Raw genomic sequence first — 72089 nt, 5'->3', positions numbered from 1 at the left:
TCCCACTCCCAGCCTTTTCCTACCCCATCGTCGCTATAAGACCTATCTGTGTCGGTGTTACGTAAGGCAATTGTAAAAAGAAAGCTTTGGAAATCCTAGTCAATCAGATTCTCTTTCTTGAAAGTTCCATTTGATGTAGTTATCACGACTGGCGGGATAAAGGGCCAAATCTCCTTTCCTAGTCGAAATAAGGATTATTTCAGAATCCATCACCGGGAAACTTCCTTGCGGGATATTATTTTTCCTTTTACTATTTGCTTTACGTCGCACCGACACAGATAGGTCTTCTGGCGACGATGGGATAGGAAAGGCCTAGGAATGGGAAGGAAGCGGCCGTTACCTTAATTCCCCAGCATTTGCCTTGTGTCATAATGGGAAATTACGGAAAACCTTATTCAGAGCTGCCCCTATCTCCCGCAAGCTCACAGCTGCGCGCCCCTAACCGCAGAGGGGATATTTAGGTGAGATGCCGCACTGATTTCCAGGTGATCGGACAAACTTTAAAACGCGAAAATTATGCATATGAATCTGTCCGGCTCCTTCACTCAATCATCGAGTGGGTTCAGATTGTCCAAGGTTCGATTGCCGGCCAGTCCGTAGATTTTAGCCAAGTCTGGGTAATTTCTCTGACTCGGAAAAAGGGTGATTTTATTCGGCTTAATTCACAGCCCTTCATTTACACACTACCTACTTGTGGTGGTGGTGGTGGTGGTGGTGGTGGTGGTGGTGGTGGTGGTGGTGTGTATTGTTTTAGGAGGAAATACAACTAGGCAACAATCCTCTATTAAACATGAGAGAAAAATTGTAAGGGGTCCGACACTTCGAAAAATGAAGGTATCGGCCCAAGAAAGACAAGGGCCATGAATGGCGTGAAAGGGAAAGACTCCCTAGGCCTCGAGTACTCTAATATCGTCAGGGTCGGAAAGAAACAAACGTTGACCAAGGCAGGTCGGAAAGGATAGGTGAAAGTGAGGAGCCTGGCACAAGTGGAAAAAATGCCAGGACTGAACTAAGAGCCTCGTGGTTACAAACCCACGCTCCCAAACTGAGAGCTCCTGAGGCCCCTTTTAGTCACCTCTTACGACAGGCAGGGGATGTCGTGGATGTTATTCTACCACCCCAACCCACAGGGGGCTATTCCTCTACTTTGGGTTAGGATCAGCAAATACCCATAAAACTGCCATTAATCCTCTTCAAGTACTGTTTCTAAGTAGTTATGAAGAAAGGACATGAGTTATTCCACAAGTGGTAAGTTATCCATTAGCGTCAGTACTTCTGTCAGGCTGAAGAAATACAGCAACTAAGCACTTCCAGTGAGGTTCTAATAACCATTCATAAATGCCAGAGCTGTGTGTTGTGTACCCCGTCAGCGCGAACAGCTATTTATTAGCGTCAAATTGCGGCTTAAAATCCACTTTGTACTCTGCTTTTCATTTATGTCTCATTTAAATGTTGCGGCGGCAGAGAAACACGTCTCGGAGCGAAATAAAATATGAGTGACACTAAGTGCGTCACACGAACATCTCGGGCCAACTTGAGTCATCCCATTATGAAGTTGGCCGCAGCGAGGAACAAGGGCTAAATGTGTCTACAAGACATCGTCTTCTCCGTTACGATCCTCTCAAGTCCACACCAACAAGTGTTCTACTCAGATATGAATCAGTGTTTTCATCCTCTACTGTTTCCCTATATCATTGATCAGCATTATGATAACGGTGGCGTGACATTCCCCTGAGGGTGGTGGCAGGAGAATGGTAGCCCTGACTGTCGTTAGAGGCGACTAACTTGGGAGTGGTTTGGCGACCAAAGGGGCCTTAGTTGAGCCCATGTATTGCTTCCATTTACTTGTGCCAGGCTCCTAACTTTCATCTATCCTATCCGACCTCCCTTGGTCAACTCTTGTTCTTTTCCGACTCCGACGGTATTAGATCATTCGAGGCCTAGGGAGACATTCATTTTCATGCTCATCTTGGCCCTCGTCTTTGACCGATACCTTCAGTGTTCGAAGTGTCCGATCCGTTCCATTTTTTCTCTCTAATTAGTGTTATATAACGGAGTTAAGAAACAAAACATCGTATCTCACAATGCTCTTCCTAGCCATTATTTTCCTTAAAAATGGTCACCCCTCCCAACGTCAGACTCGTTGGCTGAACGGTCAGCGTACTGGCCTTCAGTTCAGAGGGTCCCGGGTTCGATTCCCGGCCGGGTCGGGGATTTTAACCTTAATTGGTTAATTCCTACGGCACGGGGGCTGGGTGTATGTGTTGTCTTCATCATCATTCCATCCTCATCACGACGCGCAGGTCGCCTACGGGAGTCAGATAGAAAGACCTGCACCTTGGCGAGCCGAACCTGTCCTGGGATATCCCGGCACTAAAAGCCATACGACATTTCATTTCATTACCCCTCCCAACCACATTATACTGTAGGAGTGTGTAAATACGTCCGCCTCTGTGGTGTAGTGGTTAGTATAATTGGCTTCCCCCCCCCCCCCAGAGGCCCGGGATCGATTCCCGGCTCTGCCACGAAATTTGAAAAGTGGTACGAGGGCTGGAACGGGGTCCACTCAGCTTCCTGAGGACAACTGATTAGAGGGGGGTTCTATTCCCTCCTCAGCCATCCTGGAAGTGGTTTTCCGTGGATTCGCACTTCTCCTCCAGGCAAATGCCGGGATGGAACCTAACTCAAGGCCTCGGCCGCTTCCTTCCCTCGTCGTCGTCTATTCCTTCCAATCTTCCCATCCCCCATAAGGTCCTTGTTCAGCAGAGCAGGTGAGGCAGCCTGGGCGAGTTAATGGTACTCCTCCCCAGTTGTATCCCCGACCCAATGTATCACGCTCCAGGACACTACCCTTGAGGGGTAAAGGTGGGATCCCTCGCTGAGTCCGAGGGAAAAAGCCAAACCTGGAGGGTAGAAAGATTAATAAAAAGAACGAGAAGAAGTGCGTAAATACGTCATGCAGACATTCATTCCTACAGTACGGTGGTGGTGGTGGTGGTGGTGGTGGTGATTATGGTTTTAAGAGGAAGTACAAATAGGCAAACATCCTCTATATAACACTAATCAGAGCGGAAAAATGGAAGGGGTCCGACACTTCAAAAAATGAAGGTATCGGCCAAAGGAAAACAAGGGCCAGGAAGGGCGTGAAAATGAAAGACTCCCTAGGCCTCCATACGTAATACCGTCGGGGTCTGAAAAGAACAAGTGTTGACCAAGGGAGGTCGGACTGAATAGATGAAAGTGAGGAGCCTGGTACAAGTAAATGGAAGCAATGCCAGGACTCAGCTAAGGGCCCCGCGGTCGGCAATCCACACTCCAAAGTTGAGAGCCCCTGTAGCCCCGTTTAGTCGCCTCTTACGACAGGCAGGGGATACCGTGGGTGTTATTCTACCGCCCACGCCCACAGGGGGGACCTACAGTATGGAACGGTAAGGTTCATGTTTATCTACACATATACATAGGAAAAAGAACACAACGAAAATTGATCTGATGGACTGCAGCATGTCCGTATGTTGTCGGGTGGCAGAACTATTCTTAAGGAAAACAATGACTTGGAAGTCCGGCCCCGCGGTGTAGGGGGCAACGCGTCCTCCTGTCATTCGGCAGCCCCGGGTTCGATTTCCGTCCGGGTCAGGGGTTTTTAATTGTAAATGATTAATATCCCTGGCCTGGTGACTGAGTGTTTGTGTCGTCCTTAACGTTCCTTTCCTCACATTCAACACTTACACTTCCGCCATTTACAAAATACCCGAAGGTTCCTCACTTATGGTACAAGTAGGGCCAAAGATCCTTCTAGGTCGACGCCCCGAACAAATAGCTTTTAAAAAAGTGACTTGGGAGAGCATAGGGAGATCCCCCGATATGTAGAGGATGGTAAATGAAATGGCGTATAGCTTTTTAGTACAGAGAGTGTCCGAGGACAAGTTCGGCTCGCCAGACGCAGGTCTTTTGATTTGACACCCGTAGGCGACCTGAGCGTCGTGTTGAGGATGAAATGATTATGAAGATGACACATACACCCAGCCAGCGGAATTAACCAATTATGGTTAAAATTCCCGACCCTGCCGGGAATCGAACCGGGGACCCCTGTGGCCAAAAGGCCAGCACGCTAACCATTTAGCAATTTTAGCCGTACTAGAGGATGGTTACCTAGTTGTACTTCCTCTTAAAACAATAATCACCACCACCATGAGCATCATCTTGGTGTGACAGTAGTTGCGTAAGGGCTATTATTTCTACATAACGAAGAGAATACTGTACTTATACTGGGTCGACTACTGTGAAGTTCCGAAAATGGCACGATGATCATTGAAGAAACAACGAGGAAATATAAGCGCCTTTGTATTTTAGTTGCCCTCAAGCTCAAGCTAGACACTCAAGACTCCCAGATGCCTGAATGGTTTAACGTAATTACGAGCAGTGCTAAGAATTATATAAGACGTGATCAAAAAGTTTCGGTTAGATGGCGTTGCTGGAGAGGACATGCAACGTCACGCGACTCTTATGCAGACATGTGGACAAAGAGATTAGTGTAACAGTCGTGTCGTGCTGAGGTGCGTGCGTTAAATGAGACGTTATTGCCAAACGCGTCCATTCGGGACCAATGTACTGTTATTCTCTTCTTGGCTGCCGAAGGACAAACACCTGTGGACATCCATTGGAGAATGAAGACTGTCTGTCGAAAGCCACCATTGTGGAATGGTGCACCAAGTTTCGTGCGAGTCGCGTTTCGACAGAAGACGCCGGTAGGTCTGGGAGGCCAGCCTCATCCATTACAGACAAGCAGGAGACAGTCGAGCATCCGCCTTATAGTCCTGACCTCTCCCCAAATGATTATCACACGTTCGGTGCCTTCATAAAGGCCTTGAAGGGTCGACGCTTCTTGTCGGACGAGGATGTGCAGCAGGCAGTTACGGTTTTCTTCACGCAGCAGCACACGGTGTTTTACCAGACGGGGATCTCCAACCAGGAGCGTCAGTGCGATGAGTGCCTCAATCCTCACGGCGATTTTGCCTTATCGGCAACCCGATTCAGGGCCGTACGACCGTCGAACGGAATATTTTTGATCACCCCTTACAATAATGTTATTGGCTTTACGTCCCACTAACTACTTTTAAGGTTTTCGGAGACGCCGAAGTGCCTTTTACGTGCCAGTAAATCTACCGACACGAGAATGACTTATTTGAGCACCTTCAAATACCACCGGACTGGGCCAGGATCGAACCTGTCAAGTTGGGGTCAGAAGGCCTCATCTTCAGCCCGGCATTTCAGGTACTTACTGTGAAATACGTATTCTTCCACGATGTAATAAAAATGGCTAAATATGTATTGTACATACATAGACCTATGGACTACACGTTTTCAAAATATGGACTATACAACGCCAAATAATGTAAAATCTGTAATAAATGTTTAATTTTCACGACCGTACTCGAAATAAACAGTCAGTGAACTAGATCGAATTCAGTACTAGAAGACATAACGAGAATATAACAGTAATGAAAATAATGGAATGAGGAGTGTGAACAGGCAATCCAATCTCGAAAGAAGGCATACAACAACTTCTTATTCTTAGCGTGCCTGCTCGCCTCGGACGTTGGCGATCAACATGGCTATTCTGGCTTTATATATTGTAATTCAGAACAGTTCTACAGATATTTTGTTGAACCAGGTTTTAAAGTTATTGTGACAGGAAATTCTTCTTCGACAAGGAGATCCTTTCCCTTCTATTTTTCCTTGCAGGATAAGTTGAAGTAGCACATATCTTTTCTCATTCCTCATGATGTGTCCAAACTATTGTAGCTTACGACACTTGATGGCGTTGATCAGCTCCGGTCTCTTGTTAACTCGGCGTAGAACCTCAACGTTTGTAACTTTCTGAGTCCATGATATTCTCAAAATTCTTCTGTATAGCCAGAGTTCAAACGCTTCCAGTCTAGCATTGGTGGCTTTTGTAAAGGTCCACGTCTCCACACTATAAAAGAGAACTGAAAACACATAGCACTTAAGGAGACGCATTTTGGTATCCATGATTCTTGAAGTTTGAACTCATTGAGTTGAAAACACTCCTCGCTTTTCCAATGCGACAATTCATCTGTTGCGAATTCCCCCATGCTTCGTTAATGATGGTACCCAGGTACGGATACTGTTAAACTCTCTCTATACTTGCTCCATTGAGGAACAGATTTACGCCTCGGGTGTTCTTCTTACTGGTGATCATAACTTTTTTATTAGTGTTGATCTCCAGACCATATCTCATGCTTGTTTCAGAAATTTTGTTCATCAACTTCTGTAGCACTTCCATCGTATCTGCAAAGACAATTGTGTCATCTACGTAACACAAATCGTTGAGTTTGACACCATTCACTGAAATTCCTTCTTCCACACCAAATAAGGCTTCTTGCCTGACCCCTCGGCGTATTCTCACTTGCTCGGATTGGTTTTGATCTATTTTCATGACTGCAGATTAGTTCCAGTATAAATTTGCTATTATTCTTAGATCTTTCCCATTAATGCCTGCTTTCTTGAGCGCGTCTACCATGTGTTCATGATTAAAACTATCAAACGCCTTTCGATAATGAGGAACAGTTAAAACAGGGAGAATCACTACAAAACATTCCTGGCAGTGAGGAGAGACAGAGCTCAATTAATCAGACAGACCAAGAGGCAATTTGAGAAGGATAGCTACTTGAAATCGAGAAAGACTTGGAGAGAAACAACACACGAAATTTCTATAAGAACTTAAAAACTAAGTTTGTAGGATATAAAAAACAAAGCCTCTGCCTCAAGAAAGAAAAGGGACAGTTGTCACCAAGAAAACTGCGAGGAACTCGCCAGATATTTTAAAGAATTACTGCACTGTCCAGAACTAACACAAAGATTTTCTTCACAAGAAACTGAAAATACTAATTCAAGTTCATTAAGACCAGGTGAAGAAGAAATCACATGACAGTGGGTTTCGCGCCAACTTTCTCTCGAATGCAAGCTCACAGTTTCACGACCCTAAGCAAATGGCCAACCAGCATGTCTTCCATTTTCATTCTGGTTAGTGCTAAGAGAGAAGGGTTGTCAAGTTGTACTTCATCTTACAGAACTACCACGAAACTAACACAGGTCAATCAAAATAATACAATTCGCACCTAAGGAACTCAAAAATGGACATTTCCGAGAAAAAGGTTAAATGTTTAAGACACCATGAAGGATAATATTTATCGTACCATTCATACCTTATAAAATTTAGTTTATATTACATCACATTTGGTTCATGCTGTAGTGACGTACTACAGTAGTTCGTGAATCATGGGCAACGGCTGAGTGGCATAGTGAGTGGTCCTGAAAGTCGGTATACCAGTAGTTCGAAATGCGAGTGGGCATCTAGGACATATTCTGAGTCATGACCCTCCTTGTGCTCAGGCGAATAGGAGTATACATTCCACCGTGGTCCCTAACCCGTTAGAGATGAGATCCTCACTTGGACAATGTGTAAGTAGGGTATCATCCTGCTTCATGAATTTACCAAGCTCAGAACATTTTAAGCAAGCCTCGGACTTATGTGAGTAACGGAGTCCCACTCCCATCTGACAGGCGAGGGACTCCTTGGAAACAACTTGGCGAACGAAATGGAATTCAATGGGGAGCTATCAATATTAATGAGGCTTGTGGAAGAAATAAAGTAGAACTAGCTGAGTCAGCAAAGAGGATGCATCTAGATGTGCTAGGAGTAAATAATATTCGGGTAAGGGGAGTTGACGAGGAACAGATAGGAGATTATAAAGTGTACTTGACGGGTGTTAAAAAGGGAAGGGCAGAGTGTGTGATAGGGCTGTTCATCAGGAATACTCTTGCTCGCAACATAGTTTCTGTTAGGCACGTAAATGAGCAAATAATGTGGGTAGCTTTGGCAGATGGAGGAATTAGGACTAGAATTGTCTCAGTGTATTCATCATGTGAGGGTGCAGATGAGGATGAACTTGATAAGTTTTATGAAGCATTGAGTGACATCGTAGTCAGGGTCAACAGTAAAGATAGAATAGTGCTAATGGGTTACTTCAATGCCAGAGTTGGAAATAGAACTGAAGGATACGAAAGGGTGATTTTTAAACATGGGGAAGATAAAGAAGCTAAAGGAATGGGAAGCGTTTTCTGGACTTCTGTGCTAGTATGGGTTTAGCAGTTTCGAATACATTCTTCAAGCATAAGGCTATTCACCGCTACACATGGAAGGATAAGGGTAACATTTCCATAATAGACTATATCATAACCGACATCGAATTCAGGAAACCTCTTAGGAATGCACGGGTTTTCCGAGGATTTTTCGATGGTATAGACCACTATCTGATCTGTAGTGAACAAAGTATCTCTAGGCCTAGAATAGGAAATGTGAAATCTGGCGGCAAACGAATAAGGGTAGAAAATCTCCAGGGCGAGAAAATTAGATAGTACATGGATATAAAAAGCGAGAAGTTCATAAAAGTGGACCGTGAGCAGGTTCAGGATATAGAAAGGGAATGGGTGGCATACAGAGATGCTGTCGATGAAACAGCAAGGGAATGCCCAGGAACAACTGTGTGTAAATATGGGAAAAAGCGAACTCCTTGGTGGAATGATGAAGAGAGAGCAGCTTGTAAACGTCAAAGGAAGGCTTATCATAAATGGCTCCAGATAAGGGCTGATTACGTAGCTGAAAGAAACAGAGCGAAACAAATAGTTGTAGAAACCAAAAAGAAGTGGTGGGAAGAATTGATAACAATGTTGAAAGGCTAGGACAAGCAGTAGGGAAACCTTCCTGGACAGTAATAAAGAATCTTAGAAAGGGAGGGAAGAAGGTAATGAACAGCGTTTTTGTTAATTCAGGTGAACTCATAATATATCCCAGGGAATCACTGGACAGGTGGAGGGATATTTTAAAAATCTTCTCAACGTAAAATGATATCTTCCTGGTGGTGTTGCGAACAGCCAAGCTCATGGGGAGGTGGAAAATGATGTTGGTGAAATCACACTTGAGGAAGTGGAGAAGGTGGTAAATAAAATCCATTGTCATAAAGCAGCAGGAATAGATGAAATTAGAGCTGAAATGGTGAAGTATAGGGGGAAGGAAGGGATGAAATGGCTTCATAGAGTAATAAAATTAGCATGCAGTGTTGGTAAGGTACCTTCAGGTTGGATAAAAGCAGCAATTGCGCCTATCTATTAACAAGGGAACCGGAAGGATTGCAAAAACTATCGAGGTATCTCATTGATTAGTATACCAGACAAAGTATTCACTGGCATCTTGGAAGGAAGTGTGCGATCAGTGGTTAAGAGGAATTTGGATGAAAACTAGTGTGGATTCAGACCACAGAGAGGCTGTCAGGATCAGATTTTCAGTATGCGCCATATAATTGAAAAATGCTACCAGAGAAATAGGCAGTTATGTTTCTCGTAGATCTAGAGAAACCATATGACAGGGTAGCGACGGAAAGGATGTTCGCCATACTAGAGGACTATGGGGGTAAGGGTAGGGTACTAAAATCAACCATAGGCGCTTATATTGACAATTGGACTGCAGTAGAATTGATGATAGAATGAGTTCTTGGTTCAGGGTACCTACAGGGGTAATATAAGGATGTAATCTTTCACCTTTGCTGTTCGTAATTTATATGGATCATCTGCTCAAAGGTATTAAGTGGCAGGGAGGGATTCAGTTAAGTTGAAATGTAGTAAGCAGTCTGGCCTATGCTGACGACTTGGTCTTAATTGTAAATTGTGCCGAAAGCCTGCAGTCTCTATCTTGGAACTTGAAAATAGGTGCAATGAATATGGTATGAAAATTATCCTTTCGAAGACGAAATTGATGTCAGTAGGTAAGAAATCCAAGAGTGTTGAAAGTCAGATTGGTAATACAAAGCTGGAAGAGATAGATAATTTCAAGTACTTAAGATGTGTGTTCTCCCAGGGTGGTAGTATAGTAAGTGAGATTGAATCAAGGTGCAGTAAAACTAATGCAGTGAGCTCGCAGTTGCAATCAACAGTGTTCTGTAAGAAGGAAGTCAGCTCCCGGGCGAAACTAACTTCACATCGGTCTGTTTTCAGTCAAACATTGCGTGCGGGAGCGAAAGCTGCGGGGACTCACGATATCTTGTTTTTTTTTTTTTTTTTTTTTGCAAATTGCTTTACGTCGCATCGGACACAGTTAGGTCTTATAAGCGACGATGGGACAGGAAAGGGCTAGAAGTGGGGAGGAAGCGGCCTTGGCCTTATTTAAGGTACAGACGCAGCATTTGCCTGGGTGAAAATGGGAAATCACGGAGAAACATCTTCAGGGCTGCCGAGAGTGGGACCCGAACCCGCTATTTCCCGAATACTCACGTTATCTTATTTATAAGTTAGAAGTAACAGACATGAAAGTAGCGAGAATGATTTCTAGTACAGACATGTGGGAACAATGGTAGTAGAGTATTCGGAATGAGGAGATAAAAGCTAAGTTAGGAATTAACTCGCTGGATGAAGCTGTACGCATAAACAGGCTTCGGTTGTTGGATCATTTGAGGCTAATGGAGGAGGATAGGTTACCTAGGAGAATAATGGACTATGTTATGGCAGTTAAGAGAAGTAAAGGGAGACAAGGACGACGATGGTTAGACTCAGTTTCTAACGATTTAAAGATGAGAGGTACAGAACTAAATGAGGCCACAGCATTAGTTGCAAAGAAAGGATGTTGGATACGTTTAATAAATTCACATGGGCTTTCAGACTGAACGCTGAAAGGCATAAAGGTCTAAATTGATGATGTATGTATGTATGTATGTACGTATGTATGTTATGTCACATTTTCAGAATTTAAAGGAAATAAATCACAACTGAGAAGTGTTCGGTAACCTGAAGTGGCATTTGAAATGTTTTTCAAGAAAGAGATGAGTTACACTTACGACAGTTTTCTAGTTCGAAATGCTGTTGTTATTGTTGTTGTTGCTTTTACACTTTGCTATACGCTCCGACACAGATAGGTCTTATTGAGACGATGGGTTAGGAAAGGCCTAGGAGTGGGAAGAAGCGGCCGTGGACTTAACTACGGTATAGATACTGAATTTTCCTGCAGGGAAATGGGAAACAAGGGAATACCATTTTCAGGACCGCCGACGGTGGGATTCGAACCCACTATCTCCTGAATGCTAGATTACAGCTGCGCGCCTCTAACCGCACGGCCAACTCGCCTAGTGTTATTATTTTTGCATTTGGTGCAGCCATAACTAAAAGGTGAGATTTTTTTAGTGGTGCCAGTATTCTTGCGGGAGTGGGATTTGTTCTATACAATACCGCAAGACACAATGCTCCGTAAACAGCATCTTTCTGCATAAACAGATCTGGACTCTTTATTAGTACATATTAGAGAATTTCTCACACCATTCAGTTTCCTCCAGACTAATATACGAGTTTTGAGGGGAGACTGGAATGGTGTTTTGCGGTGTTCCAGCTTCTTATGCTAGGTGTAGCAGCGTCACGTTGTGCGACAAAGTGACAACCATCTCATAAGGCGAAATGGTAACATATGGGCCTGGAAAGTCGATAACAAGGCTCGTGAAGCTTGAAACAGGAGGGAAGCAGAACACAATATGTATGAATCTCATCCCGTGGTACGGTAATATCCTGCATATTTTTCATACATAGACGCATGTTGACCTATACAGCGGGATACAAATATGTCGTACAATAATCACAGATATGATAAAGGCAGCAGTAACAACAACAACGTGAGAGCGACGACAGTAACAATCATCGCCGTAATAATTATAACAGAGTTCATTTTTCATCCATTTGTCAATAAATCTTTTGATTATATTAATCAAGAAATTTTACTTGCAAATCTTGAGACGTATGCTCTCGAGTATCCCTCACTGCACACAATTAAGTCATACTTAACGGATACCAGTTTATCTCCGTTAAAAATAGGTATTCCACTTTGAAGAAAGTTACAATGGTGTACCACAGGGTTCTGTCCTTCGTCCATATTTATTCATTTCGGCAATCAATTATTTATCGCGATACGTCAGGCGATGCGACGTTAATTATAAAACACCACCGCATCTCAGGTTTGCATCAGATGTAGCAGGAAGCTCATGCAACTGCAATGCAATGCAATGCATTTGTTTTCATCCAATAGACTATTATACGATCAGGTTAAAACTCAATTTCTCACACTAGGTTTATCCAATGGTATTGAAAGTCAGTCAGTCAGTCAGTCAGTCAGTCAGTCAGTCAGTCAATCTTTTGGGTTTTCAAATTGATGCCAAATTGAACTGGGAAACACACATTGATCATATTTGTAAAACAAATATTTAAATTTATAAGTCCTAGTATTTTAAGCTTTAATGAAAAGAGGTCGACAATGGTCAACTACACCAGCCCTACACATTGTGCGGGCAAACGTTTTATATTAGAAGTAACTTATACTATATATGTAAGATGAATGGCCCCATAATAACAGCCATTAAGTAATGTGCGACTGGAAGAGATCAAAACATGCCATCCTTAGGTAGTCACCGCTAACTAAATCCTTCTTTCCACAACAAATAGGTAAGGATCGTCAGAACTATAAGGGCCATTCGAAACGAAACGAGCCGGAGGCTATAAAATGTAAACCTGTACCGTTATTTCGATGTTACTGCCCAGCACTTGACGGTGAATGGCTATCTAGGAAAATTCCTGGGGCTGCGATTTGCACCATTTCCGAACGTACGGCTTGACGTCGGTGTCCGAGGTAAATCGTGTGCCTCTCAGAGCCTTCTTTACTTCACACTGGATATTTTGGGTGGCGACGATTCTGCATGCTTCCACTGGAGACTGTGTCGTTTTGACTCGGGTTCGAAGTGATGACACCATGTCTCGTCTCCAGCGACCACTCGTGGCAAAGCGTAGCAGATATTCAAAAGAGAGGTCCGTTTGACATGTTTTCTGTGCTGGTTGTATACTGTGAGGCACCCATTGGGCGCACATTTAGCGACATTTCAGTCTGTCCTTAATGATGGCGTGAACATTTCCGACCTTTGCGGCAATGGTTGCTACCGTAATTCGCCGGTCTTGTATAATGAGGGCATCTACCTGCTGTGCAATGGCATCGGTGTTTTGGTGTGGCGTTCCAGACCGGGCATCATCGGCCAATGACATCCGTCCTTCCCTGAATCGCTTGTGCCATGCCTTGACCCTTGTAACGGACATGTAATGTTCTCCGTACATTTTTACCATTCTTCGATGAATTTTCGTTCCCCTCACTCCTAATGTTGTCAGGAAGCGCTCTTCATCCATTTGCTCTTCTTTTGAAGCCTCAATTTCACTGTTGTCAGCACGACTGGGTGCAGTGGACGATCAACGCGTGCTCGTACTCACTCCGTTGTCATGTGGTGTGCATCCGTGTACCTCCAGCAGCGAGTTTAGGACCTCAGCGCTCTTTTAGGGACCGCACCTTCTCCCGCAGGCAATTGCATTACGATCCTTTCAGTGGTTTTCATTTTATAGCCTACGGCTCCTTTCTTTTTGGATGGACCTCATAATACTTGAACATAGATACTCATAAAACTGTATGTACCGAGCCTCATATGTCGATGTGCTGATTATTACATTAGAATAATGATAATCCGTTGTTAACTCTAATTATACGGGAAAAGAGTGGTGGTTGTCATTATTTATTTAAGAGGAACTACAATAGAGCAACCATCCTCCCTTGGAAGTGGTTCCAGTTCTTTGGAGAGTGGGGGTATCGGTAGAGGAAAAACGAGGGCCACGAAGGGTGTGAAAATGAAAAACCCCCTAGGCCTCGCAAACCTGATGCCGTCGAGGTTGGAAGACAAGAGCTGGCAAAGGGAGGTCGGATATGAAAGTGAGGAGCCTAACACAAGAAAGTTGAACAAGAACTAGGTAGTGTGAAGGTGAAGTGATTCTGTTGCGTGACTAAGACGCACATGATGGCTTGTTATAGAACTAGTAGCACTCAACTCACTGCAACATCTCTCTACTGGACATCCATTGGTAGAGGGGATGAAGTGTGTTCTGGCTACAGGGTATCTGTGGCTAGGGTAGTGGGATACAAAGGCGGCCACACACTTAATAAGAAGTACATGTGGATGTAATTACCTTTTATATGTAACTTTGTTTTATTTTTTCTCCTATTACATCCATTAGGTTCCTTTACTGTAGAGATCTGGAGAAAATAAAGGTTATTCATTCAAGACGCAAGGAAGCAGAACCAATGGAGGGCTCCAGTTAGCGCCCCGTGGTCAGCAACCCACTCTTCAAAGCTGAGAGTCCCTGAACAGTAACCTCTTGTCAGGCGGGGAATACCCTCCACCTACGGGGGTGGACTTTCGGCTGAGATCGAATGTCCGTCAGTTTCCTGGAATTTTGCTTCACCAGAGAATCGTAGTATTTAGTTACTATTCTCGAGACGATACTCTTTCAGCTCATATATCTTGCATTCTATCGCAACTTCCATTACCCCTACTGAAGAACTCGGTGACACGGAGCAGGGTGTACCGTCTGTTTCCCATCAACAGACCCGACCGTAATCCACTTTGTGAAGTTCGTCGAATAGCTTGTCGATATAATTAAAAATGTATTATCTGCAATGTTGTAACAGCAAACCAATCAATCATGCAACACGTTATCGGTAATGACAGAGCGAATGGACCTGATTTTACTCACCATACTTTTAATACGGGAACTGTTGATCGAGCGCTGACATATAATGTGGGCAAGTCAAACCCAGACGGTTTGACATAACGTCATGTATTCAGCTGCTTTCGCCTTTTAAGAGAAACTTATTCTAAAACGGGATAACTGAACGCAGCACAGACACAGATATCTCGCATTTAAGCACTCATAGAGATTTAACGGGGTCTGCTGCGAATGAATCAATCCTCTTACCTTACGCATACCAACGGTTTTAACAAGGTACATCCAACGTAGAAGTAGGTGAAGCTATAGCTGATCCTATAATGATAAAGAAGGCGTTCCGCAAGTCACTGTTATTAGACATTTATGTTTTCATATATATGTATATTTGATATGAGTTGAGAACTGGAGTCACAGATTAGGCTTTTTATAGATGGTGCTATATCGTATAGAGTAATGAATAAATTACACCATTGTGAGCTACTGCAAGAGACCCTCCACAATGTTGTGAGATTGACAGCAGACATGATTGTAAACGGGGTAAAAAGACAGGCTGTAAGTTTCACTAAGAGCTGTCACTTTTAATTACAGTGGTGATGGGGTGAAAGTAACTCATGACGTTCACTGTAAGTACCAAGGTTAATATTAGGAAAGATCTTCATTGGGGTTATACCATCAGTAAGATTTCTCCCTAGTCGTAGGCAACACCTTAAACGCCTAATGGCGGCGAAATCTTACGGGAATATGCTGAACTTTATAAGTAATACTTGATTTTCAAGTTTATTGACAGATATCACTACTTTTGGTTTGGGGTGCCACCTAGGGGCTTGGATTGAACACTCTTTAGTAGAGTATTGTAGCTGTTTATTGGTTGACATAAGAAAGCTTACGTCTTCTGTTTCTAACTTGTCTCTACTGTCACTTCAAATTAAATCAACTAATCATCGCTCAGCTCTCACATATAAATAGGGTTAAACTTGGTCCTTATGTACCTAACTATGAATCGGAATGTGAACAGTGCCACGAGCTACAAGAGTCCACCGGTGTGCTGGAGCAGTTTTAAAGTAGGCGGGTGCATTTTACTCCATTATGTAAACTTACTTGCGGACGGTGAGGAGAAGATAGCAGCATTCTTGTCTACCATGTTACACTTAGGGATGAGCCGCGTTTACCTTTATTTTATTGTAGGATATCTCAGTTCGTTTCATTTTTTTAACATGTGCGTTTCTGAGCTGTCTGCTGACGGAATGAATGTAACCATCAAAGTTGATGTCATGCAATGTCTTCAGGATGTGCCAGAGTTAACCCTCGTTTCCCTTGTTGACCCACTTTGCTTCTTTTGTGGGGGCTGGGGACTAAACAACTACAATTGTCCAAATGTATCCTATTGCATTTCTGTTGGTAATTTTCTTTCCCCTCTGTCTTAGTTGGGCTTATGGCCTGTGTCATCGGGCCTTCTGCCCCAACCCATTAGGTTTTGTTGTAAGTCATGTCATGGGATAGCTCGAGTAGATCCAGTATCCCATTCTATTTTGCTTTCGGTCTTTCCTATTTACCATTTATTTATGTCATTCTCGGCCGTTAAGTATGAATTAACTTCTGCACCTGCTTCTTCTTGAGCCTTCTGATCCATATGTTGTGTTGTTATTTTCCTGTTGATTAAGGGCAGTAAGTGTCAAATTGGGTAATGCTGTAAGCTTTGAAGTGTACCTGGAAGTGAATTCTAGTTCCCCTTGGCTATTTCAAGTCAAACTTGAGAGTTTGAAATCTCTCGGAAGCGGGACATTTACTCTTGGAAGTTCAAGCTTATTCATTGTACACTAGCGGAAGGAAATATCCAAACACCAAGAAGGGGTTGTACTAGATTATCGAACGTTGGTAGGCGTATTTATACATTCGAAAGATAACACTGACTTAAATTTCCCTCAAATCGCATTAGCGTGGCCCTAGTAGTGGCTCCGTGACTTTGCACATCAGGTCTGCTTTAAATACGAGCTGTACTGTTCGGAACTCATACCCGGACCGCCATACTTATTACTCACATAATCCCAATGCTATGCCTGACACCCTCGACATTGCCATATCCTCCAATATCTGTCATTACGTCAAACTTTCCACCATCGACGCTCTCAACTCCGACCACCTTCCCGTTCTCATGACCATAGCTCCTAGTCCTCTAAACACAAACATTCCCATCCCCCACCACCTCCGTAAAATTAACTGGCAATCCTTCCGTGAATATATCCAATCAAATATCAATGGTAATCCTAGTGTGAAAGGTCCTCAAGTTATCGACTCCTTAACAGCAGAAATTGCCTCCACCATTATTTCTGCTGATGAATCTTCCGCCGTAGGACCCTCTGTGGTCAAGTCAAGGGTGGAGACTTAACCTGCTGAAATCTTGGACCAAATAAATTAAAGAACCGTAACCGCAAGCATTGGCAACTGACCAGAGACCCGCACCGGAAAACTCTCTGGAATCGTCAATCAAGGAGCCTAGCCATACTTATTGGAAGCCACAAGATCAGAGCCTGGAAATCCAGATTAGCTGAGTCAAGTGTGGCTGACAACTCACTGCACAGAATGATTAGAAGGTTCACTAGGAAGCGGACTGGCATACCCTCCCTCCATGGACAACGAGGATTAGCCCATTTAGATATTGATAAAGCCAACGCACTGGCTGACACCCTTCAATCAATCAATCAATCAATCAATCAATCAATCACTACTGATCTGCATTTAGGGCAGTCGCCCCGTTTACAGATTCCCTACCTGTTGTTTTCCTAACCTTCTCTTAAATTATTGCAAAGAAATTGGAAATATTGAACATCTCCCTCGGTAAGTTATTCCAATCCCCTTCGAATCCCCTTCCAATCCCCTCCCCTTCCAATAAACGAATATTTTCCCCAATTTGTCCTCTTGAATTCCAACTTTATATTCATATTATGATCTTTCCTACTTTTAAAGACTCCACTGAAACTTATTCGTCTACTGATGTCATTTCACGCCATCTCTCCACTGACAGCTCGGAACATACCACTTAGTCGAGCAGCTCGTCTCCTTTCTCCCAAGTCTTTCCAGCCCAAACTTTGCAAAATTTTTGTAACGCTACTCTTTTGTCGGAATTCACCTACACCGGGAGTTCTGGTCTGGGGAGCAATTTCCTATGACAGCAGGAGTACTCTAGTGGTTATACCACGCTCCCTGACTGCAGATGTGTACGCCCGACTAGTGATTCGGCCTGTTGTGCTGCCATTCATGAACACCATTACCGGGGGGTGTTTTTCAGGAGGATAATTCATGCCCCCATACCAATGTTGTAACCCAACGTGCTCTACAGAGTGTCGCCTTGTTGCCTTGGCCTGATCGATCCCCCGACCTGTCCCCAATCGAGCACGTATGAGACATCATTGGGCGACAACTCCAGCGTCATCCACAACCGGCATTAACCGTCCCTGTATTGACCGACCAAGTGTAACAAGCATAAAACTCAATCCCACAAGCTGACATCAGGCACCTGTACGTCACAATGTACAGTATGCACGTGTGCATGCCTGCATTCAACAGTCAGGCGATTTCACCGGTTTTCTCGCGCGGATATTAACCTGTAGGCATGTACCTTTAATCAATTAAATATGTTACATCGACAAATATATTGCCAAATGCCCGTATTCTACATTCCTTATTTCATGGTGTTTGGATATTTTTTCCGCCAGCGTATAATATAGAAAAAATTGTCTGACCAAAGATGCGTAAAGGCTGGGAAGTCTTGTAAAATGGGAACCCCTGCTGACTGTTAAGCTATGAAGCCACTCTTGTATTATCACTTTCCAAATATTAAATCTGGTAGTTTTGTATTGTATTGTATTTATTCTTGAACATAACAGGCGTTCAGCCCCAAATACATGTTCACAATAAAAAGATAATGTAATAAAAACTAACAAAAGCAGGAAAAAAGGAATAACGAAAAAACAACAACACGAGACTCTCAGGGCATGCCATGAGGTCCATCAGATACTCCGGAAACGTGACATTCCTAGGGAGGATCACCGCGGCAGTCATCCTCAGTCTCTACATGCCACGCCCCTTGGCCCCGCTGGGGGAAAAGTAAATAAATAAAAAAATAAACGACTGTTGTCCGGCCATGTCATCATCCCTGGTGAGAAAAAGACCGCCCTCCCATGATGACACGACCGGCCCTATCCATGGGGCCCGTAAGACGCCTCCAACCATCCCTACCAGATGACAGTGCAGCTTTCTCACCATTCCATTAGCGGTCGACCTTGTGAGGCTGTAACCGCTCTCCTTCTGTATCCCGCCTCTCTCCTCTTTGTTCCGCATATATGTATCTCTTTCATTTGTAATGGGTAGGCCCGGGTCCTACCCCTCCACTTCCGGGAATGTTCTGCTCTCTGTTGAGAAAAATGCACCTATCCAAACCTAAAAGAATAATAATAATAATAATAATAATAATAATAATAATAATAATAATAATAATAATAATAATAATCTACCAATAATACTAAACTGAATCTCTATATACTAACTGGCAAATCTGGTAGTTATTTCTTGTTAATCACTATTGTTGTCTTTGTTACCCTTAAAAAGAAAATAAAGATCGATAAGAAAGGAAAGGGCAGATATATCCAAAATATAAAGTTTATCGTGTAGTCACTTGTCTAGTAGTCTAGGCCCGGCCGCGTTTTTCCCTCTACTGCACTTGCATCCTATAACAGGGGTAATGATATTACCAAGCAATCAATCAGTCAATACTGATCTGCATTTAGGACAGTCGCGCAGGTGGCAGATTCTCTACATGTTGTTTTCCTAGCCATTTCTTAAATTATTGCAAAGAAATTGGAAACTGACTGAACATGTCCCTCGGTAAGTTATTACAATCCCTAACTCCCCTTCCTATAAACGAATATTCGCCCCAATTTGTCCTCTTGAATTCCAACTTTACATTCATGTTATGATCTTTCCTACTTTTAAAGACAACACTCAAACTTATTCGTCAAATGATGTCATTCCAAGCCATCTCTCCACTGACAACTCGGAGCATACCACTTAGTCTAGCAGCTCGTCTCCTTTCTCCCAAGTCTTTCCAGCCCAAACTTTGCAAAATTTTTGTAACGCTACTCTTTTCTCGGAAATCACCCAGAACAAATCGTGCTGCTTTTCTTTGGATGTTTTCCAGTTCTTGAATCAAGTAATCCTGGTGAGGGTCTCATACACTAGTTGGGGTCTTACCAGAGACGTATATGCCCTCACCTTTACATCCTTACCACAACCCCTAAATACCCTCATAACCATGTGCGGAGATCTGTACCCTTTATTTACAATCATATGTGATTACCCCAATTAACGTCTTTCCTTATGTTAACACTTCGGTACTTAAAATGATTCCCAAAATTAACTTTTACCCCATCAATGCAGTAACTAAAACTGAGAGGACTTTTCCTATTTGTGAAGCTCTTTTTTTTTCTTTTTTTTTTGCTAGGGGCTTTACGTCGCACCGACACAGATAGGTCTTATGGCGACGATGGGATATGAAAGGCCTAGGAGTTGGAAGGAAGCGGCCGTGGCCTTAATTAAGGTACAGCCCCAGCACTTGCCTGGTGTGAAAATGGGAAACCACGGAAAACTATTTTCAGGGCTGCCGATAGTGGGATTCGAACCTACTATCTCCCGGATGCAAGCTCACAGCCGCGCGCCTCTACGCGCACGGCCAACTCGCCCGATTTTGTGAAGGTCACAACCTGACTTTTAACCCCGTTTGTCATCATACCATTGCCTTCTGTCCATCTCGCAACATTATCGAGGTCATTTTGCAGTTGCTCTTGTAACTTATTTATTACTCTCTACAAAATAACATCATCTGAAAAAAAGCCTTATCTCTGATTCCACTTGTTTACACATACCATTGACATATCTATTCGTTTATAGGAAGAGGAATTAGGTATTAGAATAATCTACCAAGGGATTCAATAAATTTCCAATTTCTTTATGTAATATATATATTAACGAGGTTGCGGATAAAGGTTACAGATCTATTCATAAGGCTATGAGGAAACTTAGTAGTTGTAGAAAGGATGTTTAAAAGAGGCCGTAGGTCACTTGCAAGAGCGCAGTTACATTATGCTTCCTATGTATGACACTCCCAGAATGGCTTGATATGAGATTTGGAAGAGAGTCACTGGTAATCAACACGATTTGTTTTGGGTGGTTTCTGACAAACGAGCAGTTACAATACTTTTGCAAATTTCGAGCTGGGAAGACTCAGGAGTAAGGAGAGACGAAATGCTTTACTAAGCAGAATGTTCCGAGCTCTCGACGCAGAGATGGCAGAGAGTGGCATCACTAGATGAATAAGCGTGAATGGAGATTTCAAAATTTGGTAGGGTCATAATATGAGGTTAAAGTTGGAATCCAGGAGGAAATTCGTATAATGGAACAGGAATTAGGTATTGGAATAATCTACTAACGGAGTCAATACATTTCTAATTTCTTTGCAATCGTTTAAGAAAGGTCAACGCAAACAGCTGATAGGGAATCTGCCGCCGGGTAACAGCCCTAAATGGAGAAAGCGATTGATTGATTGATTGATTGATTGATTGATTGATTGATTGATTGATTGATTGATTGATTGATTGATTGATTGATTGATTGATTGATTGATTGATTGATTGATTGATTGATTGATTGATTGATTGATTGATTGATTGATTGATTGATTGATTGATTGATTGATTGATTGATTGATTGATTGATTGATTGATTGATTGATTGATTGATTGATTGATTGATTGATTGATTGATTGATTGATTGATTGATTGATTGATTGATTGATTGATTGATTGATTGATTGATTGATTGATTGATTGATTGATTGATTGAGTGAGTGATTGATTGATTCTCTGTTCAGTTCACAATCACGCACTTAGATGATTGACCTAATGACAGCAACAAGCTCAGAAATACCTTATACAGGCTGGAGAAAATTTATACATTATTATTATTATTATTATTATTGTTGTTGTTGTTGTTGTTACGAGGTTACCCGTGGAACAGTAGAGGTGAAAGAAGGTGCGGGCTGGAATGGGTCTAACTACAAAACCGAGAAATGAATTAAAATTTCATTAAAGGTTATATTTTCAACACAGCCAAACTTAACAGATTTGATATAGAATTTGAACATACAACAAATAACAACAAATCAGGTACAAAACCAGGAAATCCAAGATTTAGATATATTTTAACGATCTGGGCTTCGAGTCCCACCTTTTACAATTCCTGAGCTCTCAGTTCACAACCACATATTACCAAAGGGCAGAAATCCCCTTATTGTATGGAGCACTTGCTCCCACCTTTTAACATCAAGCCTCCCAGAGCACTTTTCAAACACAAGAAAGAGCTGAGCCGCTCTCAATTTTTCAAGCCTATTAAAGGCAATACAAGACTATTACACTAAATTGCCATCAAAGCACCGCTTACATCAAATGAAACGGGGGTATCTCGTACCCAACCTACTGGGCCTCAGTGGAAAGGAACAGAATAATTGAATGGCCCAAAATACCAAGATGAATGGAGGCGTTGCTTGCACTCCTACATGAAACCTTATAAAAACTAAGGTTCACTAGGCCGATGACACAGGGGCTATTCCCAAACTAGGGAGGTGACTCGTATAAGAAATTTCTTAACACATTAAGAAGAGAAGAAAATCGGTGATGAAAACGTAGTCACCTCAAATCAAAAATGAAGGGGAGCTCGAGAGGGTAAAGCACTCTCTATCTCCGATTTACAGTTAAAGTAATAAGAAAATTTTACATAAGCCGGCACTAAATTACATTTTTAGACAGGTAGGTTCCATTGAAAAGGTTTCGGACCTTCCCCGAGCTAGCAAGAAATAAAGATGTTAAACGGCCATTACCTTTGTTGAAGAGCTGCTGCCCGAAAGAAGAGGCGCTACCGCCCCCTGCTATACTTCCATACACTAAGCTAGATGTTGTTAAAGTGGCGGAGAGCCAGGAAAACCAGCAGTTTTTATACTCTCGGGGAAGATTCGAGACCTTTCATGAATAATTAAGACACACCCACAGTCGTTTATTGGGTAGCTTACAGTTACACATCAAAATTGGAGACGAAAGACACAATTGGCTGAGAATATATGACAGAAATTATTGATTGGCTAACTTCAAAACTGGCGGAAAGAAAAGATTTATATTGCCAACCCACAAATGAAAGAACGAAATTTAGTAAGGAACAAACTTATGATTACAAAATTTCTTCAAATAAAGTTCTACCACTTCGCACCAGGGTGCATGGTCATAGTTTTTGTGGAGGCATCTATCAGAGAATGTCCACACTTCTTGATAATTAGTAAACAAAAGCAGTTCTAAATTAACACAATGACATCTTCTGAGAAACCGTTGAGATAATTCAGTTTTTAAAGTTCAGAGTTTCTGCTGTAGGAGAGTACTATAAGGCGGAAAATTCAAAAGTGCGGCGTAGAGGTGTACCAACCGGTACACACCTCCCCCCTCCCCAAATGTCCTTCCCTGGGGTGACCCAGAAGAAATTGGCGGAAATTATTTTCCAAAACAAAATTCCAAGTTTTTGTTTAACCAGAATTAATCATCACTTGAAGAAAATTCCTACTTCCTTGCAAATAGATTTGTGGGAGGATGAGACATTAAGAATTTTCAAAGTCTTGTACAGGAATTTTGAAAAACCATTTAAAGCATCAAAACATTTTTTTAAGTCTCCTTTGTTTTGAAATAGATAGTTAGAAGTTAGTTGAACTCCGACTTGAGAGTGTCTTTGTTGCCATCGAAAGCCAACCACACGATGAAAATTTTGACGGCAAGACCAGCCGCCACTGCCGATGTCCAGTCGAGGTCCTCCGGACCCCTCAAGTACACTGAGATACCTCTCTCCCGCACTATGAGAGGGGTAGTCGTGGTGAAGGACGCCGCAGATGCGAAGTTTGTTTACAGTACCCAGATACGTTTGCGGTTGGTGCGCCGGACTTCAGCCTGTGCCGGAAGATAGCCTCCGGCGCGTCGTACCCAGAAGGACATCACGGGAGTGGAGTGGGCCCTTACCCCACGACGGTGGTGGTAAGGCGACGAACGGCTGTGGGGCACTGAAACAGTAAGATCTCGGTGGCAGAATTGTTGTCGACATGTGATTTAAAGGTACGATCTTTGTTGGAGGGGCAGAGGGGCCAGCGACGTGGAAAATTTTTCTTTTGCCCCTGATATGGTTTTAGCAGGAGAAGGGAGCTTGGTAATGGCTGCAAGGAAAGGACAGCAGGGGAAGGTTTTTCATACTTATACAAAGCAGATGAGAAAACAAGGGGCAGAAGGCCTAAGATTAATAGAAAAATATAACCTTCAGAGTTTCATCAATGTTTAGTGGTAAGGTTAACTAGGATATTACACGGGTTTAATCTGTGACATATGTACCCTAAAGATCCTCTCGGTGGCTGGATTGCTCACTAATAACGTAACCGGAGTTAAGAAATCCAAAACGGTGCACGGCCCATGAAATCTGGGGGCAAGCTTGCCCGCGGGAACAAAGTTTTTGACCATTACTTGGTCTCCTACCTTTAAATTGGTGGGCCTCCGTCCACGATTATATCTTTCCCTAACCTGTTCATGAGAAATTTTAAGATTGACCTTAGCCTTCTTCCATATATCTCTAATATTCTCTGGATCATTTGTCTCAGGTAAAATATCACAAAGAGACCAAAGGTTAGCGAACGGCGTGTTGGGTATAAACTTAAACATCAGTGTAACTGTAGTGACCTTATGAGATTCATGAACCGCCGAATTCAAAGCAAAGGCTAACCAATGCAGGGACGAATCCAACCTGGAATGATCATCATGATGATAGGCAATAAGAGCCGACCTCAGATTACGATTGACCCGTTCAGCCAGAGATGGTTGAGGATAGTATGCAGAAGTACTTACATGAGAGATCGACAGATCAAAACAGAATTTACGGAAGCGATTGGAGGTGAAAGCTTTAGCATTGTCAGAAACAATATATTGGCACGGACCAAAAGAAGCAAAGATGGAACTTAAACAAGAAATGGTGGACTGAGCGGTAGCCAGCTTAGCCGGAAATAACCAGGAAAATCTTGCGAAACCATCTACACACACAAGGATGAATTTGTTGGCATTCCCCTTTGACTGGGGGAAGGGTCCTACGTAATCGATATAGAGGCGTTCCATGGGGCGCGACGTTTGATGAGAAGACAATAGTCCTTGCTTAGTGGACATGGTAGGTTTACTAAGCCAGCAAGATGTACAGGCTTTTACCAATTCACGAATTTCACCGTCCATACCTTTCCAAATGAATATTTCTCGGATATTTTCTCGAGTTTTGAAGATGCCTAAATGCCCCCTTAATGGGGTCTCATGGTAATACTTGAAGATCATAGGTACAAGAACAGCTGGAACCACCACTTTCATCTTCTGATCATGCCTCGACGGGCAACATAAAACACCATTCCTCAAAACATAAGGGACGATATGTTCCCCAGAAGAAAGGGTTTTCATAATAGGAGCCAGCACTGGATATTCACGTTGATATTTTTCAAGATCCCTAAACAACATGGGAGCATCCGTTAGGAGAGCATTTACACCAGGAGATATGGACTCGGGAATTGAAGAACTATCTACCTGTTCAAGGGTTTCTACATCATTGGAAAACATACGACTTAGTCCGTCCGCCACAACATTTTCAGACCCTCTTATATGCCTAACATCAAACTGGAAGGCAAAAATTCTGATGGCCCAGCGGGCTATACGACCAGTACGACGCGGCCTAGCTAAGACCCAGCTTAAGTCTTGGGTATTGGTCTCCAAGTCGAACTTGACATGTTCCAAATAGAGGCGGAACTTTTCTAGTGCAAATAAGACTGCCAAACCTTCAAGTTCTTGAGCCGATAGTGTCCTAGATGCGTAGGCGATGGGTAGCCTTCCGAATTCAGTCTCTTGAAGAAGGACTACAGCCACCGCCGACGACGATGCGTTGGTTTGGACGATGAATTTCTTCGAGATATCAGGCATAGCAAGGACAGGGGCGTTACAAAGCGCTAATTTGAGGTCTTCGAAAGCGGCTTGTCGAGAAGGTCCCCACTCAAATTTGACGCCTTTTCTACGGAGTAAGTTCAAGGGCGCCGCTCTATTAGCGAACATAGGAATAAATTTCCTGAAGAAATTCACCATGCCAATGAATCTGGCAATTCCTTTGATGTCCTTGGGAGGTTTGAAATCACGGATGGCCTGTGTTCTAGAATGATCTACTGCGACACCATCGGGCGACACAATATGCCCTAGAAATGACATGGAAGGCTTAGCGAAAGCAACTTTGGACAACTTCACCGTTAACCCTGCCTTAGGAAGGCGACTCAGGACCTCTTTCAGATGTTCTATATGTTCTTCAAAGGTCTCAGAAAATACGATGACATCATCAAGATAATGGTATAAGTATTCAAATTTGATGTCGGAGAAGACCCTATCTAGCAATCGCGTAAGGACAGCTGCTCCCGTGGGGAGACCGAAAGGCAAACGGTTGTACACATACAAGTTTCAATCTGTGGCAAAAGATGTAAGACGTTTGGATTCTTCAGCTACAGAGATCTGATTATACGCCCGATTAAGGTCTAAGATGGTGAAGAATTTAGCTTTTCGAAATCATGAAAAACAAGAGTGAAGGTCGAGAAGGGGCACAGATTGTAATACCACCTTCCGATTTTAAGCCCTATAGTCAATCACAGGCCTGAAGCCACCTTGGGGTTTCGGAACTAGAAAAATAGGCGATGTATACGCCCTTAGAGGGTCGAATTATACCATCTTTTAACATTTAATCTATGATTTCCTTCAGAGCCTTCATTTTAGGAGGAGATAACCTATAAGGTGGAAATCGAACTGGAATTGAATCCGTAACCTCGATCTTGTATTCAATAAGGTCAGTAACGCCAAGAGTATCTGAGAAAATATCTGGAAATGACTGACACAACTTACGAATACTATCAGCCTGCTCCTCAAGTAGATGTCTAAGGTCTAAAAACATCTCATCCTGGGTAGGCGAAATAGATGAACATGACACAGATTTAAATTTTAACAAAGGAATTTTACAATTACCTGCAAATTTGAAAGTGCACGACTTGCTCTGAATGTCGAGCACTAGACTGGTGTGAGACATGAAATCCGCTCCCAATATAATGGGGCGAGACAAGTGCTTAACCACAAACAGTTTAACTTTCCAAGTGAATTTCAAAATGCGAATTTTGGCATACAGGGAACCTAAAATTTCTAATGGAGAAGTGTTAGCCAAAATGCATTGAACCGAAGACGAACCAAAATCAGAAAATTTACAAACAGATTTTAATTTGGAATACCATTCAGCTGAAATAATGGAGCACACACTCCCAGAGTCTAATAGCGCAGTAACAGGTTCATTATTCAATTCAATTTTGAGAAATGGTACAGGTGCGGGGGAATCCGCCGCAATCCTAAGACATTCTTTGGGACCTTCAAATGATAAATTAGAAGATTGACTAATCCCTGAGATTTCGTCGGATTTACCTGGGGTTGAGCCTGAAGAAGGTGGGCACGCCGACTCAGCCGATGCCGCTAGTCACTTGATTATTTGCGTTGTTGGAAGGTGTACCAGAAGTTGAGCAGGAGGGAGTGCTATTAGAATTCGGGCAATTCTTGGCAATATGGGAAAAAGCGCCGCATTTAAATCAGCCTCAGTATGACCCTGCTCCATTCTTTGTCCCGCTAGATTTAATCAATGGACACTTGTTCCGAAGATGGTCAGGCGGCCCACAAGCATAACATTTGCGGGGTGTGAAGGTTAGGCGGGGAGGAGGCCGAAGACTACTTGAAGAAGGAGGGGGCTCCCTCGCGACACGTAGTGTGTCAGCATATCTAACTCCCTCGGCTGAGACAGCCATAGTTTCTAATTCGGCAAAAGTTTGCGGACGCGACGCAAAACACAAGTATGACCGGTAGTTTGGTGAAATTCCTTCCACAATGGCCTGTACAATTTGATCTTCAGGGAAATGTAGAGCAAATACCCTAGTGTAAAATTTTATGTCTTGGATGAAGTCGGCAAGATTTTCCTCCAGTCGCTGTACTCTATAATAGTACTTCTGTATTAGAGAGGACTTTGCCCTAGCCGGAATGAAGTTTGCCAGAAGGTGTGCATGAAAATCTTCAATAGTTGATTGTTCAGGAATTTATCTTACTATTTTGTCAGAGAGGACACCAATGGAATAGGGATAAATAATCTGAAGGATTTGACACGGGGAAAGCGAAAACACAAGAGCATGATCTTGAAATTCAACTAAAAACCTTAAGAATGCAATGACATCATTAGTAGAGTTAACGGAGAACTTAGAAATACAACTAAGTAACATTGCTAAAGGGTGGGGCAAACTGCTGAACCCGGGTGACATAGTCGGTAAAGGCCTAGGAGGCGGAGGAGCGGTTTCCGAGATTGCATTATTCAACACAAATGGAGGAATGGATGTACAACGACCAGACTCAGTTTCTAATGAGGCCGATGTTTGTTGAGTTGCCACAGATTTTCTACCTCCTTCACCCGTGGGAGAATCCTCCTCGCGAACTATGTTTACCAGAGTGGGTTGGTCGCTTTTGGGGGCAGCCGATCCAGATAACAATTGGCGAACCCTACTGGACAATCTAGAAAGGTGTTCGAGAAGAGCACTAGCCTCCTTCCCTTGAATGTCATTTAACTTAAGAGACAATAGATCAGTAACCCTATTGTAAAAATGGAACAATTTAGCTTGTACACGTTTAAGTTGATTTGGAGATGGATCACCCACTTCAAAAAAACTAACTACGGATGCTAGCTCAGTAGTGTGGTCAGTGTTCGTGGAGAGAGCCTCATCAATATCCTTCTCTCCCAAGGTAGGGATACTAATCGGCAAATCAAGTGAATCCTTAAGTTTGCTGGTGTCCACCGCAACCGTGCCCTCAGATTGAACATTTCTAATGGTTAATTCATAAATTAATTCCTCCTTGCGCAAGTAGCCGGGATGGAGGACTTCGCGAGAGCCGGACATGATGACATAATTTTTATAAATTTAGAAAATCGGAAAAATTCCAGCGACTGAGAAAATTGTTAGAGTTCAAAACAAAAGCAATGTTTAGCCGTCAAAAGGGGCTTAAGTGAGACCCATTCAACCACTCTCAGCTACAACTTGTTACGGGGTTACCCGTGGAACAGTAGAGGTAAAAGAAGGTGCGGGCTGGAATGGGTCTAACTACAAAACCGAGAAATGAATTAAAATTTCATTAAAGGTTATATTTTCAACACAGCCAAACTTAACAGATTTGATATAGAATTTGAACATACAACAAATAACAACAAATCAGGTACAAAACCAGGAAATCCAAGATTTAGATATATTTTAACGATCTGGGCTTCGAGTCCCACCTTTTACAATTCCTGAGCTCTCAGCTCACAACCACATATTACCAAAGGGCAGAAATCTCCTTATTGTATGGAGCACTTGCTCCCACCTTTAACATCAAGCCTCCCAGAGGCACTTTTCAAACATAAGAAAGAGCTGAGCCGCTCTCAACTTTTCAAGCCTATTAAAGGCAATACAAGACTATTACACTAAATTGCCAGCAAAGCACCGCTTACATCAAATGAAACGGGGGTATCTCGTACCCAACCTACTGGGCCTCAGTGGAAAGGAACAGAATAATTAAATGGCCCAAAATACCAAGATGAATGGAGGCGTTGCTTGCACTTCTACATGAAACCTTATAAAAACTAAGGGGCACTAAGCCGATGAAACAGGGGCTATTCCCAAACTAGGGAGGTGACTCGTATAAGAAAAAATTCTTAACACATTAAGAAGAGAAGAAAATCGGTAATGAAAACGTAGTCACCTCAAATCATAAATGAAGGGGAGCTCGAGAGGGTAAAGCACTCTCTATCTCCGATTTAGAGTTAAAGTAATAAGAAAATTATACATAAGCCGGCACTAAATTACATTTTTTGACAGGTAGGTTCCATTGAAAAGTTTTCGGACCTTCCCCGAGCTAGCAAGAAATAAAGATGTTAAACGGCCATTACCTTTGTTGACGTGCTGCTGCCCGAAGGAAGAGGCGCTACCCGCCCCCTGCTATACTTCCATACACTAAGCTAGATGTTGTTGAAGTGGCGGAGAGCCAGGAAAATCAACATTTTTTATATTCTCGGGGAAGATTCGAGACCTTTCGTGAATAATTAAGACACACCCACAGTCGTTTATTGGGTAGCTTACAGTTATACATCAAAATTGGAGAAGAAAGACACAATTGGCTGAAAATTAATGACAGAAATTATTGATTGGCTAACTTCAAAACTGGCGGAAAGAAAAGATTTATATTGCCAACCCACAAATGAAAGAACGAAATTTAGTAAGGAAAAAACTTATGATTACAAAATTTCTTCAAATAAAATTCTACCACTTCGCACCAGGGTGCATGGTCATAGTTTTTGTAGAAGCATCTATCAGAGAATGTCCACACTTCTTGATAATTAGTAAACAAAAGCAGTTCGAAATTAACACAGTGACATCTTCTGAGAAATCGTTGAGATAATTCAGTTTTCAAAGTTCAGTATTTCTGCTGTAGGGGAGTACTTTAAGGCGGAAAATTCAAAAGTGCGGCGTAGAGGTGTACCAACCGGTACAATTATTATTATTATTATTATTATTATTATTATTATTATTATTATTATTATTATTATTATTATTATTATTATTAATATTAATATTATTATTGCTGTTGTTGTGGTGGTGGTGGTGGTAAAAGTTTTCGTTCCACCCTCGGACAAGGTAAGGTCTCAAGCCAAGGATATTTGTGACCATGATGTGAAATTCGGAGAAGGTAAGGTGGGTGCGGCCTTGGTCTATACTACGGTGCAGACGAACCCCTCTCCGTCTCTCGAATCCAGAACTATAGAGCCACGTAGAGCGGTGGCCAGCAGTAAGTGGAAGCAGACTATGCATCTATCGACATAGTAGAAGTAGTATTTGGTAGTAGTGAGTATAGAGACATAATAAACTTTTGGGATTTTGCCATGTCAATGAAAAAACACAGTAGGGATTCTTTATGTTTTACGTTTTATGAAGACTTTGCGCCGCGCCCTCAGGAAAGCCCAAGAGTACATCTCCTTTAATAATCGTGGCTGGAACAGAAAAATTGCTTGACCATTGGTACAATGTAAATGTTTCTTCGTCAGCAGATGACTCACCGTTCACCATAACATTCCGAGTAGCTTTAAATACGACGTTCATTTTACACATCTCAGTTACAGAGTACACATCAAGGTCACCCGACTCGTCAAATACAACGTGTGAAAGATATAAAGACGCGGGAATACAGAACGGTTAGTTCGGTTTTGGAGTAGACGCATAGCGACGTGACAATAGCGGAGACTAGCAGAGACTTGGCAACTGCAACCTCCGCTCAATCTATTGATAGCATACAACGTGTCCAGTTGTCGGTAAATGCAAAGTGGGTCTCGGCCCACAAGTGGCCACGGCTGGTCCATGGTCCAACAGCTCTGCACTCCGACCGGCCAACCGAGCAGAGTAGGGGTGGTCACGGCTCTACCGTGCCTTTACGCCTCTGCATTCGGGAGACGGGGCAGGGCTGGACCTCATGGCTGGCCCCAACCGTCGACTGCCCTGAGAATGGTTTTCCGCGGTTTTCCATTCTCCTGCACTAATGCCGGGACATTTCCTAGTATAGGCCACGACCGCCAACCCCCTCACCTTCTCCGCACATCTTCTTTATCGTAACAAATTTCCTGGCCTGAGAGATGGTGTTACCGTCTAAGAGGCCCGCCTCCCCCTTCAGAGGAGGAATGAAAACATTTGAAAACATTTTAGTAATAGTAGTATCCAGTTTCTGTACACTTTTTTTTTCTTTCTGCTATTTGCTTTACGTCGCACCGACACAGAAAGGTCTTATGGCGACGATGGGATAGGAAAGGCCTAGGAGTTGGAAGGAAGCGGCCGTGGCCTTAATTAAGGTACAGACCCAGCATTTGCCTGGTGTGAAAATGGGAAACCACGGAAAACCATTTTCAGGGCTGCCGATAGTGGGATTCGAACCTACTATCTCCCGGATGCAAGCTCACAGCCGCGCGCCTCTACGCGCACGGCCAACTCGCCCGGTGTTTCTGTACACTAACCTTGCTGTAGGCGATGATGAAAGTTATGTCCATCTGCAAAGTTACGCATTCCTTGCATCTTTTAATGAAATTATTATTCACATATACAGAACCTCCGTGGCTGAGGCGGCAGCGCGCTGGCCTCTCACTGCTGGGTTCCGTGGTTCAAATCTCACCTCCGCTTTGTCCAGTAAAAAGTGACGAGTGGTCACAAAAAACCGGTCCAGCATAAAGAAGGAAATTCAGCTGACAACTTTCAAGCTGATGGCTGTCCAAAGCATATAAGATGCGGCAGATAGGTCACTTACCAAAGCAAATACGATACCGCTATTATCAGTATGTGCCAGGAGATAGGTGGTTTGAGTGTGCCGATACCGGTGAGCCTTTGCGCTCCTCTGTCGGCTTATTCGTGAGTGTGTGTGTGTTTAAATATTCATAAGTGTTAAGTGTTTTAGGACATTTTAATAGTTTATATGAAGTTGTAATGGTTTAGGATGTGTTTTTTGTGTGTTTTGTTGTTTGAAATTGATTGATAGTCGCCTTCGATCGCATCGTCCGTTGACCAGGACAGCGATCAATACGACTCGGTATGTGGTAGGTCTGGATGGTCGCCCAACCTGGCATTAACCAGGGCCGATGTTGGTTTTGAGACTGCAGAGGGACTGTTCCGATTGATATATCTAGTGACTTGTATTGTATAAATTAATCGAGTTTGAATGAGTAATACTAGTGTGCACGTGTTATAATTTTGAAAAGCAGCAATGAATTTTCGGCACTTAGCAGTTCACCCGCTTCGGCGACCTCCTATCGCTCTGGTGGTTCAAGGTTTGAGGGTGATTTTCGCAATTGTTTGACGGCAGCTTGCTTGTTTGAAGGAAGAAAGCAGCGTTTGGTAGTTTGCCGAAAGAGTGAGTGGAATATTTTGGCTTGGTATTAGGGATTAGAATTTCTTGGTTCTTGGTGTGGGTATTTTTCTTTGGTTTACGTCGCACCGACACAGATATGTTTTATGGCGACGATGGGACAAAAAAGGCCTAGTAATTGGAAGGAAGCGGCCGTGGTCTTAATTAAGGTACAGCCCCGGCATTTGCCTGATGTGAAAATGGGAAACCACGGAAAACCATCTTCAGGGCTGGCGACAGTGAGGCTCGAACCCACTATTTCCCGATTACTGGATACTGGCCGCACGTAAGCGACTGCAGCTATCGAGCTCGATTGGTGTGGTATTTGGAAGTAGGTTATTTACTTGGTGGGGAAGAGTTTCTTGGCTGCAGTATCTCGGCTACTCACCGAGATGGCCCTGTTATTAGGAGGAGAGGGTTGTTACCGATTTGGAACTAAGTTTTAGGAGTTTGAAATTATGGTGGGGGATACGTTAGGGGTTCGTATAGATACAAACGGGTATAGGATTTCCTGATTCTAGAGCTGGAAAAAATTCAAAGCGATTCTGGGCGATTTCAGACAAACAAGTAGTGTTATGAAAATGTTAATCTTTAGCTGAGAACATTTGAGAGTAAGAAGATGAGCTGATCGACTAAGCGGTATGTTCCTGGATATCAATGGAGAGATAGGAGTGGCGTTAGTAGAGGAATAAGATTGACTGAAATTTTTAAATGTATGAAATTTCACAAGATGATGGAATTCAGGAGGAGTAATTGAGGCACGTATTCGTTAATTTTGCATACCGATATACAGCAGTCTGACCAGTCTGAATTCATGGCTTCGAAACTATATCGTGAGGTGACCATAATGTAGAGCGCCGGCTATCTATCAATAATTCTGTTCTGATATCAAGAATACACTCTGGTTCAGCGTCGGGACGTTCTTGTATCATAAATAGCCATAAAAGCTTGAATTGGAGAATATATCCTACATGACAGCCACCATCCACATGCAAGGTACAGTGCGCTGGAATGGATCGTGTCCAAATATTTAGCAAAACTTCTAGTTATTTTTTTGTGAAACTAACAAGTAATCAATTCCAAAAACATTCGCAAACCACTTATACATCGCCTGAGAACACAAAAGTGACAAAATGTTTTAAGATTAAGAAAAAATGCTTGCCCTCTAAAGGTTTTTTAACTGAGGTCAAGTCGACCTCGAGAAACCAATATTTCGGAACTTTATCAAAATTGATTTTGCCTCACGTGGCTACGCCACCCTATTACAGACAGATCCGCAGCTCAAAAACATATAACATTTAATAGGCGGTAATAAACTATCATTAGCTGCAATTTTTCAGTGTAATTTATTACACATTTTATAGTGTTAAATACGTGATTCCGTCATAATTTATCCAAATTATCTAATCACACCAGTAACGTGTATACTTTTACGTATAGAACTTGTCACCTAAAACTCTACACTTAAAAGCAAATATCGTCACTATATTCTGTTTTCTAATGGCTCATCACTCAACCAACTGAACTAGTTACATATTGAAATCACGAGGGATAACCACCAACAAACTAACCCCACTTTAAGTATCAATTATCGAGGTTACCTTACCCAAGTAAATGATCGATCACGATTTTCATAATTAAGTCGGTTTTCAACCTCAATGATGAATTAGGGAAATACAGACTCTTTCTCACACTCACCTAATTTAATATTATATCTTTCTGCCTTTTTTCGATATACCATTACTATAACCGTATTTTTCGGTGTTTTCCAGGTGTAAATAATTCACCTCCTTCTTGAAATTACCGGGCAAATCGTCCGTGCGGTTAGGGGTGCGCAGCTGTGAGCTTGCACCCGGAAGATAGTGGATTCGAACTCTACTGTCGGCAGCCCTGAAGATGGTTTCCCGTGGTTTCCAATTTTCACACCAGGCTGGGGCTGTACCAACTTTTTTTGCTAGTTGCTTTACGTCGCACCGACACAGATAGGTCTTATGGTGACTATGGGACAGGAAAGGCCTAGAAATGGGAAAGAAGCGGCCGTGGCCTTAATTAAGGTACAGCCCCAGCATTTTCCTGGTGTGAAAATGGGAAACCACGGAAAACCATCTTCAGGGCTGCCGACAGTAGGGTTCGAACCCACTATCTCCCGGACGCGAGCTCACAGTTGCGCGCCCCTAACCGCACGACCAACTCGCCCGATTTTACCAAAACTAAGGCCACAGCCGTTTCCTTCCCACTCCTAGCCCCCTTCCTCTCCCATCGTGGACATATACTTGTAGGTACTTTTTTTTTTTTTTTTTTTTTGCTTTACGTCGCACCGACACAGACAGGTCTTATGGCGACGATGGGACAGGAAGGAGCTAGGAGTGGGAAGGAAGCGGCCGTGGCCTTAATTAGGTACAGCCCCAGCATTTGCCTGGTGTGAAAATGGGAAACCACGGAAAACCATCTTCAGGGCTGCCGACAGTGGGGCTCGAACCCACTATCTCCCGAATACTGGATACTGGCCACAATTAAGCGACTGCAGCTATCGAGCTCGGTAGGTACTATTTATTGTAATATTTTCTTTCAATGGAATTGCTTGTTGTACTCTTGTTGTTGTTGTTGTTTGTGTTGTTGTTGTTGTTGTTGGGTAATTATGTTTTAACCTTCCTTTATTATAATCTGTAACGTTAAGCTAGTAGTAAGCACAACCTATAGGTTTGTAAGCCATAGTGTTAAGAACCGGATTACAAAATCTTGCTTATTCCTCCTTCAACTATCTCTTGGAGGATTACCTCCCTTTCTAGGGTTGTTACCTAAATGATTGATTATTCAAACCTTAACTGATTTAAATTATCAATTTATTGTAACCAACATGGTAATTACAATCCTCGTGACATTATTTTATTATCTTCGACTAACATTTCTCGCATTCCTATTCTCCTATACTAAACTAAAGCTAACTTTAGTTGGTTCCTTTAATCGTACTCTTTTCCCGCTTGTGTTAACCCTTACTGGAATTTCAACATTAGGGTTACCTTTTAGATCCGTCCTCTATTTTATTGTATGAAACTGTATGTGATAATGCTGGATTTAGAATGTTAAACTAGTAGTATTTCTTGTAATCTGTTTTTCCATGGAATAGCTTTTTGTACTCGTGTTGTTGCAGTTGGTAGGTAGTTATGTTTTTAACTTTACTTTATTATCACGTGTAGTGTTAAGCTAGTAGTAAGTTCAACCTATAGTATTGTAAGCCATAGTGTTAAGTACTGGAAATTCTTAAGTTGTGTGTGAATTTGTGTATAATGACGCTGGATTTAGAAAGTTAAACTAGTAGTATTTCTTGTCATACTTTCTTTCTATGGAATTGCTTGTTCTATCCTTGTTGTTTTTGTTGTTGTTTTTGTAGGGTAATTATGGTTTAACTTCGCTTTATTATTACTTATAATGTTAAGCTAGTAGTAAGCTTAACCTATACCGAGCTCGATAGCTGCAGTCGCTTAAATGCGGCCAGTATCCAGTTATCGGGAGATAGTGGGTTCGAGCCCCACTGTCGGCAGTCCTGAAGATGGTTTTCCGTGGTTTCCCATTTTCACACCAGGCAAATGCCGGGGCTGTACCTTAATTAAGGCCACGGCCGCTTCCTTCCACTTCCTAGGCCTTTCCTCTCCCATCGTCGCCATAAGACATATCTGTGTCGGTGCGACGTAAAACAAAATAGCAAAAAAATAGCTTAACCTATAGTATTGTAAGCCGTAGTGTTAAGCACGGGAAATACTTAAGTTGTGTGTGAATTTGTAAATGATAATGCTGGATTTAGATGTTAAACTAGTAGTATTTGTTGTAATATTTTGTTTCCATGGAATTGCTTGTCAGCCCCGTGGTGTAGGGGTAGCGTACCTGCCTCTTAACCGGAAGCCCCGGGTTCGATTCCCGGCCAGGTCATGGATTTTTACCTGGACCTGAGGGCTGGTTCGAGGTCCACTCAGCCTACGTGATTAGAATTGAGGAGCTATCTGACGGTGAGGTAGCGGCCCCGGTCTAGAAAGCCAAGAATAACGGCCGAGAGAATTCGTCGTGGTGACCACACAACACCTCGTAATCTGCAGGCCTTCGGGCTGAGCAGCGGTCGCTTGGTAGGCCAAGGCCCTTCAAGGGCTGTAGTGCCATGGGGTTTGGTTTGGTTTGGAATTGCTTGTTGTACACTTGTTGATTCTTGTTGTTCTTTTTGGGTAATTATGTTAACTTGATTATTACACTACTTTAAGTGGTCTTTGCCACCGGGGGTATTTCTTAATAATAATAATAATAAGATGAAGACCTTCCTGTGTCGATGCGACGTAAAGCAAGTTCCAAAGAAAATCCCTTCTTGAAATTTCCTGTTACTTGTCGGACTTACGTGAAAACACGCTGTAATAATACACACAAGCAAATATGCTACATCCACACATGCCGTAAGCCAATAAAAGTACACAAAAGCTAATTTTGCAAACCGTACCAAATTCGTGACAAGAAAAGGTTAGGTTAAGTTATGTTGATAACGACATTTCTTTCCATTTCAACTGAACTGAGGTAATGATCCATTTCTTTTGGGACGAGTTATTTCAGATTTTTGTTGATGCTTATACATCCTAGAGTAATTGCACTCTGTGCATACGAATTGAATGAAATGAGAGCGTATGCTGGGTTCGTCATTTAACACCAACTACGTCATTAAATGCATTGTAATAAATTATTATTAAATTATTATTATTAAATATTATTATTATTTTATTTTTTTGCTAGTTGCTTTACGTCGCACCGACACAGATAGGTCTTATGGCGACGATGGGACAGGGAAGGGCTAGGAGTGGGAAGGAAGCGGCCGTGGCCTTAATTAAGGTACAGTCCCAGCATTTGCCTGGTGTGAAAATGGGAAACCACGGAAAACCATTTTCAGGGCTGCCGACAGTGGGGTTCGAACCTACTATCTCCCGAATACTGGATACTGACCGCACTTAAGCGACTGCAGCTATCGAGCTCGGTAATATTATTATTATTAATATTATTATTATTATTATTATTATTATTATTATTATTATTATTATTATTATTATTATTATTATTATTAAATGCATTGTTCGAACATGCCACAACTACTTAACAGGTATTACATAAAAAGATTTTTAATCCTACAGGAAAAGAAAATATGCTTTACATATACCCGCAAATGTAACCCTAGTGATTTTTATAATACGGTAGTGGCAATTCGGAAATCTTGCAAGTCACGAGGAAAACCGTGATTGTATAATGTCAACGTGGATACATTAAACCAAATTATATATAAATTTAGTAAGGTAATTATGAGATTGCCTCAGTGTACAGCGAATGTGGGACGTTATTATTATGCGGCGATAGTGTCAGAAGGGTTCTGCACTACTGAAGGGGAGGTGGTACACCCTATCTTGGCAATGTTAAATTGTCCATATTCAAAAGTATTTTCATACGAAACTATGAAGCTTAGAATGGTGAAACTTGGTATGGCTCAAAAGTAATGTTTATTGTATATACTGACAATTTTATAACTTCATCTAACCTCACACATAGCAGAAACATATTTTTTTAACTTTACTGCTAAAAATCATTGCTTTATGTGAAGTGTTATACTCAATAACTTTGGAACTATTTGAGTTAGAGGCATAAAATAATGTCAGTATGTTCATCAAACACAGTAAAATAGCTGGTAAAAATTTCATTTATCTGGATTAAATATATACTGAGAAAAATACCTGAATATCTTTAAAAATTATACCTTCGGAAAAATTGAATTAAAGTTACACACTGCCTAATGCATCCCTGGTCCATATTCTGGATCATCTGGATCATCACAGTAATTTTCCCTTGCTCTCTTCCTGTTCCTGCATATTACCCTGTTTCTCTGGATCACCATATCGGCCTGTAAGTCAGCCTTTCTCACTCGCTCTGTATCAATTTCACTACAAATTTGTCGCATTTTTTCTGCCAGGATTAATTCCTAAATTTTCCAGCACTATCATCTGTCCGTGGATACTACTGTAAATCTGCCAACCATACAACAAGTGAATGCCCAAAAGGAAAAGACGAAATTCAGCAGAAGAATAGACACAATCTAATTGCCCTCATCGACACTTCTTGAACAATCTAGTTGAGCTAGGCATTCTAAAAAAAATACTTCTTTACTTTTTGTTTACTTTCCACAACAGGACGTGTTCAAAACAACAGTCATGACACAAAACAAAAGACAAGCGCCATCCGCCAAGCCGCAACACTTGTACCAACCCTAGAACGAGAGTACATGCCGTGAAATTCAAACGTGGGGAGGGTTGCCCAGTATAGCAGGAAGCATACAAACAGCAAGTAAAGGATATGTTGTATAAAATTAAAAACTATGTTGAAAGTGTAGGAATGGGTTATATTTGGTCTGAGACATGGAAGGGGAAAGAAAGTAGTAGGAAGAGAGCTCGGACAGCTAGAATTAAGAACATACAAAGGCAAAGAATGTTAAGAGAATGTAGGAAAGGAGCTTCTCTTAGTTTATTTTATGAGGTTGTCCAAGTCTCCAATATTAACATAATTTTCGGGGATAGGAAGTGGAGAGGGGGATTAATTTGGTGGCTCTTGGGGCTGTACAAGAATGAGGGTTGGATCAGAAGGAAAGATAACTCATCATGTATTTTATGCGGGGATAAGACGGATAACTTACATTTGACAGGTGCTCGTGTGGAAATAGAAAAGTGAAGGGAAAAGTTCCTAAGTGACAAGCAGCAAGAAATGTGTAGACTCAGTGATTATCAAAAAATTATTGTGTGGATCTCAAAAGAATGGAACAACGATGGTAATTTGAATATATTCTTAAGTTCTCTAAAAAAATTAAATGAAAGGAAAGTGAGATTAGCATGTGGTATAGAGGTAAGAAGTGGCTGTGTAAGTGCACGATTGGACAGATGTTTAAATGTTAATGAGGACAGCTTGAAGCCAGCAGTAGGAAGAACAGTGCACTCAGCGGAATGCATTGTGTTGGCAGCGTCGGTTGGGAGTGGTATATAGCAATACCAGACTAGCGAGTTGTACAATGAGGATATCGGTCAAAGCCAGGTGTGTGCATGCGAATGTAGATTGCCTTATTTTGCCAACTTTGCCAATTATTACCTTATTCAAAGTTATTTTGTTACTTAATTGAGCCCAATTGGCTCATAGCATTGTCTTTAGAATATTATAAATTTAAATATGGCATTTAAGGGAATGAATACAGTTATATTATAGGCCGGATGAGTGGCGCCATTTCGCTTGCCCTGGTTCAAAGATAAGTTCCACGTGTCAGGGTCATTTGATGATGAAATGGGAAGTACTGGAATATTCCGTGAGATGTGTGCTCAAGGTCACCAATTTTAAGGTGGCAACACTTTCAGGCATTAAATGACCTCCAAAAATAATTAAATCCGCCAAGGGATACTGTAAAAACAATATTAGACTATTTTGAGAATAATAAATAAAGACGGCATATTTGCAACAATTTATTGGAACAAATAATCGCGGGCATGTGTGACGGGATGTTACATCATCGTCGATGGGGTTCCCCGAGCTCCCTATCCAGGATCTGGCGTGCATGAAGAGGACGCGTGCCGCTCCGAAGAGTTACTCTGCTACGGAAATTTGAACGGGCCGGACGTAACGTGTTGTGGTTCACGAGGAACCCTAATCTGGAGCATTTCCTAGTCCACTAACTAGTTGTCGATAGCATAATACGGGTCTGATAGACTATGTATTCAATTCAATAACGACCAAAATCTGGTTAATCTCAAGAAGGCAATTTTTACAATATTAACTGAAAATAGGATCGGAGCGAGATCGATGCGAGGACGCTTTGCAGTGCCACGTGCTAAACTCGCGGAATAAAGCAGAGACAAAGTGTTTACTTTCATTGTGAATAAGTGTTATGTGTTAGAATAATTTAATTATATCTGTGTTTTTATATGTGTTTTTTAGTGTATTAAGAAGTAAAGTCGTGTGAATTCATTTAAGCCACAAGAATGAAGACCATGGGTATGAAGGATGGTATTGGTTCAGGTGCTGATGCCGCCAGTATGATGGCTTAAGTACATCATGGGGCCGACCTGAAACCATGAGGCCGTGGAGCTGAGTATGGAGCGTCGCCGAATCGATAAGTACCCTGATTCATTATATCTGGCATGTGCATGATTAGCTGTTAACTTGTAAATAAATTAATGCATGATTATTCGTTTATTTTCTTTTTTTAGTACTGTAGCAAGGATAGTTAGATTTTTAGGTATTTTATACTGATGCCTAGGGGAATAGATATTGTGATATTATAGCGTGTGTTAAAATGGTCTTCGCGAACGAGGAAATAATGTGTGTAAATAGTGATCTTCTATTACGTGTGTGAAATATGGGTTTCCTTAGTGCGCGATCTTCTGAGAAATACTAGCGTAGTGTGTGTAAATATTTAATGTGATTTAGGAGGCATCAGTAAGGTATTAGTCAGAGGGAGTAGATAGATTGGCATGTCGCATGAAAAGATCGTCAAGAAAATTTTCACTGACCAGAGATTCGAACCTTGATCTTTCCGGCACATTACAGTGGGATTGGAAATATATGTCATCAGTAAGTAACGTGTATTGTTAACCAATGAATAGAAATTGTGCTGTAGGGAATAAGTGTCATCCTAAAATTTTATCCGAGATGTAGTTAGCTAGTGTTGAAGTAGGGGCCTCTAAGACACAAAATGCCAACCGCAGGAGTCGAACCAATGAGATTGTGTAGCGCCATATATGTATAAATACCGGCATAGTGATATATGTGTTCCTGATAAATGATGAGTGAGAAATGTAAAATGATATACGTGAAATGGGAAACAAATAAAGATGCATTGAGAGTGTTAGATATAATTAGTTACTGTTCGCACAGGATGCAAGAATACGCATGATATTGTGGAGGAACATATGGCTTCATTTAGAGCGGAGAGCGAGAATATTAATTGGGTGCGGACAAGTTAGAATGCCGTGTAAATGAAATGAGTTGGGGCGTGAGATAAGCCTGCAGACCGGGTCGGCGTGTTGTGCATTAGAGAGAGCCTAGCAGCCGTGGTAGGGTCTTATAAGTAACAAAATATTGCAGTCATTCGTAAGATAATTCTGTTTTGTGGAAATTAGGACAGCACAATTAAATCAAATAATAATATGTAGACTTCGTGACAGATCATTGTGGCGAGTGTAATGATAGGTCAGTGTAATGATGCCATGCTGAGGGTCGGAGTTCGATGTCCGGCCGAGTCAGTGAGTAATGATTTTCCCTGTGACTATATGATTGAATTATGTTGTGTTTGTTCATGTTACATGTTCTTCAGTGTGTGAGCAATGCAAATTCTGTTTTGCAGTTGCAATTTTTTTTGCGATGTTGAATTCAGTTCACGTTGGTTGTATGTACTTGTAACAATGAGGTTTATCCCATTGTTTGTAGAGTCAGTGTAGGTTAAGGTGCATTTATCATTGTAGTGTAGGGTTCTTGCTACAGGGTAGGCAATGTTTTGTGTATGATAAACAGCTAATTAAGCATATGCGGGATATTTTTAATTTTGAATGAATCGGTGAAATTAATTTAATTTATTTATGTAAGGGCTACTATCGATTTCGTGCGTGCGTTCCATATTATCGGCATTTATATGAGTGGAGGATGGTATTGAGAAAGAATAAGTAAAATATTTCGGACTCAAATAATTATAGGGATTATTTTATATAAATTTTTTTGAGATGAATAATTTAATGATATATCAAAATTTTGGTTAAATTACCAGATCTTACCAAACGTAACTGGATAAATTTATGATCTTAGAGGTAACAATTATAATACATGATAACCACGAATTAAGTGAATTATAATGAATTAATGAATTTTATTAAGTAAAAGATGAGTTCATGAATTACGGCGGATGTTGTGCTTAATGAATTTACATAGCCTCATACATTTAAAATGAAGGTTGTAATCAAGTAAATAATTTGATATTCAGTAAATTGTAATTACAAGGTTTATATAGTAATGAATTAATTTGAAGGTATGGAGAGTGAATACGAATTTTTTTGTTTATTCAAAGAATGAATTAAGAAGTTTGGTTGTATATTAACATTTCAAAGGTCACTCTGACGAATTAACGAAAGGTATAATGGTAAATTATTATAATATTCTTTTATTATGGAAATTTTGAAATATGGTGATAACCAAATATGAGTTGAATGGAAGTGAGTTAAACTTTGAGGTATTGGAGTAGAATTGGTAAATAAGATAAAAGGAAATAGAAATCAAATTTGGATAATCATTTGGAAGAGGATTTGAATTTATGAGTCATGATGTTGATATTATTAGTCGGAGTTGACAAAGGTTATAAACAATGTTTGGTCCGAAGAGTTTATTGATTGTACAGAAATATTTGCTTTGCCAAAGTTTAGTTTTTTTAAATAAATTTTGTATTCGCAAAGGTTCTCATTCAGATTTTTATTTAATTACTTTATTTTCTTCTCTTTTATCCTTCCTGTATAATTAATTTAAGGTTAGTTTATTATAATTCGAAGATGTCTCTGTGGGTAGTACCCAGTCAGCGACCCTGTGATGTCTCAAGCCGGTGCCACATTTCAAAGGCAGGAAGGGTAGAGGGTTGAGTTGTCGCCCGTGACGTGGGGCACGATTGTGTGTTTACCCAGTAAGTGGAACCAAGTTGATCATGGTGATGATAGAAATTTTGGGAAAATTTTTGGAAAAATCCTAAATTTCGGGTTTCACGATTTTTGTTAGATATTTTATGAGTGACATGTAAATGTAGATTATTTTGCGAAACTGAATGAGAACAGATCGTGAGTACCATTGTTATGGACATAGGCTCATGACAGTCACTTAATAGAAATGCCCAAAAGAATAGAGGGATTGTGTTAAATCCAAACGAGGTTAAAAATGTCTGGTTTATTCTTCAAATAAATTCAGCCAAGGGCAATAGTTAAGAATAATCGTAGATTTTCGTGGAAGGATGAGATGACCTCGGTCTCAAGTTGTGGAAAATGGCAGTAACAAATGTTATGGTGTCAGTTTACGACGATATGGGCCATTGTTCGGTCGTATCCGCCGTAATGCTGAGGGCATGTGTTTGTATACTGGCATGTACTGTATGTGAAGTACTTAATAATTCGAAAGCCCAATGATAGTATCGCGATATTCGGTGTTCAATGTTAAATTTCTTTGGGGCTGTGTTAATTATTTGTTTGTGAATTTATTTCGGGTTTTGCTTTCTTTGTATAAAACTTTGGCAAAATGTAGATGAAATAGGGACAGCTTCTAGATGGCAATGCTTTAGGCCTAATTTTTGATTGATATTATCCACGTAACGTAAAGTAAAGAAGCTGGAGTTAAATTATATGATAGCAATTATGGAAATTTGAACTTATTCTTTCTCATATCCACGGCACTTGGTTAGAGGGAAGGCCCGTCTTCTCAGAAAGATAATATGGTAGATGTGGAGGTGGTGAAGGGTCTTATGACCGAACTCATGAATGAACTGAGGGTGGATATAAATGAACGATTTAGGGAAGCGAAGGAAAGCACTAATGAACAATTTAGGGAAGTTAAGGAGAGTGCGAATCAACAATTTCAAGGTGTCAATGAACAATTTAAAGAAGTTAAGGAGAGTGCGAATGAGCAATTTAAAGAAGTTAAGGAGAGTGCGAATGAACAATTTAAAGAAGTTAAGGATGGTGTCAATGAACAATTTAAAGAAGTTAGGGACCAGATGGTCAGTATTAAGGATCAGCTATCGACAGAGATAACTATAGTTAAAGAGGGCTGTGATAGGAATGCTCAAAGATTAGAGAAGCAGATAGAAGAGGTCCGAATGGAAGCAATAACCCGCAGTGACAAGTTGGAAGAAAAGATAGATCAGGTTGCTTTAACAGTATCGCAAGTAGATGCCAGGTTGTCGGAGAAACTGAGTCAAGTTGAAATAAACGTCGAGGGTCAACAGAAAGCCGTAAATTCAATCAAGGATAAGATGGTTGATATCGAGGAAGCTATCGTATTGACAGACGCCAAAGTCACCAAGCTACAAATAGAAACACATGAATCGTTTGTCAAGACTGCCGAAGGGTTTAATGACCGGTTGTTGCAATTAAGAGATAATGTCCATGGAGAAGTTAAGAAGGTAGAAGACCAACTGAAAGAAGAGATGGCTGAAAATAGGAAGGAACTTTTGGAGGAAATAAATGGAGTGCAAGCGGATCTTCGAGCTGAAGGTTGTGAAGTAACTAAGCAAATTAGTGAATGGGCTCATAAATGCCATAAGACGGAAGTGAAGGTGGACATACACGAAGAATTAATGAAAGAAATGAAAGAGGAGATCGGACAAATCAAGGGACTTAAGGATGATGTCGAGATACTGAAATTACAGGAGACTAAGGGCGAACTGCTTATGCGATCAATGATAAATAAACAGAACGTCTTAGAGCAAGCAGGAAGCCATTCTAGTAGTGTAGGATTGGGAAATGGAGTAGATCAGACCCGTTTACCTGAAACTACTAACCAACCATTTGAAGAACGAACTTCAACGCCACAGATTATGGGACCAATTCCATACTTTGAATTGATGAGATTATCAGAGGGAAAGCCAAGAAAATTCACTGGTGGACCCGAGATAACGCCAAAAAGTTTCCTTAGAGAGATGACAGAATATATTCAGGACAACAGAATTCATCCGGATAGACAGTTGAGAATCGTAGAGCGATTTTTAGATGGACAACCACTGATCTGGTTTAAAGCATTCAAATATTGTTTTGACGATTACGAAGGATTCAAGCGTGCCTTTTTACAAAAATACTGGGGACAGGAGGTTCAACAAGGACTCAGACTTGAACTGTATTCACGAAAATACCAGAGCACAGTACCCACGAGATACGCAGACTTTTTCAGTGGGCAACTTTTGAAGCTTAGGGAGTTAGACTGTCCGCCTCCAGAAGAAGAGTTAATCGCATCAATCGAAAGACAGCTACCTGTGGATGTGCAAAGGACACTGATAGCTGCGAACGTGAAAACAGCTGTAGAGGCCGAAGTATTGTTAAGGCAATTAGATCAAACATCGAACTTGTATCATCCTAGGAATCGGAACATTGAAACAGTCCATACCATTGACTTGACCAAGGAAGAACATTCAACAGAGATGAAGACCCAGGGAACTAACACGTACAGCAACAAGAACGATGATAATCAGAGTAGAGAGTATCGAGGAGGATACCAGGGAAGAAATTGGAAAGCTCAATCATTTGGAAGAGGACGAGTCAACGACAGAAGTCATGAGTCAAATTATAATCAGAATTATGGAGGAAACAGAAGACAAGGGTACGAATATAGATATGGAAGGTTTGGAGAGATGAGAAGACCATATCCAACATATAATAGATCAGGTGATGCAAGAGGTCGACCAAGAAGAGAAGAAAACGACAGAATGGATCTTCAAGAACGCAGGAATGAGTCTAGAAGATATGTTGAGGAGTTGGCCACGAAAGGAGTATCGTCAGACCAGTGGAAGAGTGTGATTCAGCAAGGGAATCAGGACAGAAGATGTAGAGATGAGATTGAGGAAAATCATGACATGACACAGAGAGAGGAAGCCAGGGGCTTAAATCCAAATGCTCCGGGTTTTTCCTTGGAAGGAACAGGAGTAAAGAAGAAAACACACTGTTGGTAGTTGAAGACGATCATGAAGGACATCCTGAAGAAGATGAAGAAGGAGAAGAAGACGGAAGAAAAGACGAGAAAACGAAAGATGAAGACGAAGATGTCATGCTAGCCTACAATACCATAGAAGAAATGCTTAGAGGAAAAATGGATGGAAGTGGAAGTGCCAGCAGAAAATATGCCTGTGAAGATTTAATGGAATTTAGAGAAAAGTTCAAGGAATTAGTTGGGTTGTTAAAGGAAAATGAGCGCCTTAAAGAAGAAAATTTGAGTTTAAAAGCTGGATGTGTTTAGAAAATGATGTAAAGACAATGATATGTTTGGAAGATATATGGTTGGAAAAATCCCTTGTCAGTAATTTTTCCAAAAAGAAAGTGGGGGAAAGATGAGCCCAATTGGCTCATAGCATTGTCTTTAGAATATTATAAATTTAAATATGGCATTTAAGGAAATGAATACAGTTATATTATAGGCCGGATGTGTGGCGCCATTTCGCTTGCCCTGGTTCAAAGATAAGTTCCACGTGTCAGGGTCATTTGATGATGAAATGGGAAGTACTGGAATATTCCGTGAGATGTGTGCTCAAGGTCACCAATTTTAAGGTGGCAACACTTTCAGGCATTAAATGACCTCCAAAAATAATTAAATCCGCCAAGGGATACTGTAAAAACAATATTAGACTATTTTGAGAATAATAAATAAAGACGGCATATTTGCAACAATTTATTGGAACAAATAATCGCGGGCATGTGTGACGGGATGTTACATCATCGTCGATGGGGTTCCCCGAGCTCCCTATCCAGGATCTGGCGTGCATGAAGAGGACGCGTGCCGCTCCGAAGAGTTACTCTGCTACGGAAATTTGAACGGGCCGGACGTAACGTGTTGTGGTTCACGAGGAACCCTAATCTGGAGCATTTCCTAGTCCACTAACTAGTTGTCGATAGCATAATACGGGTCTGATAGACTATGTATTCAATTCAATAACGACCAAAATCTGGTTAATCTCAAGAAGGCAATTTTTACAATATTAACTGAAAATAGGATCGGAGCGAGATCGATGCGAGGACGCTTTGCAGTGCCACGTGCTAAACTCGCGGAATAAAGCAGAGACAAAGTGTTTACTTTCATTGTGAATAAGTGTTATGTGTTAGAATAATTTAATTATATCTGTGTTTTTATATGTGTTTTTTAGTGTATTAAGAAGTAAAGTCGTGTGAATTCATTTAAGCCACAAGAATGAAGACCATGGGTATGAAGGATGGTATTGGTTCAGGTGCTGATGCCGCCAGTATGATGGCTTAAGTACATCATGGGGCCGACCTGAAACCATGAGGCCGTGGAGCTGAGTATGGAGCGTCGCCGAATCGATAAGTACCCTGATTCATTATATCTGGCATGTGCATGATTAGCTGTTAACTTGTAAATAAATTAATGCATGATTATTCGTTTATTTTCTTTTTTTAGTACTGTAGCAAGGATAGTTAGATTTTTAGGTATTTTATACTGATGCCTAGGGGAATAGATATTGTGATATTATAGCGTGTGTTAAAATGGTCTTCGCGAACGAGGAAATAATGTGTGTAAATAGTGATCTTCTATTACGTGTGTGAAATATGGGTTTCCTTAGTGCGCGATCTTCTGAGAAATACTAGCGTAGTGTGTGTAAATATTTAATGTGATTTAGGAGGCATCAGTAAGGTATTAGTCAGAGGGAGTAGATAGATTGGCATGTCGCATGAAAAGATCGTCAAGAAAATTTTCACTGACCAGAGATTCGAACCTTGATCTTTCCGGCACATTACAGTGGGATTGGAAATATATGTCATCAGTAAGTAACGTGTATTGTTAACCAATGAATAGAAATTGTGCTGTAGGGAATAAGTGTCATCCTAAAATTTTATCCGAGATGTAGTTAGCTAGTGTTGAAGTAGGGGCCTCTAAGACACAAAATGCCAACCGCAGGAGTCGAACCAATGAGATTGTGTAGCGCCATATATGTATAAATACCGGCATAGTGATATATGTGTTCCTGATAAATGATGAGTGAGAAATGTAAAATGATATACGTGAAATGGGAAACAAATAAAGATGCATTGAGAGTGTTAGATATAATTAGTTACTGTTCGCACAGGATGCAAGAATACGCATGATATTGTGGAGGAACATATGGCTTCATTTAGAGCGGAGAGCGAGAATATTAATTGGGTGCGGACAAGTTAGAATGCCGTGTAAATGAAATGAGTTGGGGCGTGAGATAAGCCTGCAGACCGGGTCGGCGTGTTGTGCATTAGAGAGAGCCTAGCAGCCGTGGTAGGGTCTTATAAGTAACAAAATATTGCAGTCATTCGTAAGATAATTCTGTTTTGTGGAAATTAGGACAGCACAATTAAATCAAATAATAATATGTAGACTTCGTGACAGATCATTGTGGCGAGTGTAATGATAGGTCAGTGTAATGATGCCATGCTGAGGGTCGGAGTTCGATGTCCGGCCGAGTCAGTGAGTAATGATTTTCCCTGTGACTATATGATTGAATTATGTTGTGTTTGTTCATGTTACATGTTCTTCAGTGTGTGAGCAATGCAAATTCTGTTTTGCAGTTGCAATTTTTTTTGCGATGTTGAATTCAGTTCACGTTGGTTGTATGTACTTGTAACAATGAGGTTTATCCCATTGTTTGTAGAGTCAGTGTAGGTTAAGGTGCATTTATCATTGTAGTGTAGGGTTCTTGCTACAGGGTAGGCAATGTTTTGTGTATGATAAACAGCTAATTAAGCATATGCGGGATATTTTTAATTTTGAATGAATCGGTGAAATTAATTTAATTTATTTATGTAAGGGCTACTATCGATTTCGTGCGTGCGTTCCATATTATCGGCATTTATATGAGTGGAGGATGGTATTGAGAAAGAATAAGTAAAATATTTCGGACTCAAATAATTATAGGGATTATTTTATATAAATTTTTTTGAGATGAATAATTTAATGATATATCAAAATTTTGGTTAAATTACCAGATCTTACCAAACGTAACTGGATAAATTTATGATCTTAGAGGTAACAATTATAATACATGATAACCACGAATTAAGTGAATTATAATGAATTAATGAATTTTATTAAGTAAAAGATGAGTTCATGAATTACGGCGGATGTTGTGCTTAATGAATTTACATAGCCTCATACATTTAAAATGAAGGTTGTAATCAAGTAAATAATTTGATATTCAGTAAATTGTAATTACAAGGTTTATATAGTAATGAATTAATTTGAAGGTATGGAGAGTGAATACGAATTTTTTTGTTTATTCAAAGAATGAATTAAGAAGTTTGGTTGTATATTAACATTTCAAAGGTCACTCTGACGAATTAACGAAAGGTATAATGGTAAATTATTATAATATTCTTTTATTATGGAAATTTTGAAATATGGTGATAACCAAATATGAGTTGAATGGAAGTGAGTTAAACTTTGAGGTATTGGAGTAGAATTGGTAAATAAGATAAAAGGAAATAGAAATCAAATTTGGATAATCATTTGGAAGAGGATTTGAATTTATGAGTCATGATGTTGATATTATTAGTCGGAGTTGACAAAGGTTATAAACAATGTTTGGTCCGAAGAGTTTATTGATTGTACAGAAATATTTGCTTTGCCAAAGTTTAGTTTTTTTTAAATAAATTTTGTATTCGCAAAGGTTCTCATTCAGATTTTTATTTAATTACTTTATTTTCTTCTCTTTTATCCTCCCTGTATAATTAATTTAAGGTTAGTTTATTATAATTCGAAGATGTATCTGTGGGTAGTACCCAGTCAGCGACCCTGTGATGTCTCAAGCCGGTGCCACATTTCAAAGGCAGGAAGGGTAGAGGGTTGAGTTGTCGCCCGTGACGTGGGGCACGATTGTGTGTTTACCCAGTAAGTGGAACCAAGTTGATCATGGTGATGATAGAAATTTTGGGAAAATTTTTGGAAAAATCCTAAATTTCGGGTTTCACGATTTTTGTTAGATATTTTATGAGTGACATGTAAATGTAGATTATTTTGCGAAACTGAATGAGAACAGATCGTGAGTACCATTGTTATGGACATAGGCTCATGACAGTCACTTAATAGAAATGCCCAAAAGAATAGAGGGATTGTGTTAAATCCAAACGAGGTTAAAAATGTCTGGTTTATTCTTCAAATAAATTCAGCCAAGGGCAATAGTTAAGAATAATCGTAGATTTTCGTGGAAGGATGAGATGACCTCGGTCTCAAGTTGTGGAAAATGGCAGTAACAAATGTTATGGTGTCAGTTTACGACGATATGGGCCATTGTTCGGTCGTATCCGCCGTAATGCTGAGGGCATGTGTTTGTATACTGGCATGTACTGTATGTGAAGTACTTAATAATTCGAAAGCCCAATGATAGTATCGCGATATTCGGTGTTCAATGTTAAATTTCTTTGGGGCTGTGTTAATTATTTGTTTGTGAATTTATTTCGGGTTTTGCTTTCTTTGTATAAAACTTTGGCAAAATGTAGATGAAATAGGGACAGCTTCTAGATGGCAATGCTTTAGGCCTAATTTTTGATTGATATTATCCACGTAACGTAAAGTAAAGAAGCTGGAGTTAAATTATATGATAGCAATTATGGAAATTTGAACTTATTCTTTCTCATATCCACGGCACTTGGTTAGAGGGAAGGCCCGTCTTCTCAGAAAGATAATATGGTAGATGTGGAGGTGGTGAAGGGTCTTATGACCGAACTCATGAATGAACTGAGGGTGGATATAAATGAACGATTTAGGGAAGCGAAGGAAAGCACTAATGAACAATTTAGGGAAGTTAAGGAGAGTGCGAATCAACAATTTCAAGGTGTCAATGAACAATTTAAAGAAGTTAAGGAGAGTGCGAATGAGCAATTTAAAGAAGTTAAGGAGAGTGCGAATGAACAATTTAAAGAAGTTAAGGATGGTGTCAATGAACAATTTAAAGAAGTTAGGGACCAGATGGTCAGTATTAAGGATCAGCTATCGACAGAGATAACTATAGTTAAAGAGGGCTGTGATAGGAATGCTCAAAGATTAGAGAAGCAGATAGAAGAGGTCCGAATGGAAGCAATAACCCGCAGTGACAAGTTGGAAGAAAAGATAGATCAGGTTGCTTTAACAGTATCGCAAGTAGATGCCAGGTTGTCGGAGAAACTGAGTCAAGTTGAAATAAACGTCGAGGGTCAACAGAAAGCCGTAAATTCAATCAAGGATAAGATGGTTGATATCGAGGAAGCTATCGTATTGACAGACGCCAAAGTCACCAAGCTACAAATAGAAACACATGAATCGTTTGTCAAGACTGCCGAAGGGTTTAATGACCGGTTGTTGCAATTAAGAGATAATGTCCATGGAGAAGTTAAGAAGGTAGAAGACCAACTGAAAGAAGAGATGGCTGAAAATAGGAAGGAACTTTTGGAGGAAATAAATGGAGTGCAAGCGGATCTTCGAGCTGAAGGTTGTGAAGTAACTAAGCAAATTAGTGAATGGGCTCATAAATGCCATAAGACGGAAGTGAAGGTGGACATACACGAAGAATTAATGAAAGAAATGAAAGAGGAGATCGGACAAATCAAGGGACTTAAGGATGATGTCGAGATACTGAAATTACAGGAGACTAAGGGCGAACTGCTTATGCGATCAATGATAAATAAACAGAACGTCTTAGAGCAAGCAGGAAGCCATTCTAGTAGTGTAGGATTGGGAAATGGAGTAGATCAGACCCGTTTACCTGAAACTACCAACCAACCATTTGAAGAACGAACTTCAACGCCACAGATTATGGGACCAATTCCATACTTTGAATTGATGAGATTATCAGAGGGAAAGCCAAGAAAATTCACTGGTGGACCCGAGATAACGCCAAAAAGTTTCCTTAGAGAGATGACAGAATATATTCAGGACAACAGAATTCATCCGGATAGACAGTTGAGAATCGTAGAGCGATTTTTAGATGGACAACCACTGATCTGGTTTAAAGCATTCAAATATTGTTTTGACGATTACGAAGGATTCAAGCGTGCCTTTTTACAAAAATACTAGGGACAGGAGGTTCAACAAGGACTCAGACTTGAACTGTATTCACGAAAATACCAGAGCACAGTACCCACGAGATACGCAGACTTTTTCAGTGGGCAACTTTTGAAGCTTAGGGAGTTAGACTGTCCGCCTCCAGAAGAAGAGTTAATCGCATCAATCGAAAGACAGCTACCTGTAGATGTGCAAAGGACACTGATAGCTGCGAACGTGAAAACAGCTGTAGAGGCCGAAGTATTGTTAAGGCAATTAGATCAAACATCGAACTTGTATCATCCTAGGAATCGGAACATTGAAACAGTCCATACCATTGACTTGACCAAGGAAGAACATTCAACAGAGATGAAGACCCAGGGAACTAACACGTACAGCAACAAGAACGATGATAATCAGAACAGAGAGTATCGAGGAGGATACCAGGGAAGAAATTGGAAAGCTCAATCATTTGGAAGAGGACGAGTCAACGACAGAAGTCATGAGTCAAATTATAATCAGAATTATGGAGGAAACAGAAGACAAGGGTACCGATATAGATATGGAAGGTTTGGAGAGATGAGAAGACCATATCCAACATATAATAGATCAGGTGATGCAAGAGGTCGACCAAGAAGAGAAGAAAACGACAGAATGGATCTTCAAGAACGCAGGAATGAGTCTAGAAGATATGTTGAGGAGTTGGCCACGAAAGGAGTATCGTCAGACCAGTGGAAGAGTGCGATTCAGCAAGGGAATCAGGACAGAAGATGTAGAGATGAGATTGAGGAAAATCATGACATGACACAGAGAGAGGAAGCCAGGGGCTTAAATCCAAATGCTCCGGGTTTTTCCTTGGAAGGAACAGGAGTAAAGAAGAAAACACACTGTTGGTAGTTGAAGACGATCATGAAGGACATCCTGAAGAAGATGAAGAAGGAGAAGAAGACGGAAGAAAAGACGAGAAAACGAAAGATGAAGACGAAGAAGATGTCATGCTAGCCTACAATACCATAGAAGAAATGCTTAGAGGAAAAATGGATGGAAGTGGAAGTGCCAGCAGAAAATATGCCTGTGAAGATTTAATGGAATTTAGAGAAAAGTTCAAGGAATTAGTTGGGTTGTTAAAGGAAAATGAGCGCCTTAAAGAAGAAAATTTGAGTTTAAAAGCTGGATGTGTTTAGAAAATGATGTAAAGACAATGATATGTTTGGAAGATATATGGTTGGAAAAATCCCTTGTCAGTAATTTTTCCAAAAAGAAAGTGGGGGAAAGATGAGCCCAATTGGCTCATAGCATTGTCTTTAGAATATTATAAATTTAAATATGGCATTTAAGGGAATGAATACAGTTATATTATAGGCCGGATGTGTGGCGCCATTTCGCTTGCCCTGGTTCAAAGATAAGTTCCACGTGTCAGGGTCATTTGATGATGAAATGGGAAGTACTGGAATATTCCGTGAGATGTGTGCTCAAGGTCACCAATTTTAAGTTGGCAACACTTTCAGGCATTAAATGACCTCCAAAAATAATTAAATCCGCCAAGGGATACTGTAAAAACAATATTAGACTATTTTGAGAATAATAAATAAAGACGGCATATTTGCAACAATTTATTGGAACAAATAATCGCGGGCATGTGTGACGGGATGTTACATCATCGTCGATGGGGTTCCCCGAGCTCCCTATCCAGGATCTGGCGTGCATGAAGAGGACGCGTGCCGCTCCGAAGAGTTACTCTGCTACGGAAATTTGAACGGGCCGGACGTAACGTGTTGTGGTTCACGAGGAACCCTAATCTGGAGCATTTCCTAGTCCACTAACTAGTTGTCGATAGCATAATACGGGTCTGATAGACTATGTATTCAATTCAATAACGACCAAAATCTGGTTAATCTCAAGAAGGCAATTTTTACAATATTAACTGAAAATAGGATCGGAGCGAGATCGATGCGAGGACGCTTTGCAGTGCCACGTGCTAAACTCGCGGAATAAAGCAGAGACAAAGTGTTTACTTTCATTGTGAATAAGTGTTACGTGTTAGAATAATTTAATTATATCTGTGTTTTTATATGTGTTTTTTAGTGTATTAAGAAGTAAAGTCGTGTGAATTCATTTAAGCCACAAGAATGAAGACCATGGGTATGAAGGATGGTATTGGTTCAGGTGCTGATGCCGCCAGTATGATGGCTTAAGTACATCATGGGGCCGACCTGAAACCATGAGGCCGTGGAGCTGAGTATGGAGCGTCGCCGAATCGATAAGTACCCTGATTCATTATATCTGGCATGTGCATGATTAGCTGTTAACTTGTAAATAAATTAATGCATGATTATTCGTTTATTTTCTTTTTTTAGTACTGTAGCAAGGATAGTTAGATTTTTAGGTATTTTATACTGATGCCTAGGGGAATAGATATTGTGATATTATAGCGTGTGTTAAAATGGTCTTCGCGAACGAGGAAATAATGTGTGTAAATAGTGATCTTCTATTACGTGTGTGAAATATGGGTTTCCTTAGTGCGCGATCTTCTGAGAAATACTAGCGTAGTGTGTGTAAATATTTAATGTGATTTAGGAGGCATCAGTAAGGTATTAGTCAGAGGGAGTAGATAGATTGGCATGTCGCATGAAAAGATCGTCAAGAAAATTTTCACTGACCAGAGATTCGAACCTTGATCTTTCCGGCACATTACAGTGGGATTGGAAATATATGTCATCAGTAAGTAACGTGTATTGTTAACCAATGAATAGAAATTGTGCTGTAGGGAATAAGTGTCATCCTAAAATTTTATCCGAGATGTAGTTAGCTAGTGTTGAAGTAGGGGCCTCTAAGACACAAAATGCCAACCGCAGGAGTCGAACCAATGAGATTGTGTAGCGCCATATATGTATAAATACCGGCATAGTGATATATGTGTTCCTGATAAATGATGAGTGAGAAATGTAAAATGATATACGTGAAATGGGAAACAAATAAAGATGCATTGAGAGTGTTAGATATAATTAGTTACTGTTCGCACAGGATGCAAGAATACGCATGATATTGTGGAGGAACATATGGCTTCATTTAGAGCGGAGAGCGAGAATATTAATTGGGTGCGGACAAGTTAGAATGCCGTGTAAATGAAATGAGTTGGGGCGTGAGATAAGCCTGCAGACCGGGTCGGCGTGTTGTGCATTAGAGAGAGCCTAGCAGCCGTGGTAGGGTCTTATAAGTAACAAAATATTGCAGTCATTCGTAAGATAATTCTGTTTTGTGGAAATTAGGACAGCACAATTAAATCAAATAATAATATGTAGACTTCGTGACAGATCATTGTGGCGAGTGTAATGATAGGTCACTGTAATGATGCCATGCTGAGGGTCGGAGTTCGATGTCCGGCCGAGTCAGTGAGTAATGATTTTCCCTGTGGCTATATGATTGAATTATGTTGTGTTTGTTCATGTTACATGTTCTTCAGTGTGTGAGCAATGCAAATTCTGTTTTGCAGTTGCAATTTTTTTTGCGATGTTGAATTCAGTTCACGTTGGTTGTATGTACTTGTAACAATGAGGTTTATCCCATTGTTTGTAGAGTCAGTGTAGGTTAAGGTGCATTTATCATTGTAGTGTAGGGTTCTTGCTACAGGGTAGGCAATGTTTTGTGTATGATAAACAGCTAATTAAGCATATGCGGGATATTTTTAATTTTGAATGAATCGGTGAAATTAATTTAATTTATTTATGTAAGGGCTACTATCGATTTCGTGCGTGCGTTCCATATTATCGGCATTTATATGAGTGGAGGATGGTATTGAGAAAGAATAAGTAAAATATTTCGGACTCAAATAATTATAGGGATTATTTTATATAAATTTTTTTGAGATGAATAATTTAATGATATATCAAAATTTTGGTTAAATTACCAGATCTTACCAAACGTAACTGGATAAATTTATGATCTTAGAGGTAACAATTATAATACATGATAACCACGAATTAAGTGAATTATAATGAATTAATGAATTTTATTAAGTAAAAGATGAGTTCATGAATTACGGCGGATGTTGTGCTTAATGAATTTACATAGCCTCATACATTTAAAATGAAGGTTGTAATCAAGTAAATAATTTGATATTCAGTAAATTGTAATTACAAGGTTTATATAGTAATGAATTAATTTGAAGGTATGGAGAGTGAATACGAATTTTTTTGTTTATTCAAAGAATGAATTAAGAAGTTTGGTTGTATATTAACATTTCAAAGGTCACTCTGACGAATTAACGAAAGGTATAATGGTAAATTATTATAATATTCTTTTATTATGGAAATTTTGAAATATGGTGATAACCAAATATGAGTTGAATGGAAGTGAGTTAAACTTTGAGGTATTGGAGTAGAATTGGTAAATAAGATAAAAGGAAATAGAAATCAAATTTGGATAATCATTTGGAAGAGGATTTGAATTTATGAGTCATGATGTTGATATTATTAGTCGGAGTTGACAAAGGTTATAAACAATGTTTGGTCCGAAGAGTTTATTGATTGTACAGAAATATTTGCTTTGCCAAAGTTTAGTTTTTTTAAATAAATTTTGTATTCGCAAAGGTTCTCATTCAGATTTTTATTTAATTACTTTATTTTCTTCTCTTTTATCCTTCCTGTATAATTAATTTAAGGTTAGTTTATTATAATTCGAAGATGTCTCTGTGGGTAGTACCCAGTCAGCGACCCTGTGATGTCTCAAGCCGGTGCCACATTTCAAAGGCAGGAAGGGTAGAGGGTTGAGTTGTCGCCCGTGACGTGGGGCACGATTGTGTGTTTACCCAGTAAGTGGAACCAAGTTGATCATGGTGATGATAGAAATTTTGGGAAAATTTTTGGAAAAATCCTAAATTTCGGGTTTCACGATTTTTGTTAGATATTTTATGAGTGACATGTAAATGTAGATTATTTTGCGAAACTGAATGAGAACAGATCGTGAGTACCATTGTTATGGACATAGGCTCATGACAGTCACTTAATAGAAATGCCCAAAAGAATAGAGGGATTGTGTTAAATCCAAACGAGGTTAAAAATGTCTGGTTTATTCTTCAAATAAATTCAGCCAAGGGCAATAGTTAAGAATAATCGTAGATTTTCGTGGAAGGATGAGATGACCTCGGTCTCAAGTTGTGGAAAATGGCAGTAACAAATGTTATGGTGTCAGTTTACGACGATATGGGCCATTGTTCGGTCGTATCCGCCGTAATGCTGAGGGCATGTGTTTGTATACTGGCATGTACTGTATGTGAAGTACTTAATAATTCGAAAGCCCAATGATAGTATCGCGATATTCGGTGTTCAATGTTAAATTTCTTTGGGGCTGTGTTAATTATTTGTTTGTGAATTTATTTCGGGTTTTGCTTTCTTTGTATAAAACTTTGGCAAAATGTAGATGAAATAGGGACAGCTTCTAGATGGCAATGCTTTAGGCCTAATTTTTGATTGATATTATCCACGTAACGTAAAGTAAAGAAGCTGGAGTTAAATTATATGATAGCAATTATGGAAATTTGAACTTATTCTTTCTCATATCCACGGCACTTGGTTAGAGGGAAGGCCCGTCTTCTCAGAAAGATAATATGGTAGATGTGGAGGTGGTGAAGGGTCTTATGACCGAACTCATGAATGAACTGAGGGTGGATATTGGAACCTTTCCCACCGTCCCCCATGACTCATGGGACCATGTGACAACACACCAACCCTTTCGGGTCACGAACACATGGGACCATGCTCCATGGAAGTCGATAGTCAAGGGATCTTTTTTGGTCTGTGCCGATTTCTCCTCATTGGGATTGTATACTTAATCCACTCACATGAAGAGTTATCGACCATTCGACTCAGCTAGATCAGAGCTACTCTCCCGTTCCTGGGGTCTGAACACGGACTCCTCAGGGCCGAAGAACGTTCGCGGCAAATGAAGGCTATAAAACATAAACTACCTTAAAGGCCTACAATGAACGGAAGAGGATTCTGGATGCATGTTTTTCGGTATAGATAGGCATGAAATCGTTTGGAACAATTTACTACTCACTCGGTGAAATATACAAATTTACATACACTCTTGATACTTGTTACACAACTAATCTGAGCAAATCACTTATTTTAGCAGCGGAAAAATCCGGGCTGCCATTGACATCGGTTGTTACCTCCACATTCCACAGACAAAATCTATGTGAAAGGCAACGTTAGCTGTTATTTTCTCTACTCCAATAAATTTTCCTTTTTGACACAGACGTAGATATCCATATCCCTCTCTACCAAAACAGAGAATAACCGAGAGGTTGTAATATGATTTCACTTTTTCACATACTATCACTTTGAATTGCCTGTGTCATATATTGCTTACATAATTATTATATTAGTTTGGATGTATGCTACACAAATTGTTTTGTGTATTATCGCAATTGTTTTGTGCGCGTCATCACCCGGTTTAGCATAAACCACTGAGTACCCTATCATATTCACAAAAACAAACAAAACAAGCCATGTTCCCCCAATGCGAGTATTCCATGGGACTGAATCCCGTATTACACATTAGACTCTATTTACACAAAAGAAAAATGTCCGCCTTTGAATGGTCGGCTAACGCTAGGAATCAATGAAGTAAAGATTTAAAAAAAAAAATAATCCGAACATTCCGACCATATCAGAAATCCGTCACTAAAACACGGAGAAGGAAAGAAAAAGGACTCAAGTCTTCCATATAAAATAAACACAGACTTGAACAACGAACTATCATTTGCAATCACTACCAGTGGACTTTCACGAAGTCTAGATTCAAATCGACATCGATTAAAAGTAACCAACAAAAACACATCCTGAAAAAGAAAATATATCAAACACATGTATCAATAAAGACGATGGCTGTAATTTAACCGTTGTAACCCGCTGTCTTAGCGAGCTGTTGATCGCTGCTGTGCCCACATGAGGTTCGAACCTGAGACTCTGGTCGTCTCCATCCAGGGTACTGTAATCAAGCCCTAATTAATCTACTCGTGTATCGAACTGTCATAACAAAAATAAACATCTACATTGCTTTGTAGGTCATGGTCTACGGGGTGGCAATTAAAGCACTTGCTGTCTTTATTCTCAAAGAAACCAGAATGTTGGTTCGGCCAACCTTTCTGCTTGTATATCTTCCTCCCTGTTCCAGATTCTCCCCTCTCAGCCATAAATTCAGCTGACACTTGTCCCACGGTCCGGAGACAAAAAAAACACCATTCAGCCTGCTTCCCGCTAGGCCTTTTTCTCTCTCTGTGTCCATCAAATTAATTCATTAGAAAACTGGCACATTTTATTCAATGCTCGGACCAGCCCACATACATTCAGTACACGAGAATCATTTCTCCAATTCGACCGTTAATTCACATTTCATTCTCTCATATCTCTGGAGGTCTGGAGTTCGACTCGTATCTTCTCTCCTTCCAAAGTGCACCATCCGTTAGCCCCTGACCATAGCAATACTCCTATTTCTCCGCCTCTGAGGCGAGTGTGTATACCTATCAGATACTACCCTATCTATCGGTATAAATCATCAATCAAAGCACCTTAGGTAAAATAATAACAATACTAATAATAATAATAATAATAATAATAATAATAATAATAATAATAATAAGAATCTTCTAACCTTTTGCTTGTAATGTATAGTATAAACACACTGCTCAAGTTACATTAAGAAAATAATAATAATAATAATAATAATAATAATAATAATAATAATAAGAATCTTCTAACCTTTTGCTTGTAATGTATAGTATAAACACACTGCTCAAGTTACATTAAGAAAATAATAATAATAATAATAATAATAATAATAATAATAATAATAATAATAATAATAATAATAATAAAATTCAAATTAATTTAAATTATTAAATCCTTCCAAACCACTAACAGACCTTCTACATCTAACTTCAATAGTGTAGTGGAGGACAGGGGTTCAAACCTCGGCACGTCATTCCTTGAACATCACCAGTTACAGCCAAAACTTATATTACCATGCAACTACATGCTATTTCTGACTTTACGAACATAGTGCTGATTCTAGCCCAAGTTTTTCCTTTCATACGGGCACTTGTCGATGACTCTGTCACCTCGCTAATCCCTACGTAACTTAGGCACTTGCTCAGATGAGATCTACATTATTAATCTACATATCATTCTACTCCTTTTCCCCCCTCAATTCCTTCTCAGCACTAAATAAACAAATTATAATAACATGCAAATATATCCACTAAAAGGGGTCCCCTATTCCATACACTAACACAGGATCACTCCCTTCCCATATCTAATTAATTAATTGAAACAAAAATGAATAAAAGGATTCCCGACCATTCTTGGGCGGATTAAACCTATTTATATGTTATTTTAACCCTATACTTCATGACTATTATTTACAAAGGGAAATACTAGCATTGGAAAGAAACATAACTTGGTACTCAACAGTTGACGTCTTCGGCCCTGCCCGGAGGATCCGGAGGCCTGCCCATGTTGGATTACTCCATGGCGCTGGATCCTGTAGTCCTGGAGTTCAGAAGTTCCATATCTTGTCTTGCGTAATCCATTTTAGTAACACACGGATCACTGAAACTAGATTGTAATTCACACAATTTATCAATTTCTTGCACACGTGTTACCGTTCACTCCTATTACTTCTTTGTCTACCCACTGCCAGTTACAAGGAGATGAATATATCGGCTACTTTCAGCTAGTCTATTACACTATTAAACCGGGCGTTCCCTGCATTCGTATGATGCAGAATTTTCTATCCCTATCTTCTGTATGGTCTAATAGTTAAGGAACACTCCTCACTAGATTGTTAATCAGTTAATAATCTGACCTACGCTCTGTTCAGAAACAGCGTGATTTTATACAGTTCTTTGTTCTGCTCGAGAAATTCTACGTACTATCAAGTAGTTGTTATGCAAAATCCTACTTCATCTTTCACGAAGTCTTAGTCTACTTTGCAACCGATATCTTAAGTATATCTCATTACCGTACTCGTCTGTTGCCTATCACAAATTATAATCACAAAAGAAAAAAAAACTGAAAGATTTTCCCTGCCGCTTTGTTCACAGAGTATACCAAGGAGCGGTAATCCGATAGCGAAGCGACCGTCGTTTCCCGTCGAAAGCTCCTCAACGACTACTCCAGTTCCCTGGAACTGCAAAAAACTTATACTAGCCCCGGTGGTAGGGGCGGTTTAGTGACTTCATCCCCACTCTTATTTTGACTGCTCCTGGATAAACCAGCCTGTCGAAATTAGCAATACGCTAGACTGTGTGACTCGGATATGCACAAGTACGCTATGCCATGCGGAATTTGATATGTTCGGCGGATCTGCCGTAATTAATTTATCATCTTGGAGGGGAAATAGGGAATCCCCAAAAGCATCTGGTTTCAGCCATGGCGTCCGTACGCTACGGGTCTTATATAACTTGTTTACCAACGCCTTTCGCTTGGAGAGTATTTTCTATCAGAACTCTTGACTTTATAATTCCACCAAAATTCAGCACACTCCTCTAACAGGTGCAGTTTTGTTAATCAAGCCTTATTTACGCCAAAAATGCATTAAATTTAGCCCGATCGCTCTGGCATCGCTGTACGCTTGCAGATGTTTTCCAATATGGAGTCGCTAAATAGTGTTCTTCTCCTGCTTCTTCTATGACGTGTGCCTAGCTCGGGGATTCCTTAAGCCACCCAGTGGGCGGGTGAAGGCGCCTCTCTGGCGGGCTTCGTATTGCACAACCTGACGATACCCCCAGCATCCACACAAAGAAAGCTTGCTGCCAGCCTCCTTACCAAGCATATCACTTGAAATAAATACTAATTGTGCCGGTACGGTCACATCTGCCCCTCCGTTGGTTTCAAGAAATTTGAAACGGAGTTGCGAATTTCTTGAATAATTACTACTCAATCCGTCCTAAGATCAATCTTCTGTAGCTGCTCTAAGTTTCTGTGATTCCAACCTCAACTGGGCATTTTCTCTCTGGAGCAAGAAACATACTCGTGCCATAATGTCGCGTCTCTGGTACAGCTCTACGCACTCCTCACAACTCTGGTCACTCAAATCATCTCGTTCCTCCACCGTCATTACATGGACTGCTGGATCTTCTTCACCATCTCCTTCTTCGTCCCCTGGATCCTCATCTTCGTCTCTCTCTAAATCCTCTTCCTCTTCTTCGGCATTCTCGTCTACCTGATTGGCGTCTATTCTGCTGCTTCCTGGAGGATGGTACAATTTCAAATTGGCGGCATTGTATACGGTCTCAGTCGTGCCGTCCATGCTCTGGACCTTGTAGGAATTATTGTCTAAATTTTCGATGACCCGATATGGCCCAACGTATAGCTCCGCAAACTTATGATAAATTTTATTTGCGGGATCGGAGATGGCTGGTCGTTTGACAAGAACAAGTTCTCCAACTCGCAGTGGACGATGGTACCTTTTTCCACGCAATCGCCGTAATCGCTTCTCTGCCTGTTCTTTCAAATACTCCGCCGTCGCTTGTATGCAGAGTTCCACGGATAAGCGGGGGTCTTGAGGGCATTGGATTGCATTCACCCAGGGTCTTTTTGGAATTTCGTCGAAGTGAACGACGCTTGGGATCATCCCTGTCGACTCGTGGACCGTCCCATTCACACATTCCTCAATAATAGGAAGGACGTCCACCCATCGCCAATGTTGACGGGAACAGTAGATCCGGCAAAATTTGCCTATCTCCCGCATGATTCGCTCGGCTGGATTTGATTCGGGGTGGCGAATCGAACTCAGGTGATGCTTCACCCCTAATCGTTCAATATCCCTTTTAAAAGCTCCGGACGTGAATTGAGAACCGTGATCTGTCAAAATACACTCCGGTTTACCCATCCTCGGAATGATTTTATTCTTTATCTGATTGATGACAGCTCTGGTATTCGCTTTTTGTACGGGGCAAAGTTGGATAAACTTCGAAAAGACATCGACGCAAACCAAAATATGCTGCATCCCGCGTCGTGCCTTGGGTAAGGGACCGTAAAAATCTAGCGCGAAGAGCTCTTTGGGCTGCTTCGGCAACAAAGGTCGCGGCAGTTGTTTAAGCAAAAAGGTGTTGTGCTTCACCCGCTGGCATATATCGCATGTCATCAGTACACGGCGGACAATCTTCCTCATATTTGGCCAAATGAAGGTTTCCTTTAACGTTGATACAACCTTGTCGATCCCGGCGTGACCAATGGCTCGGTGTGCCAATCAGATTAAGTCCTCTTGTAAAACGGGCGGCACTACAATCCTGTATCGAGTGTGATTATCATCGACAAACTTATGGAGAATCCCGTTGAAGTAATTGTACCGTTCTGCCTTCTTCTCTATTTCTGAGTGCTCGGCGGTACCCGGTTGTAATTTCCGCTTGAAGAACTCGATCAATTTCCCTGTTTCCGGATATCTTTCCTGCTCCTCCCCTATAGTTTTCAACTTTTCTAGAGTGGCATGGTCCTCGTCTTCCAGTTGGATGTGAAAAACAGAAGTTTCGCTGGAGTCCGGGTTTCGACTTAGGGCATCTGCAATAATGTTGTTTTTTCCAGCGCAATGCTCAACCGTTAAGGCAAATTGTTGGACGAAAAGACACCAACGATTGACCCTTTCGCTCGTCATAGTCGACTTGAGCATGAAAGTTAATGCCTTATGGTCTGTCCGAAGGACAATGGGGAAGCCATAGATATACTTCCGCCAGTGACCTAGGGCTGTGACGATAGCCAACATCTCGAGTTCAGTCACTGTGTATTTGAGCTCGTGAGATCTCAATTTGCGGCTCATAAATGCCAGATACGTGATTTTTGGTTGTGCCTCCGGGTCTTCTTGGTACAATACAGCACCGACCCCAATTTTCGATGCGTCTGTTTGCACAATGAATTTCTTAGAATAATCTGGGTAACCTAATTTAATGCTGTTGGCGAGGAGTTCCTTCGTCTTATTGAAAGAGGCTTCGCATTCCTCGTCCCACTTCCAACGGTTATTTTTCTTTAGCAAATTTTGGAGGGGTGCTACGACTTCGGTATACCCAGGACAGTGATCAGAGAAGAAATTACAGATCCCTAAAAATTGCCGAACGTGCTTGACCCTAGTTGGTCTTGGAAAGTTTTGAATTGCTTGAATTTTGACGGGGTTTGGGATCACGCCATCGGAGTCAATCACGTGTCCCAAAAATAAAATACTCCTTTGACAGAACTGTGACTTTGGAAGGTTGACTTTAAAGTTGTTTCGATCCAGATCGAGCAAGAGCTTCTTGATCTTTTCGAGATGGTCCTCGACTGTCTCAGATGCCACCAAAATGTCATCGATGTACCTTACCGTAAATGCCTTTACCTCGTCGCTAAGATTTCTATCGAGAGCTCGGATAAGAGCAGATCCCGCGTTCATAATGCCGAACGGAAGCCGATTGAAGACGTATGTCGTCTGGTCAAACATAAACCCAGTCAAAATTTTGGTCTTCGGGTCTAACTCTACATGATGAAAAGAGGAAGTTAAGTCGACCCCAGAAAACAACTTCATATGCCGAAATTTCTTCAGGATGTCCTTGATACAGGGGGCTTGATCATACTCGGGGACTAAGCGTTTATTAATAGCCCTCGCGTCAAGGCAAACGCGAAGAGACCCATTCGCCTTTTCGACAATTACGAGAGGGTTCAGGAAAGGCGTTGGGGACTTCATAATTAAACCACTAGCCTCCATCTCGCCAATGATTTTACTGACTTTGTCATGATACTTTTCTGGTACCGGATACGGTCGTTGCCTAAATGGTTCCCAACTGTTGACTACCAAGGTATATTGAAAGTTTGGGATCTTCCCCGGTCGTGAACCGAAAACTTCTTTACATTGTTCTAAAATTTTGAATAATTGGTCCTTTTCATTTTCCCCAATTTTGGCTTCATGAATTTTCCCTTGGATGGTTGAATCCAACGATGGTTCCTCTTCTGTCTCCAATGCTGCGATTGTCATTCCAGATTCCTCAAAGACTTTGTGGCAGATTACGTCCAATCCTATCCCGCTTTCTTCTCCCTCCGGGTTTCCTGAACAGATCCGTGTCGTCCAAATTCTTTCCTCGGTTTCTAAGTCTTCAAAATCATTTAACTTCATCTCGGTTTGGGCCGAATCAAATTTTAAACAAATTTCGTTTGTTTCCATATTAATATGGGCTTTATATTCCCTTAGGAAATCTGAACCGATGATGATATTATATTCAATTTTGGATAAAACGATAAATGGATGGGAAATAATATCCTTCCCAATCTCCAGTTCCAGATACGCTTGGCTATTGCAGATGGTGGTCCTGTCCGGAATTACTCCACGAACCTTGACATTTGATATTGGGATAACCGGGATATCATTTTTGGATTGAAGTTCTTGTAATAGAATTCTAGAGACAACGCTCACGCTGGCTCCCGTGTCCACAAGACAACGAACTCGAACCCCGTTAACCCTGATGTAAATAACGGGTAGTTCTCTTATGACCTTAATGTCTGTTTTCAACTGTTCCTCCAGTAAATCATCAGCTTGCACCACCCAGGTGTCTATTGTAATGACCGTCCATGACGTCTCCTGAGGATCGATAGCTTCCGAAAATCCGGCTATCTCCCCGCTTAGTAGTTGGGCTTTTTTTTAAGGCGATTCCCCTCTGTGGCCTCATACTCTGGCGCACAGGGGTTCAACCTCCCTTGATTCGCGTTATGCTGCTGTAACGCAAGACTCTCTGCCCCTTGACACTCATTTGTTTGGGAGAGTTGCCTTATGGGCTGCTCCCATATGTCTCCATTACTTCGCGCCTCGCGCAGTTCTTTAACGTAGCGTTGAGATTCTTTCTTACGGTCGTTCTGGTCTCCCTGACGATAATCTCCCCGTGGTTGCGGATTCCTATCGTTTCTAGGTTGCCATTTCGGATAGGGTCGCCGGTCCTTACGGTAACTGTCTCTCGTATAGGTTTGCCGACCGTAACTACGCCTATCCTCTTTCCACGGACGAGGATTCCACCTACTATCCCTTGAATGGTTATTTGTAGCGTACAATTCCCGCGTACTTGTCCCTTGGTCCTTTTGACCGACCAAATTAGCATTTCCTTGGCAGTTCACGATGTTTACCATTTCAGTCTGCCTGGTCCGCATGTGTTGGCCACCCGACGTCTGGTCCAGATGCCGTAACACTTGCTCCATCTCAACAGCTGTTTTTACATCTGCCGCTATCAAGATACGCTGCACGTCAGCGGGAAATTGTTTTGTGAGCGCTGCCAATAGTTCGCCTTCTGCCGGAGGGTTGTCCAACTCCCTCATCTTCACTAGCTGTCCTGTGAAGTACTCGCAGAAGCGCGTCGGTCCCGTCATCGAATACCGACGTGAGTACAATTCGAGGCGCAAACCCTGCTGCGTTTGCATTCCCCAATATTTGTCTAGAAATGCCCTCTTAAAGCTTTCGTACCCGTCGAAGCAGTATCGAAATGCTTGGAACCACACAAGGGCCTGGTCCTCTAAAAATTTCTCGACAACCCGTAACTTTCGTTCAGACGAGATCCGGTTATCGCTCATGTAACCGTCCATCTCAATCAAAAATTTCTTTGGCGTCATATTGCCGCCGGGTTTGAAACGTTTTGGTTTGTCGTCCGCCATCTTCACCATGTTATAGATGGGGATAGGTTCGACAGGAAGGAGTGTTGAGTTATGCCCTAATGTCCCCGCTATCTGGTCTGGACTCATATTCATTGTCTGGAAGAGTCCTGATCTTTCGGATTGGGGCTTTGTGTCGAACGGATTAAATTGACTTGGTTTCATTGGGCTAAATTCCTTCCCAACTTCCTGAAAATTCTTCCCTACTTTAATTTTCCCAAACTCTTCCTTTAATTCCTGAATTATGGCGTCGTGGGTGTCTACTTTGAGCTTGACCTTCTGAGTCCTATGTGACCAATCCTCGATCCTGTCTGAAAGTTTATCGTCCCTCTTGTCGATTTCTTCCCGGATCGTGGTAATATTTACGGACGTTAGCTCTCTTTCTTCTGCTACACGCAGTTCGATCTTGTCGGTAAACTCCTGTCGTAACGCTTCGGCTTTATGGCGTACGTCATTCAACTTCATCTGGGTTTGGGATATTTCTCGAGTTATTGCCTCAGTTTCCCTACGCTGATTTTCTTGGTATTCGACTGTCGCCTTCATATGCTCGTCTAACTGCTCCGCGACACTTGTGCTTCGAGCCTCAACACAGTCAATGCGTTCAATTGCCGTATCCATGGTCTTACTGATCTCCTCCTGCTTTGCCTCAACGCTCCCTACTCGTTCTTCTAAACGTTCGGTTATCTTAATGCAGCGTTCCCGATCGACTCTCAATTGTTCGACCAATTCGTCCTGCCGCTCATCGATTCGCTCTAATCGCTTATTTATTTCCTCCCTTCCTACCTTACACTCTGTCTGTACCTGGTCTATCATTTCTTTGATGTTTTCCTGAACGTTTCCAATAGCCTGACTCAGTTTTTCCGTCATCATTTCCTGAATATCCTCACTATTTTGATTTAGTTTTCCCGCTAAATTATCCTGAATACTTTCACTCGTTTGAATCAATTTTGCCTGCATGTCCTCGTTAGATTGATTCAGTTTTTCCATTAAATTCGCCTGAATATCCTCACTCATCTCCCGTAAGAGTTCCTTTAACGCCTCCATATCCATGATAATACAACTGTTTTCATTAAAATGAGACCCCCTTCACCTTCGGACCTTGGACCTCGGGTTGATAGACGCACAAAACAATGTTCATTCAAGAATGCGTTCCCCCCGTTCAACTTCGAAAAATTTTGAAAATCCAAACATTAATTCCAAAACACCGCCTCAAACACGGCTAACTCGAAGTTGCCTAACATGTACACCCCTATTTCACCGAGTGCATAAACAACTTTTAAAAACCTAGCCTTCTTCATCAATAATCAATTTTGAATAAATTAATCACGCGCGCATTAAATTACCAACACAGGTGGTATATGCCAATAAAACAGGTCATCCGTCAAGCATTGAGGCAGATACACCCGATACAATAGGTCATACCGTCCCAAGACTTTCCGTCTGAAACCTAATTTATTGCCATTTCATAATCAGCTCAAGGGCCTGAGGTTACCCTTGCTAAATCACGAGAAATCTACCTTAATATGTAAATAACATTCACTACTAGCAATGAGGCCTACCTCAAACAGTACCTTCCGACTCATACCCGCGAATACGATTACCTGAAGGGTATCGATATTCATTTTTCCCCAGATTCTGGAAAATCATTTCATTGTTTCCTGGACTCGATTGACTCCTTATTTACCTTCCGGGTACGTCCATTGCTTTGAATGACCGTCATGGTTATTGCCATGATAATAATAATAATAATAACCACGACATACCGAAAAATTCCTCAAATTAACATTTATTATTTACTTAGTCATTCAGATTTACCTACTGGTCCAATTACGTGCATCCAAGTATGAACTAAATCAGTTCCTTGTCATAATTGGCCATTCCTATCCATTTTAACTTAGGCATATGTGCCATGCGCCCAATAAAGAAAAAAATTCAAATCCGAAAATACCTACCGAAAAATGCCGAAAATGCCTACACGCAAATGCCGAAAGTGCCGAAAATGCCAACACGGAGGGCGCCATATGGAACCTTTCCCACCGTCCCCCATGACTCATGGGACCATGTGACAACACACCAACCCTTTCGGGTCACGAACACATGGGACCATGCTCCATGGAAGTCGATAGTCAAGGGATCTTTTTTGGTCTGTGCCGATTTCTCCTCATTGGGATTGTATACTTAATCCACTCACATGAAGAGTTATCGACCATTCGACTCAGCTAGATCAGAGCTACTCTCCCGTTCCTGGGGTCTGAACACGGACTCCTCAGGGCCGAAGAACGTTCGCGGCAAATGAAGGCTATAAAACATAAACTACCTTAAAGGCCTACAATGAACGGAAGAGGATTCTGGATGCATGTTTTTCGGTATAGATAGGCATGAAATCGTTTGGAACAATTTACTACTCACTCGGTGAAATATACAAATTTACATACACTCTTGATACTTGTTACACAACTAATCTGAGCAAATCACTTATTTTAGCAGCGGAAAAATCCGGGCTGCCATTGACATCGGTTGTTACCTCCACATTCCACAGACAAAATCTATGTGAAAGGCAACGTTAGCTGTTATTTTCTCTACTCCAATAAATTTTCCTTTTTGACACAGACGTAGATATCCATATCCCTCTCTACCAAAACAGAGAATAACCGAGAGGTTGTAATATGATTTCACTTTTTCACATACTATCACTTTGAATTGCCTGTGTCATATATTGCTTACATAATTATTATATTAGTTTGGATGTATGCTACACAAATTGTTTTGTGTATTATCGCAATTGTTTTGTGCGCGTCATCACCCGGTTTAGCATAAACCACTGAGTACCCTATCATATTCACAAAAACAAACAAAACAAGCCATGTTCCCCCAATGCGAGTATTCCATGGGACTGAATCCCGTATTACACATTAGACTCTATTTACACAAAAGAAAAATGTCCGCCTTTGAATGGTCGGCTAACGCTAGGAATCAATGAAGTAAAGATTTAAAAAAAAAAATAATCCGAACATTCCGACCATATCAGAAATCCGTCACTAAAACACGGAGAAGGAAAGAAAAAGGACTCAAGTCTTCCATATAAAATAAACACAGACTTGAACAACGAACTATCATTTGCAATCACTACCAGTGGACTTTCACGAAGTCTAGATTCAAATCGACATCGATTAAAAGTAACCAACAAAAACACATCCTGAAAAAGAAAATATATCAAACACATGTATCAATAAAGACGATGGCTGTAATTTAACCGTTGTAACCCGCTGTCTTAGCGAGCTGTTGATCGCTGCTGTGCCCACATGAGGTTCGAACCTGAGACTCTGGTCGTCTCCATCCAGGGTACTGTAATCAAGCCCTAATTAATCTACTCGTGTATCGAACTGTCATAACAAAAATAAACATCTACATTGCTTTGTAGGTCATGGTCTACGGGGTGGCAATTAAAGCACTTGCTGTCTTTATTCTCAAAGAAACCAGAATGTTGGTTCGGCCAACCTTTCTGCTTGTATATCTTCCTCCCTGTTCCAGATTCTCCCCTCTCAGCCATAAATTCAGCTGACACTTGTCCCACGGTCCGGAGACAAAAAAAACACCATTCAGCCTGCTTCCCGCTAGGCCTTTTTCTCTCTCTGTGTCCATCAAATTAATTCATTAGAAAACTGGCACATTTTATTCAATGCTCGGACCAGCCCACATACATTCAGTACACGAGAATCATTTCTCCAATTCGACCGTTAATTCACATTTCATTCTCTCATATCTCTGGAGGTCTGGAGTTCGACTCGTATCTTCTCTCCTTCCAAAGTGCACCATCCGTTAGCCCCTGACCATAGCAATACTCCTATTTCTCCGCCTCTGAGGCGAGTGTGTATACCTATCAGATACTACCCTATCTATCGGTATAAATCATCAATCAAAGCACCTTAGGTAAAATAATAACAATACTAATAATAATAATAATAATAATAATAATAATAATAATAATAAGAATCTTCTAACCTTTTGCTTGTAATGTATAGTATAAACACACTGCTCAAGTTACATTAAGAAAATAATAATAATAATAATAATAATAATAATAATAATAATAATAATAATAATAATAATAAGAATCTTCTAACCTTTTGCTTGTAATGTATAGTATAAACACACTGCTCAAGTTACATTAAGAAAATAATAATAATAATAATAATAATAATAATAATAATAATAATAATAATAATAATAATAATAATAATAAAATTCAAATTAATTTAAATTATTAAATCCTTCCAAACCACTAACAGACCTTCTACATCTAACTTCAATAGTGTAGTGGAGGACAGGGGTTCAAACCTCGGCACGTCATTCCTTGAACATCACCAGTTACAGCCAAAACTTATATTACCATGCAACTACATGCTATTTCTGACTTTACGAACATAGTGCTGATTCTAGCCCAAGTTTTTCCTTTCATACGGGCACTTGTCGATGACTCTGTCACCTCGCTAATCCCTACGTAACTTAGGCACTTGCTCAGATGAGATCTACATTATTAATCTACATATCATTCTACTCCTTTTCCCCCCTCAATTCCTTCTCAGCACTAAATAAACAAATTATAATAACATGCAAATATATCCACTAAAAGGGGTCCCCTATTCCATACACTAACACAGGATCACTCCCTTCCCATATCTAATTAATTAATTGAAACAAAAATGAATAAAAGGATTCCCGACCATTCTTGGGCGGATTAAACCTATTTATATGTTATTTTAACCCTATACTTCATGACTATTATTTACAAAGGGAAATACTAGCATTGGAAAGAAACATAACTTGGTACTCAACAGTTGACGTCTTCGGCCCTGCCCGGAGGATCCGGAGGCCTGCCCATGTTGGATTACT

The sequence above is a fragment of the Anabrus simplex genome, chromosome 1 (assembly GCF_040414725.1).
Source record: "Anabrus simplex isolate iqAnaSimp1 chromosome 1, ASM4041472v1, whole genome shotgun sequence".
Classification (NCBI taxonomy): domain Eukaryota; kingdom Metazoa; phylum Arthropoda; class Insecta; order Orthoptera; family Tettigoniidae; genus Anabrus; species Anabrus simplex.
This window is presented reverse-complemented; position numbering follows the sequence as displayed.